We start from the raw sequence: 72,089 nt of genomic DNA on the forward strand, positions 1-72,089 counted from the left end.
CAAAGCTATTATAGTAATCATATAATTATGGAAATATTACGGTTTGTATATACCGTGTAGGCCTACATCATAATATTATTGAATTTCAAGTCGCTTAAAGCTCGTGCACTCGAAAGGGTAATTACCCTCGCCATTTTAGCTGTCTATGGCAATTTAACCTGACACTTTATTGCCTCTGGTTCGGCTTTCCTTTACGTCAACCATTTTTAATGCCAGGATATAGGACCTCGATTGACGTTATTTTCGAGCTGTTGGCATACATATTATGACGTCACTTACGTCGCTTTAAGGTCACCTGACACCGTTTTAAGGTCACCTGACACCAGGGACCACTTCTGGTCCTTTCACCTCTCCTCGATCTCCTCTTGTTTAAAGACATTATTTACCATTTGCAGATGATACAAATACCCAGCTTTAGGGCTTCAAAATAGTTCTAAAATGTGAGTTACTGACAAAAACAACCAATGTATACATTTGAATCAGTATCATCATTGTAAAGTATTGTTAGATAAACAAAATGTGAACAATAGTTATAATAAAAATCTTTCTAGACTAGACCGTCTACAGTTATGGCTTAATGGGACAAACAGTGATATCTCCATGTATTTTAGGCTTTATTATGATTTTCTATATGGTATGACGTTCTGTGATACAACAGTACTCATCTACACGTATTTATGTGATGCATCACATGTGATATCTTGAACACTTTTTAAATCACTGCTCCCAATGGTAAACAGTACCTTTAAAGACACCATATTGGCCTGATAGAATTAAAGAAACTACTACAGTTCATGACGTCATTTCGGACAACAAAATAAAGAATACATAAGGAGAATTCAACAAAATTGCGGGTTTTTTTTTTTCAAGAAAAATACGTATTCCATTGACTCTCCGAATGAAGTAAATCAACTGCTCTTTCATTATGCTAGAAAGTGAAAATATGTTTAATTTTCTTTATTGTTTTCTACATATTATTTTTGTCCATGATGACGTCATGATATATATATATATATATATATATATATATATATATGTATATATATATATATATATATATATATATATATATATATATAGTAATTTCCTTATCCAGCGATGACGGCAATGAAACTTTAATAATTCAAAACTTTTGAAACGATTGTCCATCTTTCCTCAAACTTTCACGGAATCTACATTCATATTTCGGTTTTGGTCCCCTTTAAAGGGATGGTACAGTACTTCTGTCCCTTCGAACCAAAACGTCCTTTACACGGCTGAGGAAGTTCCCTGTAGCCTATACCAGTCCGTTGCTAAAAATAGCCTGTCTATATCAGGGAGACATTGTTCCTGCTATATACGTCTTTCCGTTCTCGAGACCACACTTTACGTACGTAGCGTATATTATAATCACGTGAACGACAACACTAGACTATAGCTGTATAACCTAGAGAAGTAAAAACAAATAAAGTGAAGTGAAGTGCAGTCCCATAAGGTTGATGAACTCGATAGCATTCACTTTACCCTTTGTCATTTTCGATTAAGTGTCTAAATTGATAGCATGACTATGACGTGTTTATTGGCATTTGGTTTCTGGCATTTAGTACTGGAATTAAAATAGGCCGTATAGGCCTACGTGGTGAAAGGGTGTATTTGGGTAAAATGTTGGTACATCCATTATACATCTATTATGCTTTTTTTTTTCAAAAGGGGAGTCACTGAAGTCGAAATTTTTATTTATCAAAGTCTCAGATGTGCTGTAATTAGAGTTGTCGTTTCTTAGATAATCAAAGGTATGTTGAGTCTAAACACGGAATGGTGATAAATAGTCTTAAAAATTAAGAAATGTGACTTTAAAGTATGAAGCAAACCCTCAGACAAACTCCATCACCAAACGATTCCTGGAAAACACACCATGGACAGTGATCCCAGTCCCTTCTCCTGACCCTATAACCTTAAACCTATACGTGAGCCTGCTCCTGACCCAAACCCAAATTCTGAACCTAACCCTAACACTAATCTTTTCTCTAACCCTATTACTGACCAGTATTTAGCAGGGGTAAATTTATTGTCACCGGGGAGTAGTAGTCCTGAGAGGAACCACACATTTATACCTGCAAGTGGCTTCCATATTAGAGAAAGTGCAAAGGAACAAACTTTGCAGCCATTTTCTCTGTTTTGTTTGTTTTTTCTCCCAGTGCGCAGCTCGGATCATACACCATTTTGCCATTACGGCCGAATGCTGGCTATATATGCATTAAAAGTGAAGGAACTAATTTTTCTTTGTTTTTAGTGTCCTCTGTAGATTTTTCCTTGTATTTATTTGGAACCATTGTGTTGCTAATGCACTTTTAAAAAAAAATATAATGACTATGATGTATATGAAGATATCTCCAAAGGAGAAAACAACATTATAATAATAACAACAAAGCATGCGGTTGTATTTTGCAGTTCCATTTTTTAAGTCTTGAAAATTGGTTTTAGCAGTATACTTTATGCTCTGCAGTGTCATTTATATGCAGATAAGGTGGCTATTTACAACTACAATGTACTGGAAATTAATGGAAATGAATGAGAAACACTTGGTGTCCTGGAAAACTAGCACCCAGAGAGGTCTGAATTTCATGATCCTATGTAGACGTACACAACAGCTTTTTGAACAATGACCGATGATAATGACTGTGCAACAATTTGTCTCACTGTAATTGGTAAGTTCCTTTATGCAGTCAAAAGAATAATGGGCGTTCTTCAAGATTGAGTATTGCAAAGCTATATAGGTGTAATAAAAAATGCATGCAGTCTTGTGAACAATTGAATGGTTAACATGCTTGTGCAATCAAATGAAGATTTTGTTCGCAAAAACCGATAAGTCCATTTTTGAAGATTTTGAAGTACGGTCTCTGTCATAAAGTACAAAATAATACCTTTTAAATGATATATTGGTCACTACATAATTAAGGTACATTTTTGAAGTTATGGTCAAAAGAAGCAAAAATTTTCTTATTATTTTCTTTATATTTCTTGACCTTTAATCGCAAATATCTCCATTTGGCAAATATGGACTTATCGGTTTTTGCGACCAAACTCTTCAAATGTTTAATTCTTATATTTCCCTTTGACCACAAGGGTGTGCGTAGTGGTTTTATTACAGACTACTAGTATATACAACATGTCAAAGTTATCTTCAATAAGCAGATTAAATGAAGCAAGCAGAACAGTAGTTTTTCTTTGTAAATAAAGTGGTTGAAAAACAATGGCAATTAACTATCACAATCCTTGCTTTATTTTCTGATGTGAAACAAATAAAAAACAAAATAAAAAGAGGTCGTCTTGCAGCTGTGGCGATTAGTAATGATTTTTCCCCTAGAAGTAATGATGAATTTGTAAACTGGGGAATCAATGCAAATCATTTACATCTTTACAAAGTTATTGTTTTCTGAAGAATTGATAATCGTCTCATATTTGCTAACATGATTTTGATTGAAATAACTTCTTCATGACGGCGTACAAGATGTAACTCGAAAATTCTATGACATACACTATTCATTTTACTAATTTTGTTTGATCGACTTAAATTTAAAGTTACCTGCATTCTACATCTTTCTTTAAACTTTTTTTTCTGTGTTTATCTGCAGCCGGAAAAAAAAAGAAGTGTTTTCTTTTCTTTCTTTTTAACGCATTGTAGTTCGTACGGCGGGCGAGTTTAGGGAATTCCCAGACAGTCCGTTTACTGTTGTCCTCAAATAAACCAGTAAGGTACTAAAATAATCACTCCAAAAGAGTTTGGACACATAATTATTATGATGACACCAGTCTCCTTTTGTAGATAAGACTTTTCAGTTCATTATAGAGCAGCCTGATTACTGTACAAGCTTGAAGGAGTGAACGGTGATGGCGTCCCAGCAGAAATCAATCCGGGGAAGATAGACTCGGTACTATCATAAAACTCAGTCTCACATTCACTATGTAAGACGTTCGTTTCAGCAACAAAGCTATTTAAAAAAAGTTTATGGGGAAAAACATAAAGAACAAAGTCAAATCAATCTGCAAAAATTGCATCGCTGAATTTCATTCTTTATCAAAATCCATCCCACATGTCCCATCTTCCGACTAGACGTGCTTTCATTCAAATGCTACTCCACGTTGAAGTTTAATCAGATCATCCTCTCAAAAAGGTATAATAGCCACTTACAGGTGTCATTAAAGGGATGGTACAGTATTGGTGGAGATGAAAATTGGGCTTTAACTTTTTTGCGAGATAGCAAGAAAATACTTATGAAATAGTACAGAGCATACCATTTTAAAAGGAATTCAAAGTTTATTTGATAAAAATCGGGTTTGGAATATATAGCATGAAACATCCAAAAACAAAGTAAAACAAAACGACCGTAATAAAATGTGGGTCCCACACTTTATTAGGATTGTTCTGTTTTGGATATCTCGGCCATTTAAAAACCAGTTTTCATCAAATAAACATTGAATCCCTTTTGGAATTACATGCTCTTTCATATTTCATAAGAGGTTTCTCACTATCTCACCAAAAAATGATAAATACCTGAAATTAAGTCTCAACCAAAACTATACGATCCCTTTAAAATGGCATATGAAAAGAGAACTGTTGATTTTATATACATTTTCCATTTTCTAACGAAACCGTACTATCAGTAGCATCCAATGTCTATCTCGAGAAAGTGTCTTCAATTGCCTTTTGGCTTATACGCTTGTTATCAAAGACAATAATCCTGTTTTTGTTATTTACTATTCAGCAACTTTATATCCCGTCCACTTAAAAGGAATACTTTCTGAGTTGTTATAACATCTCTCAAAGTGATGAAATACAATGTTTAGTCTAGTTTGTTTCATGGCCAAGGATATTAAATTAAAAATTTTGTGTAGGTCATTCAGAAACCGGTTTCCCGGCAGCGTTTGTACATTTTCCGTCAAAGTTGAACGTTTGCACATTTCCCGGCCTTTGTACATTTCCCGGCATTTGTACAAATCCCGGCGTTTATTTTGTCCATCAAAGCCCGGCTCCACACGGTCTCCGCCATTTGAATTGTACCTCCAAATAAGTGTTTACACGTACATGTGTATATGCTATTTCATTTAGGATGTTTAGGTACCTGTGTGTCTGTAGGGCTTACATGTTATAAGTATAAAGTTTAGTTATCAATGACTTTGTCACATCGTAAAGTTAGATAGTCGTTGATCTATCGATTTTTCGTTCGTACAAGTGGACAAATAAAACATGCTGAAATTGAAACTGAAGCTGAAACAGAGCAGGAGGATCTCATCTGAATTGTTGTTCATGTGCAATATTATAATCATGCACACACAAATACACACACACACGCGCGCGCACACACACAGTCACACTCACTCACACAATGTCTATATTTAAAAAAGAGCACAACAAATGTTACATGTTGAGCTATACATCACTATGTTATTTCTTATTACACGCACACTTACACACATGAGAGTAAGAAGTGGAACGTGTTAAACTTTAACACCATTGATCTATTTATCTGTGTAATAGGAGTGTGTGTATGGATTTATCAATATTATTCTTGAAAGACTAATGATATGTACAGAAGTAATCATCGTCGAGTAGATGAATTCTTTTTTATGCAGGCAGAGTGACTTAAAATGAATTGTGACATACCTTCATTGTGGATATCTCTATCGGAGACAAATCAAAGTGTAAATAAAGATGTCAAAGATTTTTTTTTAAATGTGTTCATGTAACATGGCCTATGTATCATAATAAAGTCTCCTGTACAGATAAGTGACCAGGGCCCCGTTGCAAGAAAGTTGCAATCAATTGCAAATAATTGCTAATTTTGAAACAACCATTCTGATTGGCTCAGGGCCTGCCCTATTAAGAAGACATGCATGCAAAAATGATTTTGATTGGCCAGTGACAATCAGTTGCAAGTTGCGTTTAAACGCAAAGTTTCTAGCAACGGGGCCCAGGCCTAATACGATGTTATAACAATATTATGTGAGATTTGTATTTAAGGCTCCAAATGCACTTTTATTCATCAAATGCGAGAGGCGCAAAAAAAAAAACCCACCAAAAAACAAAAAACAAAAACCACTCCACATGCATCAAATATTGACAAGTGGACGTCGTACTTATCAACCTTTCCCAGTTTCACTTACATGTAATTCACTAAGATATTAGCTTAGTTTTTATCACCGAGCTTAACACCAAGTTAAATCAGTCTTCAAAAGCATCGATATGTTTATAATACGCTTGCATATTATTATCTACACTGGAAATGTGACTACTTCAACAGTATTGTAACTGGTTTTTGTTAATACTTTTCTTGTTATCAGTGCCATTGTCTTCTTGCTTCCTTTATCATCTTATTCATTAAGTTTGTTTATTTATTTATTCATTTATTTATTCATTCTTTCTTTCTATTCTTCTCGCGGGGGGGGGGGGGGGGGTAATGGTTACTTGGCTATCTTGGTAATCTAAACTGTTCTTTCTGTACAAAATAACAAAGCGTTCGCATATTTATTTAGACAATTAAAGTAACATATAATGCAATGTATATATATGTATATAATATCATGGAGGTTCTCTTTTCTACCTCCATGATAATATTTTATCTTCTTTTTTCACACGGTAGAAGTAGAAATGTTGATGATAAACACACACAGCACACACACACACACACACACACACACACACACACACACACACACACACACGCAAATATGTGCTGTCCAGTAATCGTACTGCCCTGTATTAGCCGGGAGGTGAGAGAAAATTATAGCGTTGTGCATTACGTCTGTTTGACCATTCGCTCGCTTGGCGTTCATTAGAGGCAAATGCTGTGAGTGAAATGCTTAATCGGACTCGTGCGCGCATTTGCGTCAGACCTTCACGTGAGGACTTCTTCACGTGTAATCTGTGAGCATGTTTCGACGAACTTCCCTCGCCACCAAAACAATGACTATACAGGTGCATTCTGAGCTGATTAGCGCTCGAGTGTTCAGGATTTCTCAGTCGACTTTAACGCTCTTAACTTCGCGCATGGCCGTTTCTGACATAAGAGTAAGATGAAGGACATTATACACGAGACAGAGGATAGTATCATTGCCTTATGACATTGTGTGTATGTCGTTTTCCTGATCGGGTTTATTTTCTTGGATTGAACAATACAGAGTGATACGCATTAACGCGCGAGTGTGAAATTCGCGACGCTTTTACCTGTTGCGACGCGAAATCTTGTTTTAGTTTTCAGTAAAGGGATGCTAGTCTGCAAATCAAGTCTGTTTATAGGATTGGCTAACATCTGATTTTCTAGATTGGATTGGGATCACTGAGAATTGCAAAGTGGCTCCGATCTTCTGAACTGTTCTTGACAAATAAAGAAAGGGGAAGAGAGACATGAAATAGGGGACAAATGAACGTTTTATCCGGGTAAACAACGCTTAATCTTGAGGTATTCTTTGCTGCCTGAAGCCAGTTATTACTACGATTTATCTGGTGAAAGGACAATAACCATCTTTGGTGGACTGCAACATGACAACGCAGGTTGTTACGGAGGCCAGTTCGCTGATTAGCGACCTGACAGCGACGCCAACTTCACCCGACATCTTTGGCGTCTTTACCTCGCCGCTCTCCGGAGACGCCACGAGCCTCGCCCCGACAGCTGCTGGAGCGGGTCCGGTGATAACACCAAACAGCGTGAGCACTGTACCCAACGGGGAAGTCAACGGGGGATGGTCGTCGGATGGCGATGCTTTCGAAGATCAGGTATCAAACATCTCTATACTCTATAAACCTGATTAGCCCGACTAATTCCAACTGCAAATTGTTACCGAAGCTCTAACCAATTCTCACAGTGAGTTTAGAAAACGATGAAAACAAAATAATAAACATAATTTATATATTATGAATGAATTATTTCATGGTTTTTAAATACTGTTGTGTAAATAGACGACATCCGGTTTTTGAATTGCACTATAGAGTATAAATCAGCGTATAAAACAGGCGGATGGTCAAAGAGCGATGAATACAAGGTTTCCGCCACCTGTACCAAATACTTTGATTTTCTTGTTCTGATAAACATTAACAGACGACATTGACGGATTGAGTCCTCATGACACTGCACGGCAAAAAGGAAAAGTAGTAGTGCTACAAAGAGGCTTGAATAAGTTACATAAAATAGAGGAAAGTGTTTCACATTTTCATATTCATCCATGAATTCAGATAAGACCATCTATCAAAATCATGTATTCGCATGCATCGCAAATTTTCTTTGCCTTTAGCCACACTGAATGATTTCATTTGTATTATTATGTATATTTTAGTATTTAACATATTTTGCATTAAGCTGTGCCTTGATCACGTTATTGCTGTTTAGTTTCGATGAAATTATTGTATATTATATATCATATATCATACATAATATTTATATATATATATATAACATATTATATATTATAAGATATTATATATTATATATAATATATTACATATTATATATTATATATAATATATTACATATTATATATTATATATTATATATTCAAAGTTCAAGGATAGCATTCCTCCGTGTACACTTTGAAACAACGACAACAAAAAATGATTTAAACTTTTTTTCAGTGTAAATTGATTGGATCAAATTTGACCTTCCAGGATTGATCTCTCATGCTGCCAACTTTTACCTTGAAACCCAGCACTGTTTCCAAGCTCTCGTATTGATAATTAATTCGAAATGATTTATTGTACAATGCAGACTAATGATTATCTTTAATTGTACTCTGGGCAGACTGGGTATGAACGTTAAAGTCACTATACCCTTGTGGTTTGAAGGGCATATGATGGCGGGCTAGTGGTTCATTTGAATTGCATACACACCTGTATATTTCAGACGAGCTGCCTATAATCATAATTATTATACATGTACTGTATTTATATCTATTTCCTGATACATTCAGCAAGTTCTTTATACAATGGTATTGCCAGTACAGTAAATTAGCGGAGAATGTAATCAAAAATAAATGTGGATTGGGTGAATGCGGCAATATGATTACATCACTTCAGTGAATTTTAAGGAAACCCGTTTATAGCTATGCATTCTTACGATTTCGACGACGCTGTCGCTGGATGAGAAGACTACAACTTTTCTATAGTCACGCATGGACAACGATATGAAGGAAATGATAAGAAAATTCAACATACTTCATTCTTTCAAGCATAACGGAAAAAAAACACTTGGCTTGCATCTTTCAGACAAGGGAGATTCATAGTAGGCCTACTGGTAATATACAATATGAATATCAAATTATTGATGAGGCACTTTTAACGAAACTGCATTTCAAAACTTCTCTTGAGCAGTTTGGTCGCTATATGATACGACCGGTGTAGTATCGCTGATAGTAATGAGGCGTTCATGGGTATGTCGCAGAGAAATTACATGAAATATCATACATCATATCGTAGTGCTATTTTTGTGCACCACATCCGATAATGATTGTAATTGTTCTCCTCTATAAAACAACGACTGCAGTCTGCTAATTAGACCTGCGATTTATAGTGTCATCACATGGTTTTCCGACATCCGGGTATTTCCCTGAGTACTTTCGCGTTTTGCTTTGTACAGACGGACCGCGTTCCATGCTCGACTACTGGGCCCTGTTTTATGAAGAGTTAAAATTGATTATATAGTTGATTTCTATAGTAAGTCTATAGCAGCCTGTGTAGTAAGGAAAATTATAATCGATTATATCATTTTGATAAGACGGGGCCAGGTATTTAAAAATCATTGACGTTTGTATTTCTATATGAAAGCCGCAGTCCAAAGTGACACTGTCCTTCTCACACAATTCTTGGCAATATGCCGTGAATGTTACCATGTCACCGCCAGGTCTGGTTTCTTATTTTAACACACATGACTTCCAACTTCTTCTGCATCCTACGTCATGTCCTAAACCGAGTAGTAGATTGTATGTGCTGTTAAGCCGACGGCGTCTGTTATATGTCGGTAATAGATTACTGTATAGCACTGTGAAGGTGCTTGTAAAATCAAGGAAGTTCAGAGAATGGAGTCACAATTCTGTAGTGTCTGATTTCATTTGAACCCATGTTGTATGCCGCCACTCGAAAATATTTGAAGCCAGTGGCAAAGTGGATCTGCCGCGCAGATATTAAGACAATTGACTTATGTCTCGTGGCATTAATCACCAGCCACTTTCTGTATAAGGAAGATATTATATGTCTTTGTGATGGTAATTACTTTTCGCCATCCCCTACTTATAAAAGATAGGTGAGGTATAATAGTAAAGACACGGGGATGCGCGAATAGAAATTGCGCAAAAAAAAAAAAATCATGAAATGAAAATGAAAATTATTCGACAGGCTATGCCCGGACACTAATCAGATATATCTATCAATAAAGAATTATACTTGAAGATTATTCCATATCAGTTTTATTTGTCGGAATTAAGTGGAAAAGTGATAAAACCAGATTTCCCGGAGGGTACAGTTTTAAACACTTTCACATGATACAGTTCTGATTTACACTTTTGCACATGATATTATTTCTGGAAGGGATTAACCTATTATATGTTTAATGTGCTTTATCATTAAGTGAGATTTCGTTCATTTAATATATAAACAAGCAAAATATAGCCAACATTAAAAATGAATCCTCAGATTGCTCAGCAAGACGACGGCATCAAACCCCGTCATCAAAGGCACAGATGCACCTGTGAAATTCTTTTGTACATCAATAGGAAAGTGACAACTGTTTGAATAATTACAGCCAGTTGGAACTCCATCTCTTAAACCTCTTTGGTAAATCAAGGAAATTCAAGAGAATTGAGTCTCAATTCTGTCTAATTTCATTTGAACCCATATTCGACACTGTTCGATGCCGCCACTTGAAAATATTTAAAGCCAGCGGCAAAGTGGATCTGCCGCGCAGTAGGAAGACAATTGACTCTTGTCTCATAGCATAACCACCAGCAACTTTCTAAGGAAGATATGCCTATGTCTTTGTGATGGTAATTACTCCCTATTTATAAAAGTTAAGCGATTTATAAGACACGTGGATGCGCGAATAGAGGTTGCGCGAATAGAGGTTGCGCAAAAAAATGATGAAATGAAGATGAAAATTACTCGACTGGGCATGCCCGGGCACTAATCTGATATATTCTTAATCAGCAAAGATTTACGTGAAGGTTATTCCATATCAGTTTTAATTGTCGGAATTAAGTAGAAAAGTGATAAAACCGTCTGTCCAGTAGGGTGCAGTTCTAAACGCTTTCACATGATACAACTCTGATTTACACTTTTGCACATTTTTTTTTTCTGGACAGGATTGACTTTTGTTTTACACGCTTTGCTATTAAGTGAGATTTCATTTCATTTAATAAACAAATAAGTCAAATGTGACCAACGTTATGTCAACGTTGAAAATGAATCGACAGATTGCTGAGCAACCCCGATCAACAAAGGCACAAATGCACCTGAGGAATTCTTTTGCACATCATTAGAAAACTGACAACTGTTTGAATAGATACAGCCATTTAGAACTTCATCTCTTAAACCTCCTTAGTAAAATCATGCCATCCCACGTGAGCTACTAACATGACAGATACGTTACCCACAAACTCACCCCTCTTAAACAATGATTCTGTTAACGGTGGAAGTCGTTGTTGAAGATATTATTTACTGCGTTGTTTGTACCTGCATGCAGGCAACGCTGTCAAGTCATTAACTTGACACAGACATGGCAGAAAATGACCTCATTTTGATGTCGATTACGTCGTAAAAACCGTGTGAAACCCATATTGACACTAGCGTATGTTTGCCAAACAATATCTCTGACAGTATCAATTTATGACTGGTATGGTCCTGGCACGTGAATCCGATCCCATCTAATTTGAATGAAATATATTCATTCTGAATTCCCTGCAATTTGACTTCGTACATTTAGAATCGGTGTGCAATATACTGTACTGACAGTATATGAGCCATGCAGATACAACTGAACAGTACTTTGACAAAGAAAATTTGAAGATCTCAAGACTTTGCACTGATGTCTGCTTTCACTATTCCATAGCACATTCTCCTCAGTACAAAAAGGGTATGCTATATACCCTACCGGAAAGAACACAATGTCCCACAGTGTGAGAAACACAGTGTGAACGCAGTGTGAACACAACGTGAACACAATGTGAACACATTGTGAACACACTGTGAAATCTCTTCACACTGTTTAATTCGAGCGTTTTAACAGTGTGAACACATTGTGAATCATCAGTTCACAGTGTGACACAGAACATTAGCACGTGAACACTCTGTGAAAACAAAGCCACAGTGTGAAATCATATCGAGCGTTTAATCTTAACATAGTCGACTACGTGACCACACTGTGAACACATTGTGGGACACTGTGTTCCTTCCAGCAGGGTATGTACATATTGTATGTGAAAAGTTACTGTCTTACGTTTTGACGGTACTAGTATATTATAACTATGGCACTAGCATTAGCTTAGTGAATCATTGACTGCTCCTCGAAAGCCCAGCGATGCTTGGTAATGCGAGCTGCAAAGCTACTTTACATAGGTAACCATGACAACCGAACTATGCTAACAGAATTAAAAGTGGCACAGGTCTGTGGACAATGAATGGAGGAGAAACTCTATTTTTAAAGAACTGTGATTTAACAAATTCCACAACTTCACACGCAGTGCTCGCTATTGTACGTTTGGCAGTGTTCAAATTGTATTCATATTAATTTGGAGCACTTGGCTTCATACCATGGACAGCGCAACATGACTCTCACTACGGTGTTCAGTCAAGTCAGTGGTACTGCGCAGTTCTCAGATACGTTGTTGTCGCATTTCTTTCATGTGGAACTATCCTGCTCAGAGTTATTTTCCTATTTTGATGTTTTAACTTATATTCAAACCCTCAACCTCTAGCTGTGCGTAGTACAAACCAGGACAAAAGACCCCACTATCGAATTTAATCATCATCATCATCCTAATGTAACTTAGTCTGCGCCATTTAATGTTAACCTAGCAACCATGCTGTGTTACCAATATTGTCATTCCTTGTTGGCCAATTAAGCTTCATAATTAGGTAATTGCTCCATGATTAATTATCAATTACGACATTTTCTGCCGTGGAGGACTGGATTTTTAACACAGCACACTGAGGGAATTCCCGGAAAGAAAAAAAAACGCCGAAAGATTGAAGTGAAAATAATACAGAAACTTACTGCATGTACCCTCTGATATTAATAATTTAGTGTGTCAATGCTGGCGAGTCATCATCAACGATGCATTCTACTTCGGTCTGTCATATGCGAAACCAGTTCACTCCACGTCGTGGTTTGTTAAAGGATGTGCACAATTCTGGTTGAGGTGAGGATTTAGCTTTTAACGTTTTGCAAGATATTCAGAAACCACTCTATGAGATGTCAAAGAGCATATGCAATTCTAAGGGGTATCAAAAGTTTATTTGATGAAAATCGGTTTTGAAATGGCTGAGATATCCAAAGACAAGTTGAAACAAATAGATCCTAATAAAAGGCTGGCCTGTCGCCTTTTATTATTATTACGTTTTTGGATATCTCAGTCATTTGAAATTCAATTTTCATCAAATAAACGTTGAATCCTTCTTAGAATTACATGCTTTTTCATATTTCATAAGAGGTTTCTCATTATCTCACTTAAGAATGTTCAAAACATGAATCCCCACCTCAACCAGTACTGTACATTTGTGTGCGATGAGCGCTGATTGGCACAAAACGCTCCTCATTGCATGAAGTCTGTGATGGGGACAGGAAGCCTCAACCCTGCCATTCGTTGAATAGCACACCATGGCACACCGTGACAGGTTTGTGCTGAACAATGCTTTGATTACGATACAATAGGCACATGTTTATCAGGTGGAGTTATGAAGAAAATTAATTTCAGCTGATGTTATACGCTTTTCCCGTCTGGCGAATATCCTTGAGCAGCGCGAGTTGGTGTTTGTGATTTATTTATTTGTTGATGGTTAACTGACTTTTATTTTGTCATCAACCCTTCCTGTTTCAATGAGTCAAATAAGCACAAATATTTCACGCTCATGCCTTTCGATAGGAGATCAATGTGCCACGCAGAAGGTTAAAGGAAGCCTTCAAAGAATGCGCCATGGATATGAAAGCCAAACACTATTATATAGCTGCCGCGGAACGCTATTTCATGGGTCACTAGGGTAAATGCTCATTACTCTCTCTCTCTCTGTCTCTCTGTCTCTCAGAACATCGAAAATCATTAGTTTTGTTTGTTTGTTTGTTTGCCGTTTATAAGTTGTTCTATTAGTTATGTTCGTTATGTTCAAAGTAACAGCAGCGACAACAACGGCAACCCACAGCGGTGTGAGTACTAGTTATTCTTGTTGTCGTATTGGTGAAAGTAATAAGAACGTATATTCTAAGATTAATCTTGAAGGTAGTGGTATTCGGAGGATTACTGTGTTGATGGTGTCCATCCTTATTCTCAAGGGCGTGTATATCTCCCTATACATAAAAGAAATGCATAGTAGTCAGCAGAAGTAATGCTTTCATCGCACATAAGTATTATATACCTTCCATCTATATTTTCACCACCTCTTGTTCTCCCCCCACTATTTCTATTTCCATCTCTTTCTTTCTGTTTTTTTTTCTCTCTCTCCCTCTCTCTCTCTCTCTATGCCACCAATTATATGCAGCTCTGGATTCGCCTATGTTACGGCATCATTGCTACCCTGGGTATATTCGGCAACTTCACGGTCATGTTCACCGTTTTCCGGGTGCGTTCGATGCGAACGCTCACCAACATGTTCATCGTGAGCCTGGCCGGGGCAGACTTCGTCACGTCAGTGTTTCTTATCCCCCTTCATCTCGGTGAGTCTTTCTCCTACCAAGACAACCTCACATCAATCTCCGTTGCTAGGATACCAGACTTGTGCTCTGTTTTGGTGATAGCGTCGTTGGTACTGACGGTAAAAATGAAAAATAAAAGAGAATGGTGAATATGTTGCTGAGAGTAAAAGTGATGATGCAGATGATGATGACGTTGGTAAAAGAAAGAATGGATACAGCAACGATGGTGATGTTGATGAGGATGAAGATGGTGGCGATATTAAAGATGATGGTGACGGTTATAAAAACGATGATGATAATAGTGAAAGTGGTGACGATAATTAAGATGAAAATGACAATATAATGGTTTATAAAATGGGTTCAAGAATTTAGCCAATTGGAAGCGCTGAAATGAGTCACGTGTGCGAGGATTAATTTCTCACTAACATGCACGGTCTGACGTCACAATCTTTACACTAGCAGTGCGCACTCAATCAGTTGTTACAAGTGCGTCGCGCGCTACTATACGCGCTGTCAATCCTGTAAACAACTTCTAGTTCGGGCTCTGCCGGCCGGCCTTTCTTGTGTGCATAACATGTGTGGCGTACGTATACTCTTATACGTACAGTAACACTAGTACTTATATGTGCGGGATTTCCGAGTGCGAGGTGCGTAAATGTTTGGGACGAACATCGACGAGTGCTACATGTAGCTGACTGGTATTGACCCACAAAGGTACGTGAAAAATGCTGTTACAGTGTTAGTTTTCGACCCATTTTATAAAACAAATGATGCACAGGATTATTTCGTGGCGTTAGTGGAGATGCAGCTCACTCTCGGGTATTTACAATGTAGTGCATGTTTCACAATTGTAAATACCCTCGAGTGTGCTACATCTCCACTAACGCACTCTATCTGTGCATCATTTGTATAATAATACATTCATGAGTCTAAGGTTTGTAGAATACAATTATGTTTCTGAGAGAACCGAGGTGAAATATCGTTCAGACATCATCTACCGGAAAAAAAAGATTCGCGTATAATCCAGTGAAATTGCTTGAATGAGAATAGTATTGTTACTCTTGAAATTTTAACAGTGTTAATAAGGCTGACAGGTCATATAAATTTTGTAATTCCCCGTTCATATATCTCCTGATTTTTATGTTTTTAGCAAAACGTTTCTGGAGTAACGACAGTACATGACCATAAACTTGTAACATAAAATCAGGGCGCAATATTTACTGCTCATACATATAATGACATGATGAGGATAAAGGTGAAGGTGATTGTGGAATGTAAATGTGGATGTGAGAAGGGTGTCATTGGCACGCAAAGAAAAAGACCACAGACCAAACGAGCAATGATTCTATAAGTATCAACGAGGACGAAGAGAAGACTGTTCCATAAGATACGCGCATCTGCTTGAAGACATTCGATCGTTTGACAAAAATCAATCTGCGCCAATGTGTATTAATCGATTTCAAGCTTCAGAGATGACTATATCGTATGCCAATGAAATGACATGCCTCACGAGTCATCCTTGACTTAAAAGTCCGGCCATGCTCTCCTGACCTAAGTTAGTGTACCATGCAGTAATCAAGAGACGGTATATTGCGTTCACGTGTTACGAAACGACATCATCACAGAAAAAAAAAAATGAATTCCTTTCACCGTTCTAAATCCGACCTAAATGCTCCACCATGCAGTGAAAAGCAAGACATGCACCCTTTAAGATTTCGGCCACGATGACGGAATTTCATTTTATTTCATTTCATTTCATTTTATTTCATTCTTCTCCTTTTTCCAACAGAACATAACACAGTATAAATTAGGAATCGTATCACAATCGTATACATACAATTTGCAAATGATATCAAATGATATGAAATGATACAATAATAAAGTTACCTATATATGCATGTATACTTGCAAAATAATACAAGTTTATGTTTCAGTTGGGGAAAAAAGAACTGAGAGGCCCACTAAAAAGCAAGCTTGTAGATTGTGAACCACTCAAGAAAAATCTAATGAAATACTTATTTGCATATGCGTAGCACAAGTATAATTTAAGACAAGACGGAACAAAATAGGAGACACACAGCAACATGACACGACTAGACAGAATAGATGGAAAAATAGAATGAAGGAAGGAAGGAAGGAAGAAAGAGAATGCCTACACGCTGATCAAGGAAACGAAAGAGGGAATTGAAGACGTGCTTCAAACAGCTGGTGGCTGCATACAGCCGTGCAGAGATTATGATGGCTATTTCATTATAATGAATTCAGAGATTAATTGATTGATGGTTGGATGATGAACCCTGTGATTATTGGGACTTGGTTAATAAAAACGAAACATCAGAGAGGGTTTAACAGAAAGGATTTCAACTTCCGCTTAAAAGAATACAAAGAAGGAGAATTTTTTATTTCGCAATTTAATGAATTCCAGAATCTAGGGCCTGTGTATATAAATGTATTCTGAGCCAATACTGTTCTCAGAAGGGGGAAATGAAACTCAGTACCACTTACCACAGTTGATGAGCAAATCTGGAGCAAATGTGCAACATACCTTTCTAAGCGGTTGCCAGTGGCAACACCGTTGCAGTCGTAATTGATAGTGAAGGATCCAAACTGTTAAAAGATCATCAGGGGATCACCATCACCATCACCATCACCTGTTTCCGTTAAAACATTAACGTTATTCATCGTTATAAACAGGCAGTTCAGAAACAGTTCTGTTCATGCCGCCTTAAAAGAGATATATAAGGTTGACCATATTCATATGCTCCATATAGCCTGTACATCATGTATTTTTGTATTCAACTGGAAAGTGATGAAGAATGGACAGGAAAGAGAAACTAATCCTCTTTTGGTCGTCATGTACTCGTTGCTGGACAACAGTACATAAATTTTTGAAGATATACCCGACGAATCAAAGTTTTTTCAGGACTCACCCCGGAGTAACTAAAAGGGACAATAGCGTGAGTAACTCGTTAGTAGGTCTTCAGGGAAAATTTCTACAAATCTGAATATCTAACAATGGACAAAGTAATGTCTGCCGGTCCTCATTAATAATAATGGGCTGCAGCAATGATAACTTGAAATTCATCAAGCGTTAAATAATCTCCATTTACAAGACACTGCAATGAGTCTACCCGGTATTCATCTTACATAATCGTGGTAAGAATGTATCTTGGAGTGGGTTTGTCTGTTGACTATCATAACAATTACGTTTTTAAATACGATGGAGCATGTACTTCGATTAAAATAATGACCTACTTAGTACGGGTTACGTTCGACCTATTATCTTAACAAAGAGCGGAAACCACTAATATACAAATATCGAACATATAATGTAAACATTAACCAGAACGTGTAAATTGCCAACCCAACTGGAAAGCGAAACTAGGAGAGTACATTAAAGGATTCGTCTTAGACTACTTATCTTATACTATAATCTTCATCTTCATAACAAATACCAGAAACCGCAACACGGTATAATAAATTATAGTCATCCTCACTGTCATCTGAATTAAAGGACAAGTTCACCCAAATATAAATGTATGGATTGAGTGAATGCAGCGATTGTGTGAAGGACGTGCGGTGCAGTGCGGTGTGCATTGTGTTCGGATGAATCTTGGTTTGTACGTTGAGTGTTATTTTGTGTATCAGTGTGATGAGGTGAACGTTACTTCAGTTATGGCCGTGAACTCATTGTTTAGGGTGTTTGTTGACCAGGTGGTATGAATATTTATGTGTCAGAAGTATACTGGATTATGAGGGTGTTTTTTAGTTCTCGTTTGAAAATGTTCAACGACGTACGTTGTTTTAAATTAGGGGGTAAAGAATTCCAAATATCTGGTCCATTGTGCTTTAATGATTTTTGAGCTAAAATGATTCTGGGGTTTTCGAGATGGTAATCGGACGACGTAATGAGGTCTGCAGAGTAATGAGGTCTGCAGAGAAATTAAACGAAATACTATATCATATCTGAGTGCTTTTATCGGTGATGTAGTCTCTTCATCAGAACGGGATTTTGATAGTCTCAAACCTCCGAAATACCAGTTCCCAAATTACTGACTTTTTGAGTTGAATCACGGAACTTGCAGGTTTATTGTTTATCAAGATATATGTGTATTTTGACGTAACAACTATACCCATTACCAAGTATTCCAAAATATAATGTAACATGTACATGCATGATTGGTCTATGTTAAAGACTAGGAAGGGTGCAGATATGTCACCCTCAAGAATTGTGCACCTGTTCAGGTACAGATGTTCATCGCACTTGCGATCTGTCACCCTTTGAGGAGCTTATTCGCTCCCCAAGCCCGCTACGGGTACAAATGCGGGGATGTGCACCCCTATTATACCCGTAGTTTTTAGTGTGTACGGTATGTCAGATAACATAATGTTTCTACTTCAGAAAACAACTGCAGCCTGCATGCTAATTCAACCTGTCATATAAAGTGCCATTGCATGACATTATGGACCGATACACCTATAGCCAATAAAGAGGCGACATCCGGGCATTTCCTTGAGTATTTTTCGCGTTTGTCTGGATTGTCCCATTTTGTCACAAGTGGTTAGCATCATCACTTTCTGTCAGAAAAGAAAGAATTCAAAAAACAAATAACTAGCACCAAGTGTTCAAAGAGAGACATCAGAAAGAAGAATCTACAAGGAATAAACAGGAGATGATGAAGAGGAGGAAAACTGACAGTGAGAATAAAGTCAAAAGATGCCACCTTAAAGGGAACGTAAACCCAAAGAGAAATTTGGATTGAGTGAAAGCAGCAACATTAGTAGAATATATCAGTAAAAGTTTTAAGGAAAATCGGACAATCGATGCAAAAGTTATGAATTTTTTAAGTTTTGATGTTGGAACCGCTGGATGAGGAGACTACCAGAGGTTATGACGTATGAGTGGACAAAAATACAAAGAAAATATAAAGAAAATTCCACAAAAATTCCTTTTTAATAAAAGTTACAAATTCCATCAACTTGATGCTGACATATGTTATGGGTAGCAATTATCCCCACTGCTTTCTGAAAGCGGTTAGTCAAGTGCTCTTTCATAATGGTAAAAAAGTGAATTTTTGTGGAATTTTCTGTATATTTTCTTTGTATTCTTGTCCACTCATACGTCATAACCTCTAGTAGTCTCCTCATCCAGATGTTCCAACACCAAAATGTTAAAAATTCATAACTTTTGAATCGATTGTCCGTTTTTCCTCAAACTTTCACTGGTGTGTTCTAGAGATGTTGCTGCTTTCACTCAATCCACATTGCTGCTTGGGTTTACGTTCCCTTTAAGTGAACTTTCTCACCTTGACATTGATACATAAGACACAGAGTTATAGGTCCGCTCATGTTTTGGTATAAATTGTGACGCCAGATGTTTTGTTGGAAATTATGAAGAAGCTCTTCATATTCGCTAAATATTTAAAAATTTCTTTGTCCTGCACCGACTATACCATCCGAGAACACACCAAGACTTGAACCTTGAACCATGTACATCAGCAACCGGTCACGCCATTTAGTCTGGTAGGAATGGGGGGTCCCCATGCACCCCCCGAACACATTTTTTTAACTTACTTTTTTGTAACCCTTAGGGTGTCTAGTTAATGAAATTTTTTGTTCCCAAGAAAAAATCGTGTCCCATGGGGGTCATTTGCGGCCATCTTGGCAGCCATCTTGGATTTTCAGGGAAAATCATGAATTTCCATAACTTTTGAACTACACAGCATACAATTACAAATAAAGCATTTCTTCAGGGTAAATGTGACATGAGGAATCGATTGAAACGATTATTTACATGATTAAAGAAAAATTGAAACAAGAAAAGTCAAAAAATATGACAATTTCAGTGTCATTTACACCGAAAAATACCCAAATAGTTTTACTTTTGAATTACATAACATCCAGAGACAAATAAAACATTTCTTCAGAGTAAATACGGCACGAGGAATCGTTTGAGATAGTTATTTACATGATTAAAGCAAGTTTCATACTAGAAAAGTCCAAAAATGCAAGAAAAATTAGTGTCGTTTACTCTAGAAATTGACCAAATAGTCTATATACATAGTACATGACAATCTCATACCTCATAAGAGTGACTGACCACTTTGTCCTAATAGTCTTGTAGTAAAGGGGGATCTTCATACACCCTCCTTTATGGTATCCCTTAGGGTGTCTATTAAATGATTTCTTTTCTTTTGTTTTCACGTAAAAATCGTTTCCCATGGGGGTCATTGGCGGCCATCTTGGATTTGCGAGGAAAATCATTAATTTCTATAACTTTTCACGTTTCCAACATACAGGGACAAATAAAACATTTCCTCAGAGTTAATATAGCATGAGGAATCGTTTGAGATCGTTATTTACATGATTAAAGCAAGTTTCATACTAGCAAAGTCCAAAAATGCGAGCAAAACCAGTGTCGTTTACTCTAGAAATTGACCAAATAGTCCATACTAGTATACATGCATGACAATCTCATACCTCATATGAGTGACTAACCACTTTGTCTTAACAGTCTGGTAGTAATTTGGGGGCGGGGGTCCCATGTACCCTCCTTTTTGTATCCGTTAGGGTGTCTTTATGATGATTTTTGTTTCGTTTCTAAGTGAAAATCGTGTCACATGGGGGTCATTGGCCGCCATCTTGGATTTGCGAAGAAAATCATTAATGTCTATAACTTTTGAACTTTCCAACATGCAAGGACAAATAAAACGTTTCTTCAGGGTAAATGTGGCGTGAGGAATCGGTTGAGATGGTTATTTAAATGATTAAGACAAGTCTGCAACAAGAAAAGTCCAAAAATGCAAAAAAAAGCAGTGTCGTTTGCTCTGGAAATTGCCCAAATAGTCCATATAATATACATGACAATCTCATACCTCATAAGAGTGACTAAACACTTTTGTCTTGAAGGAATGGGGGGATCCCCATGCACCCTCCTTTTTTGTATCCCTTAGGGTGTCTATTGAATGATTTTTTTTTTCAAGTAAAAATCGTTTCCCATGGGAGCCATTGGCGGCCATCGTGGATTTGCAAGGAAAGTCATTAATTTTCATGACTTTTGAACTTCACAACATACAGGGACAAATATATCATTTCTTCAGGGTAAATGTGTCACGAGGAATTGATTGAGATGGTTATTTACATGATTAAAGCAAGTTTGATACAAGAAAAGTCAAAAATATGAAAAGTTTAGTGTATATACACCAGTACTATATAATCCGTTTATATACATGACACAAACTACTTCACAAAAGTGACTTATCACTTTGCCTTTAGATCATAGCTCAGATCTAGTGTTTTGTATCAAAAAGAACATTCAACATTATCTTAAAGTAATCAACTCCAAGCATTCTGACTTCTCACTTGTTGAAATCAAATGAAGAATGTAAGCACTATGGCAATCCATATGCAAATACCCCTAAAATAGCACATCAAAAGAGGTGAACATACAGATTTTGATCACAACATGTGAAAGTGACCGTTGATAATCGACAAAAATAGAACCCAAAATGAAATTGAATACTTTTTGTGCGCATTCTATTTCACTTAATTTGCATATGAAGAGTTTGAGTTGGGGTATTTTCATGAAAACAATCACTCGGCCAAGATGCTCTGCCGATTTCAACAATTTAGGTGCCAAAATGTTATCATTAAAACTTATTGAAGATTAAGTTAAAAGTGATTCATTCAAACGTATTTGTTCAAAGCCTTTCTGTCTGAAAATAAACATATGAATTTCACTTGACAGCCAGAAATCCACTCTGTGAATAGAGACTGCTATATCAATGTGGATTGCGGCAACTGATTTTGGAATATTTGCATACGAATCGCTGATGTGCTTACATATGTATTCTATTTCAACAAAAGGAAATTTCAAATTGTTTGAAATTAACTTTTCTTTTAAATTCTTTTAAAAGTTTTCTGATGCAAGACAAAATATTTAACCTTTGATCAACAGACAAAGTGGTTAGTCACATTTTGTTACTTGTGTACTGCAGTATGTGTTTTCCATGAAGTATGGACTTAAAGTATATCGAGAAAAGTAACACAATATGACTTCACTTTGTCAAAAGTATTCTGAATTCTCATCCTGTGCAATTATACAAAACACAGAAGCGGTAAGCGATATGATAGCTTTTGGTTTCACACTTCTGTAATTTCTAGTCATCATCAAAACGATCATTGTTATTAATGTCTGGCTGCTCCTCTTCATCCTCCTCCATCTACGCAGTAATTTTCTGAAGTAATCAATGAGGGAAGTAGTAAGGATAGGGCCAGTTAACCACACCGGGTCCATGATACCGAAGGCTGTCTTCTGCCACCCTTGTCCAGGATCAAAGGGGGTTAGCGCGCCATAGGACTGGCTGATCAGCTCGCTTAAAGATGGCAAGGTGCTGGTTCACACATTGACAGTGTTGGATAAGGTTGCCCCTGCCAGGTGGGAGCATGGAGAAAACCACCTTGGATTTGGTCATCAGTTGCTCGCCCTCTCCCCTCATCTGCTTCAGCATGATGCTGCGGACGCCATTAATAGATTTCTCCCGGGCCTTGCTAAACATTGGCATGTGAATGCTTTAATGTCATCTGTCACCTCTGGCTCCACAGACTACCCATCACCAAGATTTCTGAGGAAAAAGCAAACAAACATTGGCACAAAATGAAGTCATATTTTAAGATTTCAGTAGTGTTTATTATGATAATACTGAGCAAGTTACTAGATTTCAGTAAAATACTTCTGGAATTATGATATCAGACTACTCTCACATGAATGCTATGTGGTACATGGGGTGGCTTTGTAGATTCTTTAGGGGTCCAACGTACCTTGCTCAACCCTTGAAGGTACTTAATTATTACATCTTCCCCGGTAAACACATACAGTCCAGGTATTGTGGTACAGTAGTCAGCTCATTTTGATTCTGCATTCAATTTCACTGACATTCACTATCTGGCAATACTTGACAGTCCGTTTATTAAGGAAGATACTACATTGTAGAAGTGAGGGCGATGGATTAAGCATGGAGCAAGGGGATTGAAAATGTCTGTGCATGGAGTCCTCACTGAAGTAACTTGTACCAAAGCTTAGGGGCGCACTTGAGGTAGAGCACGACCCTGGTGTCCGTCTGATCCTCCTGGTTAGACAGCCGCTCATGGATATCGCTTATCGTCTCCTGGAACATATCACTGTGTAAACAAAAGGAATGTAACAGAAATCACATTCTCTGAAGCTCAAGTGATTCCTGTTACATTATTTCTATTCACACAATGATGCGTCCCAGGAGACAGAGACAATCAGCTCTATCCATGAGCTGCTGTCCAACCAGGAGATGGACACCAGAGTATAAGTGCTCTACCTTGAGTATTCCACTGAGCATGGGTACAAAGCAGTTGTGGTGAGGACGCCAGACACAGACATTTTCTTGATCCTCTTGCACCATGCTCACTCCGTCACTCGCTCTATATTCCTTGATAAACGGATTTTCGAGCACTGCCAGATTGTAAATGTCAGTGAACTGGCATACAGAATCAAAGGGAGCTAACTACTGCACCACAATACTTGGACTACAAGAGTTTACCGGGGAAGATGTAACAAGTGCCTTCAAGGGTAGGGACAAAGTCGGACCCCTAAAGAATGTACAAAGCCACCCCATGTACCACACAGCATTCAGGTGAGAGTAGTCTGAGCAATATTTTACTGAAATGTATTAAATTGTTCAATATAACATTTGATAAACAATGCTAAGATCTTAGAACATGACTTTATAATGTGCCAATGTTTTGCCCGCCTCATAAATCTTGGTGATTGGTGATCTGTAGAGCCAGAGGTGACAGATGAGATTGGAGCATTCGCATGCCGAATGTATGGCCACGAGGCCTGGGAGAAGTATATTAACAGCAGCATCATCCTGAAACAGATGGTGGGAGAAGGCGAACAAATGACGATCAACTCCAAAGTGGATTTCTCCATGCTCCAACCTTGAAGAGACAACCTTATCTCACACATTGAATGTGTGATCCATCGCCTTACCATCTTAAAGAGAACTGACCAGCCAATCTTCCGGTGCTCTGTATTGCATGACCCCTTTGATTCTAGATAAGGATGGCAGAAGACAGCCTTCGGTATCACGGAGCTAGTGTGGTCAAGTGGCCCTATCTTTCCCACCTCCCTCATTGACTTGCTTCAGAAAATTACTTAGGAGATGAAGGAGGATGAAGAGGATGAGCTAGACATTGATTACGATGATGGTTTTGTTAATGACTAGAAATTACAGAAGTGTGAAATGAAAAGCTGACATATCGCTTATGTCTCAAATGTACACACTAGTAGCTATGTACATATTATGATGTACTGTATGCATGGTTGTTTTAATGTGTATAATGTACACAGGTTGACCAGAGGAACATTCTATGTGGTATAGATATAGTACATACAGGCTGACCAGATTAGTGGAGAATTTTCTAGGTGGTATATAATGTACCTACACCACATACATGTGACAGGAAATAATGTACATTAAAGCTCACTCAATCTAGAATAGTATCTCACCCAATCTAGAATGTTCCAGGAAGTGCTTACATATTTGGCTGAGTGATGCACTGTCCCTGTAGCCCAATGTGATTGGTAGTTATTTTTAGTAGGCTGTTATGCACATAGTTAGGCAGTGAGTCAGCTCAGATTTTTAGAACCGTCTTGGACTTGCTAGTATATACAAGTGTGTGGCCCCAGGTTGGAGAAAATTACAGAATCTTCAAGAAAGGGGTGAATGGATAGTATTGTAAGAAGGGGAAATTCTGAGGTAGGCAGAGTACCCAACACCTCTACTCAGAGTTACATCACTTCTGGCTCTGTTCAAAGCGACTTGTTATAGTCATTCCTGTGTTACCAGCTGACCTGCTATACAAACTGTGTTTGTGGAGATTAGGCTATGGAGACATTTTGCCTGTAGAGAATTATTTTGCCTTCATTGGAGATAGACTCCATATTTTAATGTCAACGGACATTGCTACGGCAAAGCTGTGACGGGCTGGATTCCTAGCTGGATATTATTAAAGTGAATCATCATTCAACGCATCGACTAGACGCGGTCGTCATAACGTTGGATTTTTGTACATATTTCGCTGTGGACATATACCCTGGATATACTTAATGTGGAGTATTAATTGTAACCAGCGCCTCTGGATTACGTCGGAGGAATCATTCATCGGTGAGTCACAGATCATTCATCGGTGAATCGCGGATCATTCATCTGTGCATTGAGCATCGTATTTGGACATTTCCAGGAGATTACATGGATTTTGTGATTTGAGATTTGGCTGTAATACATATAAGTGATTCCATTACTGATACATAATTGTTTATATTGATTATTATTGTACTGATGTTAAAAACGATTACGAGTCTGTACCCACAATATCACTGTTAATAAACCGCCTGAACATTAGTTTATTGTTTCTTTTTTCTTTCTCAGAGTGATTTTGGTCGTAACACTTACTGCTTCTTTTGTTTGTACAGTTACACAGGATGAGAATTCAGAATGCTTTGGCGAAGTGAAGTATACTGTGTTACTTTATTTTTTCAATATACGTTACTTCCATGCTTCATGGAAAGCATATACACACGTCACAGATGTAGTCACTTTGTCTTCTGATAACAGCTTAAATATTGTGTCTTGTATCAGACAACTTTTAACAGAATTTGAAAAGAAAAAAACTTAATTCCAATCAATTTGAACTGTATTTTGTTGACTTTGAATACAGAATGTAAGCGGAAAAGCGATTCATATGCAAATATTCCTAAATAAAAGTAGCAGCAATCCACATTCTGGTATAACAGTCCCTTTACACAGGGTAGATTTCCGGCTGTCAAGTGAAAATTTGCTCTTTGTTTTCGGACGATAAGCTTTAAACAAATACATTTGAATGAACTGCTTCTATAACCCAGCCTTAAATAAATTTAAATAAAAACATTTTGGCAGCTACATTTTTGAAATCGACTGAACATTTTGTGTTTTCATGAACATTTTTCATATTTTTGGACATTTCTTGTATCAAACTTGCTTTCATCATGTAAATGACCACCTCAATTAATTCCTCGTGCTACCTTTCCTCTGAACAAATGTTTTATGTGTCCGTGTATGTTGTGTATGGTTCAAAAGTTGAACTATTTTGGTACTTTTCGATAAAAACGACACTGAATTTTTCATATTTTTGGACTTTTCTTGTATCAAACTTGCTTTAATCATGTAAATAACCATCTCAATTGATTCCTTATGCCACATTTGCCCTGAAGAAATGTTTTATCAGTCCTTGTATGTTGGAAAGTTGAAAAGTTATAGAAATGAATGATTTTCCACGCAAATCCAAGATGGCCGCCAATGACCCCCATGGGAAACGATTTTTACTTGGAAACAAAAAAAAAAAAAAGTCATTAAATAGACACCCTAGGGGATGCCAAAAAGGAGGGTGTATGAAAATCCCCCTTTACTACAAGACTATTAAGACAAAGTGGTCAGTCACTCTTATGAGGTATGAGATTGTCATGTACTATGTATAAAAATTATGGACTATTTGGTGAATTTCTAGAGTGAAAGACACTAGTTTTTCTCGTTTATTTTTGGCTTTTCTAGTATGAAACTTGCTTTAATCAAGTAAATAACTATCTCAAACGATTCCTCATGCCGTATTTACTCTGCAGAAATGTTTTCTTTATTATTGTATGTTATGTAATTCAAAAGTAAAACTATTTGGGTATTTTTCGGTGTAAATGACACTGAAATTGTCATATTTTTTGGCTTTTCTTGTTTCAAACTTGCTTTAATCATGTAAATAACAACTTCAATCGATTCCTCATGTCACATTTATCCTGAATAAATGTTTTATTTGTAATTGTATGCTGTGTAGTTCAAAAGTTATGGAAATTCATGATTTTCCCTGAAAATCCAAGATGGCTGCCAAGATGGCCACCAATGACCCCCATGGGACACGATTTTTTCTTGGGAACAAAAAATTTCATTAACTAGACACCCTAAGGGTTACAAAAAAGTAAGTTAAAAAAATGTGTTCGGGGGGTGCATGGGGACCCCCCATTCCTACCAGACTAATTGTGGCAAATTTTTCTCTCGTGTCCCAAATGAACAAACCTTATTCGATCCCCTCCCTGGGTTCTTGTTGGTGTCTCCCATCACACTTATGACTTACATTTCCTCTTGCTCTAGCTTTCTGTAAACGAATATAAGTTTGTCAAGCGGCTTCCCTAAGAAATAAAGCGTACACGACAGGCTACCGATTAAGTTATCCAACACAACTAGTTAAACAAACGTTTAATGTAGTGAGTATTTAAGAGCGTCATATACCCGCCACCAATAAATGCCTTGATGTAGGCCTACACATTTTGCCGCACCTGTTTTATAATAGTCTCTGACTTGTCATAACATGCTTGGCCTGCACGCTATTCCGTGTCGATAGCAGCAAATTTCCACTTCCGATATCACGGTTTGAAGATTATGAAGGACCGCTCGCTCATTATTACCATCAATTGTTGGTTATATAGTGTGACGCTCCGGCGATCGATTACGTGATGAACGATCAAGTACTGTTGACTTTAGTAACCTCTGACAAAAATAAGCCGAAATTAACATCCCTCTTTGCAGTCTGTAAGCATGTCTTCTTAAGTCTATCATGGTAAGATCGAGTTTGTGTTTCTCAAATTCAGTGCCACACCAGAAAGTACTTGATTGCCTTGAACTTGAACGTGACATGTTGAGTGCGAGAGTACTAGAAATTAATTGTGATAATCATCACTGACCGGATATTGCAGCTGCATATAGCACAATCCTATCCAAATATTCTGCCCTAAAATGTCCCAAGTATGCAAACCAGCAGAATGATGTACATGAAAAGGAATGCTTTTGTGGGTTACTTATGCTTATCGTTTTTGGATCCAGCACCAGCACTTGCACCAGCACTCACCTCATCACCTCATTCTCTGTAGATTTATAGTGTCTATTCAATTTTTGTTGTCGCAATGTGATGCCAGAATGACTATATTTTTTTCTTTTGTTTTCGATAAGTACACATGATGTATGTTTTGCCCATTTTCTTCTTTTTTCCTCTCTTTAAGGCTGTCGTATCTTCAAGCTATATGTTTAATTTGACGACAGTCTTCTGCACTCACACTCCCAAAACATGCGCCATAATTCAGTCAGATCAGTTGATTTACTATATCCCGAGTGATTCCCAATTGACGTGTTTTCTTTCTCTTTTCTTCAATCTGTACACGTATATCTCAACTATTTTAGGATTTACACACTGTATGATTTATTGTCTTGAAAATAAAAAGAAATGACTGTATTTTATTTGTAATATATATTAAATGCAGAAAATTCCTAATAGATTCATTTGAATTGAATTTGACTTGAATTGAATCCATAAAACAACGAAAACAAACAAGCAAACAAACAATTAACAAAATCATGTGCATACAGATATTAACAGTGAATTCATTAGTATTCAATTAGATCATGGACCGCCATGATTAGATGTTATCCTGGATGTGTCTATATCCCCTCATTCTCTTATAGAATGCCCTCTATAGTGATGAAAGGTTCGTTACACAACTCTGTTTGATTTTTTTTCTATATACATGTATTATATATATATATATATATATATATATATATATATATATATATATATTCGAAAAAGGAGGAACAGTAAGAGGAATAATGATGTCAAAGCTACGCACCGAAAGGTTGGTCCGTCGGGTATTCGAGCTTAGGTCTGCCTGAATCGCTATGACGTCTCCGTGGCCGAGCGTTTAAGGCGTCGGCGTTCCATGCCAAAGACCCGGGTTCGATTCCCGGCGGAGACCAATTTTTCAACTCTTGCGCTTTTCCAAAAAGGAGGAACAGTAAGAGGAATAATGATGTCAAAGCTACGCTCCGATTTCTCCTTCCTTTCTCATATCTCATATATATATATATATATATATATATATATATATGAATATTTATGTAAAAGCAACTCTGTGGGTTGAGTTTCCCCTACACACAGGAATGGGAAAATGGGGGGGGGGGGGAGGGAGCGAATAGCCTGTGTACTTGCACTTTCCCCCAGAGTTGATCACATGCCTTAAGAACTTGTGTCTCATTTGAAATTGACCCTATCGACGTTTGGCATTTGCCAGCGGTAAGGTCACTTACTTGATACACTCTTTGACAAGGAGTGAAACTTTATTGCCTGAGATAGGACATGGGTTTATGGCTCAACGTGCAACTTTTGTTCCTTCTTTATATTTCTAGCATCCACTTGAGTAGCGCCGTGCTAAACAAGCGTAATTTGCCCTCGAGAAGAGTTTCTTGAACAGGACCCTTCATTTACGCATGCTGGAGCTACGCGTTTCCCCGTGAAATTAATGTGACTTGATCTGTACGGAGAGCGTACTTGAATAGTTGAAAAACCGAGAGAAAGGAATCTGAAGAAGCGAATAAGCGGATATATTTCGGAAGGAATGAATAAAAAGCCAATCTAAAGAAATGATCATGAGTGGTGATATTATGTAGAAGCCGAAGTATCAACAAACATGGCACGTACGGTTTTAGGGGTTTCGTAACTACAGAATGTTCGCAGATTATATGGCATGCAATTATGGAAGAAAGGCTATCCTAAATACACGAAGGTAAATAAATTATACCATACAAACAAAAAAGTGATTAACAACAAAGTTTGAAGAATTCAATGAATTATTTCAGTCCATTTCAGTAACGAAATAACAATCAATCAATTTCAGTAACGAAATAATATATCAATCAATGACTGCCTTTATTCTACATTGATGCAATCTAGAGAAAATGAGTTACTGTCTAAAGGCAGAAACACACATAATTTCACATTTTCCTTTTTTTTCCCCTCACATTGAAAACTACTCTGTATTACCGATTATGTACATGTATATATGTATATCATGCTTATGTGTTTATAAATGTTTCGGGGCGCATGTAAATTCATAAGGTTGTAGTCTCTAATCGCATTTAAAACTTTAATGGATGAGAAAAATAGATGATCCCAGTTTGATGCCAAATTGAAAAAAAAATACCATCCTCTATATTCATGATATTTTCTCACTAAAATAATAAATCCAGCAATTTTCTGTACTTTTCATCTAAATGCTAAATCTGTCTTGAAAAGAGAATACTGAGAGCCAATACCATAAAAGACTTCACTTCATTGGGTCCTTGTTCAACCATGAGTACCCAGTTAAAGTGACGTTCCTTGTATGCATAATGTGCATATAATATAATGTCTCAGGAATCCAAAGTTATGTTTTTCTTCACTCAAGACATTTGGGAGAGCTGAACTAGATTTGATCGGCTGAGTCATAGATGTGAAATCCAGGATTTTTGTGTTGACAAAACAGTCTTCATTGTGTTTGCAAATCAAATGTTCCAAGAGGCTTACCTAGAAACAGCAGTATTGTAGGAAAATGAAGATGGGCAGGGCTCCATCGATCCAGAAATGGAGTTCAGTGGCAGAAAATCGAACATTCAACAAACACGCTATATTTGCCTTACCTCATTTTCTTGTCGTTTGATGATTCTATCTCATTGTAAAGAGAGTAGAAGATGAGATCCAGACAGAATTAGTGCTTGTTTAAAGGAGATCTCCGGATGATTTTCAGATTTTTACATTTGAACAACTTTTAATCAGTTATACTGAGGACAGAGTTTCAGGATTTGTGATAATTGGGATAAAGAATGAGAATATTTTCAAAATTTAGAACAACTTGCAATGAGCAAGGATGATGACACGACAGAGTCACCATAAGAATGAGTGAGTTGGCACTCGAGGAAGCAAAACAAAAGAAGAAGGCATGCATAGATTATACACAGGTGAACTCGCAAGCAAGCGGTATTGTGATGGAATTACACTGCTACATTTCTGAAATATGTGAACCTCCTATGTCATCACCCTTGTTGAGTGTAATTTGTTTAAGTTTTTCAAAGTATTGTTTCTCTGCCCAAGAACCAAAATGAATTCCACAATGTATACATGGAGTTGTCGATTTATGTACTACATGATGTGAATTTATTAAAAAAAAAATGGAATGTCCCTTTAAGATGTTTGAGATAAAGGTTTGTATGGTATATTTATGCATGGATTTCATTCGGCTCTTCTTTTTCCCCCTTTTGGTTCTTGTTTCTGGCAGAGTGTTCTACTTATTAATGAGTATGTAAAGATGGAGCTGTACCACAGTCCATGAAACGCACAAGCATGACACATGCAATCACATACCTTTGAGATATATACATATTATATATATATATATATATATATATATATATGTATATATATATATTATACATATACTGTATATATATAGATCATAATGTATGTAAGTATAGATACACACATGCTATTCATACTCTGCTGGAAAGAAAACAGAATCCCACAGTGTGAGAAACACATTTTGAACACATTTTGAACACAGTGTGAAATCCCTTCACACTGTTAAATTCGAGCGTTTTAACAGTGTGAACACAACGTTAGTCATCAATTCACAGTGTGAAACAAAGCATTACTATGTGAACACTGTGTGAACACCACACCACAGTGTGAAATCATCTCCACACTGTTAAATTCGAGCGTTTTCACATACTTGTAGTTGATTATGTGAACACACTGTGAGCACACTATGAACACACTTTGGGACACTGTGTTCTTTCCAGTAGGGTATACACACAATATATATATATATATATATCTATATATATATATATATATATATATATATAAAACATTATGTATATATTTATAATTCCATTTATTTTTATCATGAAAGGATTTATATCATATGTATATGTATAGATACATGCATGCTATTCATAATATGAGCTTATAATATCCAATTTGTATAAATAGATGTCTTCCGCGTGTCTGTAGCTATATGCCACAACAGCGTTAGTATCTTGCCTTCTATCATTTTTCGCACTCTGATAACACCATGCATGGTGATTAACATTAAACTTTTTTTTTTTTTTTTTGCTGAGTCGAATGAGTAAAGCGACGAACAAAAAATATAATAAAAGTATTCATATCATCACATATATATAGCACCAGTTAGGATATTGTTAGGATACCTTGTTCATAGAATGACTGTCATTAGGGATCATCAAAATCCACAACCGCGCTGAACAGTGACTGCTCCTCGCTATCAAAACACGCAAGTAGTATCATTATTTTATGTTTCTCTTATACCACACCAGTCCTCTTCATGCGCTCTTGTACTCAGAATCAGTATGTGGTCTTTGAGAAGCTTGATTCAAGGTATATAGTCGTTAATATAAACCTGTGGCAAATACACATGCGTAGGCACACACACACACACACACACACACACATTTTTACCCTACTGGAAAGAATACAGTGTCTCACAATGTGCCCACAATGTGTTCACACATTCGACTCTGTGAAAATGAAGATGAGTTCACACTGTGGTGTGGTTTGGTTGTTTTTTTTCACAGAGGGTTCACATAGTAATGTACGTTTCACACTGTGAATTGATGGCTCTCAATGTGAATTGATGATTCACAATGTGTTCACAATATCAAAACGCTGAAATTTCACAGTGTGAAGAGATTTCACACTCTGTTCCGCCTGTGTCCACACTGTGTTTCACAATGTGCTTCACACTGTGGAATACTGTGTTCTTTCCAGTAGGGGTATATGATTATTCACATACGGATCGGACCTTGGCACAGATGAGCTCAATGGCTACGTTAAAGGAAATCTTAATGACCGAACTTTGGGACACGCCTCAGCTGTATATCAACCAATGCGTCCTAGTTTAGAATGCGACAAAATATAAGAAAAGATGTCCAGCACACCCTTGAACACAGTCACGAGTCAGCAGACTTGCGTGACTAATAAACTCTATATGACCTCACTTTCACACGTTACTTTTATTGGTGACATAAAATACCACTTCATATGCATAGAATACCATGAGACTAGAATACGCGGACTAATTATATAGGTCTTGCAGGAAGCTACACTGAGCAAGCGAAAGTGTGCGTTTTGGGGTCCACACAACCCGGGACATAATATTACCGTTACTCGCTGTACGTTGTGTGTAGTGTAACATTAAAAGTAATGTACATGTGAAGATTTGGATTTCATAGATATAGAATTATATACGCATGCCCTAGTGATATCGAAAGACGTCTGCAAGACAAAGAGAACTCCCCCCCCCCCCCCCTCAATACTTATCAAAGATGGCGTCATCCGTACAGCCAAGTTATCATGGTCCTGGGTGTTCCATAAAGCTGATCTTAGACTAAGAACAACATTAAGAACGACTGGTGATCAGTTCTTGTGCTGAATTATTGAAATTCTGATAAGTATAGCACATCAGAACGTGTTCCAGTCGTTCTTTAGTGGTTCGTAACTTTAAGAACAACTTTATGAAACACCCCTGCATGGACAGGATGAGAATTTTACTCTGCTACCCATTTTGTATAAGAGACATTTACAACATTAGCAGCTTGTTAACAATATTATGCAACTAACTTCGTTAGCTGGTAAAGTGATCAAAAAACAGAAAAAAAAAAACTTCGTTAGCTGGTTAAGTGATCATTGTCCCATGCTTCCTGTGTGGGCATGCATATACACTTTTGTGACTGTGCGGGTGTGTGTGTGTGTGTGTGGGTGTGTGTGTACGTGTGTGCGTGTGTCTGTGTGTTTTTTTTCCTTGTGTGTGTATGTGCACATGAAAACTAGCTTTAAGTCCTTATGTAATCCAAACATTAAGGCTTGTCGAAAGTCACATACGATTTAAAAGCATGGTACGTCATCAACAATTATAAATTATATTATAAATGATATTATAAATAATATACCGAGTCGTTCAAAAAAAAAACCCAAACTTTATTTCCAGATATCGCAGTGTATTTTAAAGAGAGAGAGAGAGAAAAAAAAAACACGTTTAAAATGCTCTCATTGCTGGTACCCGGTCGCGCCAGCTTACTATACAATTAATATAATACATGGATAACGTCATATTGCCATTACCTCCACCTCGCTGATCATAAGAACGCACATACATACATACATGTATGGTATGGTATGGTATGGTATTTCTTTCCGTATAAAAAAAATAAAAACGAATGGCTTGCCCATATTCAGCGTTGCCAACATGGCAACGCTGTTCTTCCATGGGGTCCACATATGAATACAATATACAGTTCAATGGACACGTACAAAATGAAACCAACGTTTATACAAACATGCAGGTGGAAACACATACAGTAAAATGAGAGAGAGAAAAAAACAACGGATAATGGAAAAATCTTAAAGGCAGTTAGATGTAACAATGAACAAATCAAAATATGTTTAAATATAAACTGGAGTGTTTGGAAATAAAGATCCTCAATCATACCTATGCAGTGAAAGAAAAAAAACCCCAGATTGTTATAAAATAGTTACTTTGATAAATTCAGATAGAAATACGTAGTAAACGAATGAAAAAGAAAATGGAGACTTGTGCAAAATGCTTGGATTGATCTATGACAACATAAGAAAACTAAAATTCGTGGCAACTGATATTTCAAGGAAAACTAAAGGTGAGGTATAAAATAATGGTATCGAAATCAAAGAATAATAATTCAATGGATAAAAAACAGGTACAATTTGTAAACGGTTTTTAAGATATATTTTGAAATATGGAATGGGTTGGAAAGCTGATTTAGAATTTCAGATGTCTTGAGTTGTGAGAAAACTAAAATATTATTAACTGATACGGATTGCATAAATACTCGTTTACATGGGGTCAAAATCATAAACAAATGACAAAAATTCATGAGCAAATCCAAAGAATAAATAAAACAATTGAAAATTAATACTGGGCATGCAATCGCAGCATTAGAATAAAAAGAGACAAGTTTAGAAAAATGCTACACCAAAACAAATTACATCACATTATATATAACTTCAAGAAAGACAATAGAGTGAGATTTAATAACAAGTATGAAATATATATAGGAACAGTAAGAACGCATCGATATCAAAGGATCACTTCAAGAAAACAATTGAATGAAGCTTGAATAACAAGTATGACATAAATCTGAAAACAATAAAAACGCAATTAGAAAATCAAATAGGAGGGTTGAATAACAATTGTTAGCGAGTGGGAAATATTATAAAGTGGTTATGGTCAAGATTTGCACAGTAGTTGAATAGCTTTAAAATTTTACCTCATGGGCTGAAAGAATAAAAAAAAAACACATAAATAAATTCAAATTCAACTCTTATGGATTTAGTGCTATTTTGGATTTGAAAACATCAATTGTAGTAGAAGATTTTGTATTAAAAGGTAAGGCGTTGTACGCCTTCGCACCTCGGTATTTAAATGACTTCTTTAGAGATTCTGTTCGTGGTTTCGGTAGAAGCAGTTTTTCGCCTAGTCGGGAAGAATAATGTTGGGGAGCAAGATCGAATTCATTACGTAAATACGAGGGAGTTTGTTCGTGCATAACCTTGTACATAAATATAACAGAATGATGATGTCTTCTCTTTTCGAGGAATTTCCAGCCCAGTGCATTATGCATTTCAGCGGTAGATACAGATGATGTATACATTATACATGCATACACACAATATTGCATATAACATACATACATACATACATACATACAGACAGACAGACATACAAACCTATGCATATATTGTATGAGAAAAGACTCCCTGCCCGTGTCCCTCCTATATTTTCAGCAACACACACACGCACAAAAACTCACGTTGAAGTAGGCCAAGTTATGAAGTGAAGACTTTGTATCAAGAAAGAGACAGACAGACAGACAGACAGACAGACAGACAGAGGGAGAGAGGAGAGAGAGAAAGAGGAATAGATTGATAGAAATGAGAGAAGGAGATAGAGAGAGAGAGGGGGGGGGGGGAGAGGGTGACATGCGTAGAGGTAAAATCTCTATGGTGGTTGACATGGCAGTTGCAAGCTGTCCTTCAAAAAGATCTTCAAGCATCAACCAATACTGTACAATGCGTCGCAGTTGTTATCTCGGGCGTTTAGTGCCGTAGTTTATTCCACGCATGAGAGGATAAAAGCTATAAACATAATGACATAAGAAAATGGCAATAAACATGAAAGTATGCCTCCCCCTTTTAATCGTGTGCCTCGCTAAAACAAATCACCTTCTTTTATTTGTCCCCATATGGTTTTTGAGAGCGTGTAGTAGGAACCAGTATATTTTGTCGAGTCCCCCGAGTTTTCTTCTAAATTTACTAATGCATCTAAAATTGCTATTTCAACAGAGAACGTTTAACCAAAACAGAATTTTGTGCATTGGAAGGGAACATTTAAAGCACAATAGGAGAAATGATCGACGTTTCGTATTTAGGAAATTTTAGTCGGTTGAATTGCTTATTGTAATAGACCCCCATAACATGTACACTGTATGTTTTGTATTTGCTTTTTATTGATTGATTTATTTATTATATAAACACAGTGCACTTGTCCACACTTCTGTATTTCATGTTACCCTAAGAGAGCTTTAGACACATTTAAATCATGTTCAAGCCCGGAAAAAGAAGGATAATTGTTTTAAGAGATTTCATCTATATATTCATAGTTACTGTCTTATCGAAAATACGTACCGTTGATTAACTTGAAATTGGGGATTATAATTTGTGATGTGTGCCGATCTGAAAGTAACAACTATCATCTTTCATTTGAGTATTGATGAATACCCTTCTCACGCCGCATATATATATTTTTTCTTTTGACATGAAATATTTTATAATTAATGGTCACTTACTTTTACATTCATTATATAGCCTGTGATCTACAGCTTGCGATGAACAACCTCGCCAAGTTAAAATGCTAGGGCCACAACTTTTCCGACATAATATATACACCAATGCATACTAGTATACTTCGCTTTTTGAGTCGCTCACATTTTGATCGAGAGTATAATTGATAAGGCAAAGCCGATGTCGAATCTGTAGAGCTTGTCCAATAAGACTCAAAACAAAGCCGCCGCATTTATGGAAGAAAAAACACCACCGATTAGTGCAGAAATGTCCATCAATCAAGGTATTCTACCACAATGAGATGAAAAAAAAAAAGATTCCGATAAACTACAAAGAGATGTTTTGATCAAGAAGAGGAATTTGAGATGTGCAGCGAGATTCTCTTAGAAAACTGGGCCCTGAAGTCCAATTAAAACAGTCAAATAAACCAGGCAGAATAGAGCACTCTAGCATTAATGCGTAAAACTCGTCTCTGTTTTGGTGAAAAGAATTCCATTTGAATTGTCTTATTTGATTAGAAAATTCTTGAGTGAAAGAGGGAAAACACGAGGAAGAATATGATGCCCGCCCGAGTAAAAAAATGGGGCGAGCGCAGAGTTGCAAATCGCTTCACGGTAAATATAAGGTATATAGGAATGAGACGGGCGATTAATGCTAGTGACCTATAAGTAAGATGTTGAGAGATTGACAACTGCGCACAGAGTGAAAGAATGGGCATGAGTAGACAATTTCAATCACACGGTGATTCGAGGAATACCAGCGTTCTGACACCAACAAAGGTCATATCTGAAGCTCTAGTGAATCATGAGATGGTCAATACATGTCAGGAATTATCTGTCTCTAAATCTATTAAAACGGACCATATATCATTGAACATTTTTAAAAGACCATTAAGAGATATCCTCATATCCAATATTCCCCCCATTTATAATTAAATTCATTCCACAGGTCTTTATTCATTCCAGATAATTAGTTTAAGGTGATGATATTATATGTTTCCCACATAACATGAACGTACATTGCATTATAGTGCAGTGTACTGAACACTCTTTTACAATTTAATCAGCATCTGTTATATCACATTTTTGCACAACGCACACCTCATAGCATTGTATACCCTCCGCACTGCTGTTCAGCTGGTGATTGGCGACATGTATGATGTATCCTTTAAGATGGTTTGTATGATTGCAATCCCTCCTGCATTTTAATGCGTTGGAACAAGTCATATAACATGACATAATGTCATTTCTTCTATATATTGTATTGAAAACAGAATGCAGAAATGAACTCAACTGAAGTGAATAATACTGATTATGACTTGATAGAGTCAACAGAAACCTGTTTATAAAATTCAATTTCATATTCCAGTTGACTTTTATAAATATTTTATGATACATAGAGCAAATTCTAACAAAGAGAATAATAGAAGTTTCTCTAAAATCGCACATAAACAAAGAAAGTTGCGGGATTTTCACCTAACAATTCATAGTTATAAGTTAGATGAGGCGAAAGGAGTCGATTTGGTTTGCACTCACATTTAGAAAAGAATTGTTTGTGATATTTCTTTCGTTGTCGATGATTTCGCAAATGCAATTCTTTTAACTTTAAGAGTCATCTTTGCTCTGCTATTTCTGATATACATTAACGACTTACCCTGTTCAACTCAAAATCTTCATTATTTGCAGACAATACAGATGTGTTCTATAAAAGAGGTTCTGACCCACAAATTTCATTTCACCATCAGGGATGTTAAAAAGCAATGATATGAAATGAGGAATTAGATGGTAGCAAATAAACTGATTATTAATACTGAGATTATATTGAGAGATTAAGCAGTGGGATGAATATACTTATATATATATATATATATATACATACATTGTAGATCTGCAAGAGCCCCTATTATTTAGGCCCTATTACTAATATCATGTCTGATATTCATCTAATCACTTCACTGTCCTTGATATGTCATGTTATTGCCCTCGAACGAAAGGACGAAAGTGAGTGCGTATGTGTGCGTATGAGTGTGTGTGTGTATGTGTGTGTGTGTGCGCGCGCGCGTGTGTGTGTATGCGTGTGTGTGCGTGTGTTTGAATGTGTGGGAATGTAAATCAAATCACCACAACGTAATTTCTGAACCATGTTATGGACGACGTTCATGAAATCCCGGTCACGTTGCAAAACTAATAACAATATTTCGAGGACGCTGAAATATCTTTCGCATAAAAATTTTAATGTTATCCTTTCTTCTGGTTTTCCTAAGATATATTTATCTTTCTTCGTTAATTCTTTCTTGACCATCTTTTAATTGTACTCTCAACACGGCCTGGCGTCTCTCAATGAAGTTTTGCTTTCGTTTCAATTCCTTTTTTTTTATCCTCTTTTCCTTCTGTATATGATTTTCTTTCTCATCTTCAGTAATAATTATTAGTCTTTTTATGCGGTTTTTCTTGTATACTGTCTTCCCCATATATCCGCCATACGCACACAATAATATATAAACACAGCAAGAAATCTTCAAATCTACCAAGCAAAGACTCAACCACACTCGCAAACACTCAAAGACTCGCAACCACACTCCTACCAGGTACCATATTCGAGAACTGAATCGCATCGCCATTCGTTCTTCCCAAGAACTGTAAGGAACTGGAATTCCCTGTCGTCAGAAATTGTTTCAGCGCCATCTGTGGGATCATTTCGAAACCGTCTAACGGTTGATCACAGTGGCTAGTATTTTCGTCAAATTTTCTATGTGCTTGTAAATATCTGTAAATAAATTGTATTATAATGTAAATAGCACCAGTCTGCAAGAATCTTCAGTCTATTGAAGGAGGCAGACTTAATCAGAAGAAGAAGAAGAAGAAGAAGACTAGTTACACCATTTCATATTTTTGTTTGCTTGCACTTTTGAAGATGTTCAATTTCTGCTGCATCTTACTCACTCGTTCCCATCAAAAACACATCCACACAGTAAATTCTATATTTCCTTTTTCTCGTTGGCAGCTTTCGACATACGCCCGTTTTTGCGACCTTGCATTAGTGAGAGTTGATTAAAAGTGAGTGAGATTTCAATACTCGGCACAAGTGGTCATATGTTAAGGCACGTGTATGCTTTAATTATACTCTTAAAGGTGGCGAATGGTCTTAAAAGAAGTTAGCCGTAATAATGGTCAAGGTCGTCGAGACTCTACGCAGCATCGACCATGCAGACCAGTGAATACGCAGTTCCGCTTTATGCTATAATGTTGTATAGACGTTTGATCCTTGACCAATCATTTCAATACCGGTAAAAGGTACTAACAGCCACTTCAGAACAGTATAACTTCTATACAGGCCTTGCTACTGCTTGATGGAATACACGTTTCTATACTCCATCCTGCTAATGGACGACGCATGTATAATGCAGTAGTTTTCTGTCAGAGATTTTTTTATTCATAATTGGCATAATACCCTACACGAGAACTGGGGCAGCGCTGAAATAGTGAGATTTTAACGCTGGCGGCATTTTTGGGTTATTGTCTCCCTTTTCCGACAGAGAAGCATCTTTTCTTTTTTTTTTTTATTCGGTAAAATTCTTTTAGATTTGACATCCATTTGCTGATGGTATGCGCCAGGAGGGATTTTTTTTTTTTCGAAGAAATTGCCTTCCCATTGGCTGACACTTGGCATATGACATCAACCAATTGGAATCGAATTTATTCGTAATATTCATCAAGGAAGATAATCATTAGGCCTACATTAATATCGTGACATAGGAACCCTCACTATCATCCCAATATCCAATATCAAATTATGTCAATGGCATTATAGCCATAACTATATATATATATATATATATATATATATATATATATATATATATATATATATATATATCAAGACTTTTCATTGTACTTGTATACACTACACTGATAAGGCCCGAGGCCGGTTGAAAATTTTGTGAATAGAAACCTTCTTGTTGGAACTACAGATGGCGTATTCAAGCTCCTTCTTGTTAAAAAAAAAAAGAATATATATATATATATATACATAATTCACTTTCCTAGTGTCGAGCTCATGGGCTATATAGGACTCGTAGGTGTTTGTCGGACTCGTGGAATGACACCGTGAATGATTTGGTTAAAGTTTATTGAGAAAGGATTAGCGCATCCATGTAGAAAGTAATGGAAGACAGGTGACGACATGCAGTGGCGGATCCAGAGGGGGCGCGCCCCCTCTTTATTTGTTGTTAAAACAAAAGAAATGAAAAGAAAACATAGGGGGCACATGCGTCCCTTTAATTTTGTAAAGGCGCCTCCCCTTTACGAAATTCTTGGATCCGCCCCTGACATGTTATTGGCGATGTCGACTTGTGCCTATTTACATCTTAATGAATGACGAGTAACTTCCTACTCTCACATATCACTATCATTTCACATGTGATGCATATACTATCATAAATGGATATTTGAGAGGATGTCAGGTCTTTTTTATTTTCCTAAATAAATATTCCTAAAGTTGATATTCACCATGTATAGGCTTAGGTCATAAAAGAAATGAAGACTGGTTAAATCATGTAATGTCGTTTGCTCTATTAGTTTCTTTTCAAGTCTGCTTAGTGTCTATTACACAGCCTCATGATTAATGGTTTTATTAATAATCTTGACTACGGCTTAAGCAGGTAAACGAACAAAAAATCGAGAATTATGTATAAATGATTTATATTCTTGTATTGTAGAACGTACCAGTTTCATCAGCGACATTTTATTTTCGTCTCATTTATAATACACGTCCTTACTTTTAGTAGCATATCATGATCCATAATTCAAATGCCTCCTAAGATGTCGGATCATGTTCTACAGTATCTTATGATGCAAACTAATGTGACTGATTGTACGACCTTCTTGCACTTCTTTTTCCAGTTTGAGTGATGTATGAAAATATTGAAATTATAGGGGTATAGTTAGCAAGTAACAAACGCAAACAACCGTGAAATAGCAAATGGCAAGAGTTTTATCAAATGAACGCAGTAAAATATGAGTCAAAACTCTCCCTCTTATAATGCTATGTTACAGAAATGCACGCACGCGGAATTAAACAAATCAAAATGAAGGTGTTCATCTCTATGAGGGAGATGCATATTTCCCTACCTTAATCTTGGGTGAAATTCGTAGAACTGATTAATGCATTGATCTGCAGGCCTGAAACAACACCTTGTTCCGCTTCTTGGTACATGTATATGAGATTCCGTATACCTCAATATATTTTCTTTGCTGATGAAAGAACGAGGTATTTCAAGAAGAAGGATAGGAAGGAGAGAGCAGAATGAGATTGAGAGACATGGGGGAGGAGAAAGAAAGGGAGAGGGATGTATATTGACATACAATGTAATAGAGAGGGAAGGAGAGACATTGATGGAGAGCGAGAAAGACCTGAAAGAGATGGAGAGAGAGAGTTGTAGATTGTACGCCTACTCTGACGCGGTGTCTGAAACTTATAGAATACGCATTTTAAGCAACTTCGTTTCACACTGTATATAAAAGTGATATGGTCTTTTGAAAACGATATGAATATCAGAATGAATAAATGAAATTGAACCTTTTTCAACAATAAAGAACAAGATTTAAAGCACAATGTCAGTGAAATCTCAATGCGAAAAAGCGAAAAAAAAAGATGATAAAGATTAATGTCCTATTTCAAGATAGCGAAACAACAAATTACTAAGTGCGACGTTGAAAAAAAAAAACAACAACATAAATCCCAACAGGAATCGCGTGTGATTCGACAAAATGGCAGTTTGCTGATTCGTGGACGACCTAATTAATTCTCACGGAAGAAGAAATATGAGATAAAGCTGCAGATACAGAATGAGAAAAAAGAATACTTATCACACTTGAAATCTGCACCTATCATCATTACCTGAGATCATGAAACCTTAATGAACTGTTGATACTATAATTATAATACAGGAAGTTTCCAACGGTCTGTAGGCCTATTCATTTCATGCCTCGTGATTGTGGTCATTGCGAAATATGAAAACGTATATATACAGTGTGCTAATTGCAGACATTAATATACATACCTACATTTGTATGCACACATACATCCAAACACACCAAGACGCACAAACGCCCGCGGACTATTAAATAAATAAAGAAAACGCCAATTCCATCACATGCACATTGCTCCTTCCTTCTGTTGAAGTCCTTAGCTGAGTGCATGGTATGGATAGGCCCTACATCTGTTATCATAGCATTTGGGTAAACACATCTAACTCTATATCCATCCAAGCACAAGCATTAGAAAAACCAGAAGTCAGGATCAGCCTCTACCGTCTTACAATCACCACCACCACCACCATCTTCTCGTGCGGACGTTATATCTAATCATCTGCAAGATATATAACATCAGAACATTTTTCCCAAACATATGTTTGTTCATTGAAGTCGGGGTTTTTTTAGGGGAGGAGGGTATTCAAGGATCTGCTGCCTAATGACTTCAAATCACAGAGAAGGGGCAGATGGGAATCTTAGATTTGGCGATTTTCTTTCACTTCACTGCTCGGTGATGAAATCGTCCTGAATGTCGAGAACAGCTGCGGTCGAAAAAGTATAGAATGTTTTTCAGAATTACAATTTGATGCTTTTGTCAACGTATATATGCTTCCCCCCCCCCCCCCCCCCCCCAACGAACTCTTTTCAAACTGGTGTTTGTCGAGACGGTTCAATTCAGTCGCGAAGGCATATTTTCTTCATTTTTCATTTGTGTCATTCACTTTCTTTTTACAATCGCGGCAGATATCATTATCATCTTTCTTTTTTTTGACAGTGAAGAGAGTTTATAAAAACATTGTCTCCTCGATGGAAGCGAGGTCCTTTTAAGCAGGGCCAAAATCTTTCACAGGCAGATATAATCAATTTCTTGTGACATCTGAGTTCGATAAAGGTCTGATAAAATTCAATTCCAGATCTTCAATATACCATTTTATATAACATTTTGACCAAAGATGTGTTTTTTTTTTTATCTTACTGTTTGGCAGAAAATTGCAAATAGTGAAATGGTGAAGGAGAGACATGCAAAGAAAAAAGTTCTAAAAATCCCGCGCAGACACTTATCCAGCATATCCAAAGCTGTCTTGAGTTCATATCAGAAGTGTTGAATTGCTTTGCGCTTTTATTGCGGTTGAAATCTAATATTATCAAAACGTTTTCGGTATATAGTTTACCATAGATGCCTTGGTTGACTGGAACCAATTTCCTGATCATGATGATAAATGATATTACCATAATAGGCGCGATAGGTGAACTGTGTTAATATTGCATTATGGTGAGAAATCGATGATTATAATCAGTATTCATTGACACATATCATATCAGTGAAAATAACGATGACATTCACTGATAATGTTTATGATAATAATACTACTACATGATAAAATAATATACTACTATACCTCCTCTATATTACTTCCGCTTCTGCTACTTGTAATAATGATGGCAATGACAATGATGATCACAATAGACACATTGATTTTTATGAGTTTTATGAATATCAATGTAGAGAAATCTTATTTATCATGAGGACACTTCTTTTAGGCTCTGACTGATTTGAAATACTTGCAAGTCATTTTACGAATGATTATTCCATCTCCCACAGGTCAACAGTCCATCATGACTTCGATCACGTGACTTATCAGCGTTCCAAGGAAAGTTACGTTTCTTGATGATGATCAGACCCATGCAATTTTACAACATGAAATTGATAGTCAGAGCGTAAAGCCAACTTCAGTGAATATCGACCATCACTGAAAACTAGTCACACACAAAGGCCGTGTTGAAAAGCAGATACAAGACTTGAAACTCTTTGAATCTATCGTTTCATCTGTCACATTGATTTCCACAAGATTATTTTGAAATGACAAATGATGTTGGTACAGCACCCAAACTCAATCTACCTGCTGCTTCCTACTGTAATTCTCATCGATGTCGCACAACCACACCTGTAACGTCATGTCAATGCGTCATCTTGACAGGCGTTAAGCAGAGAGTACGATACATTGTAATTGATCGATGACGATTATTGGTCTTATGATCGTTCACAAGTGCACCAAAACCATCGTTGAAACAATTTTATTGCTAATCTCCTGTTTTATGTGCTGGAGGAAGGAAGGGGGGGGGGGCTTAGTACGGCGGCAATGTCTTTGCCAAAAAGAAAAAAAGAAAAAAAAAAAGAAATTCAAATAGCCACCTTTGCTTGGTTGTAGATTTCTTGACAAAAATTTGGAACCAGAAAAAGACAATAAGACACAACACCAACGCAGAAAACAAAACCAAACTTTGCAAAGTGTTGTCACTATTTTCTATTTTCTCGAGCACCTCACACAAAGATTAATTTCCTCTTCTGAAAAGGAACTATGACACAATTAGACTGATATCGCATTTAAAAGGAGAGAACAGTGCTGACTTATTCCTTTTATTCCTTTCGGTAATCGATATTCCTTGGCAGATGTCTCGACGGAGCCGAAAGAGCCGTATAGATAATGAGATTATGACACATTGATCATCGAAGACAAAATCAAAAAGATAATTTTAGACTTTCTCCCACGACGAAATCGAAAGTTTCTAATCGCATCAATGTCAAACTTTGAGAGGGGCTATTATACAGCTATTTATGTTCAAGCTCTCGAAATATTACACATTCTGCCATGAACTATATAGGTCTTCCGTCCATCCCAGACTTTGGAAAGTTAGTGTCGCCTGACATGATTGAATCAGAATCTGTGAAATATCTTGCTCTCCTATTCTTCCAACTGTCCAAGGATGGCAGAACGGCGTTGAAAAGGACAGACACAAGGACTCACGTTGCTCGCAAGCTGTGAATAAATAGGATATGAGGTCACACAATCCCAGCTTCAAGATGAAGGATTATTTTGTTTAATATCTGCTAAGGCCGGTTGCTGCTCGTCTTTACTGAAACATCCCCAAGGCTTGCCATTTCATGCACGCAACAATTAAGCATCTAGGTCAAGTCGCCATCACTGTAGACCTAAATCGTATCTTAGGCCGGGGATGAGAGCCCTCACAGATTTTCATATACTTCCGCTCCAATTCTGCTCAAACTGTGGTTCCCTTCTAATGGAATTAATTTCCAGATACAGTTTAGGGCGAGGGGGACGCGTGGCTATGAAGCGGCAGCAATGACTGAGGGAATTGGGTCTTTTAGTTAGCTATACCATGATATAAACACAGATGAAATGGATTTTTTTTTTTCAGTTTTGTACCATTTACCCAATACGATAAAGCAATCACTGTGGTTAATCATATGATGTTACATTGCGTGGTTGAATTCTTATTGAATATCACAAAGTAAGAACACTCAGGGTTTGATCTGAGAAGGCAGCCTATAGGACCTAGTAACATGTGATGGGAGACAAATCCCTTTGTGAAGATTGTAACAATTTCTTTTAATTCTAGGAATACGCAGAATGCCTGTCATAGAATATGATGTGTCTTGTAAATTTTGCTAGTCCGAGTACTACTAGAGAAACATTTCCACGGTGGATTTAAAAAACGTCGTCTGAGGTAACGTGTTTCATCGAACAGTTCCTTTAAAAATACTGCAGTTGTATATAATGGTTGGATACCGTGATATACAACAATCAAATTATCGAATTTCATCCAACAGTTCCCTCAAAAGTAATTAAATATCACACCGGTTGGATACCATACACTCTTTAAATTTGTCATTCTATTTCTCTTATGTTTCAGGGCTACAATAGACACAATCCATTCATATCGGAGAACAAAACTGAATGACTTCAAGCATCAGTATACTGATGGTCTTTTTAGCGGTCTCTCTACCTGAAACTCCAAGACTTTTAATTCGATATCATTTTACTGCATTAAATGTCCATAATTATCAGTCATATCGCTTTGCAAATTAACAGATTGAGTTTATGTATAGCCAATGTATGCGCGTTAGAGAGAGAGAGATAGAGAGGGGGGGGGGGGGGGACTTGAAAGAGGGGACAGGCCTATATCAGAAACCCGTTGATTTGCTGTGCCCTTCAACGTTCATAGTTTAATGTATAAATCCCTCGTAACAGCTCGAACGCCATTGTTTGGTATTTATGATCTCAACAGTGAACGTCCCATGACAAAAAATAAGGACCTACTGGTGAAAGGGATGGAGAGTTGAGACGGGGTGGGAAGGGGGAGGGGTGGGAGGGCGTAAAGGGTAAGAAATGAACTTGTACGTCTCTCACTTTTGTGCTAAATACAAATTGAACCAAGAGAGACAGAGATGAAGAGAAGGAAGAAAAGAGTAAAGAGTTCCAAGCTCATCAATAAAACTGGCACACTGTCAGCGATCGATCTGTACGCATATCGATTATTCACACCTCGCTTCGTTGACCCATCACGGACAAATATTTGTGTGACGGTGGAAAAGGTGGGCAAACAATATTTATCTTGAATTATTCTGACCTTGACAGGATCGACTTACCCAGCTCTCTTGGAGTCACTTAACATGAGAATCTGACAGGTAGAAACATTACCTTGGTCTAAAACAACGCTTTTTTTGAAGTGGTCCCAAAAAATGGTTCTGTATATAAAAAGATGAAGAATAAGACAATATCTATGATATCACTACAGACATGCCATAAGCACTTGTCTGTATATTTAGTCAGTTTCTGCTTTATCATGCTTGTAGTAGACAGCAGAATGCTTCTTAAAAATATGAACGAAATATTTAGCTCACTATATTTTTGTTCCATAAAAATATGCATTTGACAGTGTTTGACAGAAAGTATTGACGGAAAGTATACAGAATTTATAGAATGTAGATAAAAAGTCGACCAAAATTCTCGAAACAACGTAGGCTGTATTAACGACGTTCTGTCGTTGTCACGTACAGTGACGTAGGTCCTACGACCGAGAAATTCCGCTCACGAGCATCATGTGATAACAAACTGTCTTCAATTGGGAGAGCTTTTATGTTTCTTTGTCTGACAAGAGATTGCATACAAACATACAAACAATCACGTGTTTCCTTTCCGAACGATGTCTACATCCGAATTTGTTTTTGTGTTTGATTGCCATCGAGTTTCCTTCGATAAAGCCAGACGCACAGGCCACGACACATTGGCTTTCTGAAGTATACACCAGAACACAGGAACAATAGGGACTTTTGAATTCTTAATCTCTTTGTCAAGTCAATCCATTTTTTTTTAGTCTGTGTTTGTATGTGTATCCATGTACAGACTCAATTGGCCTCAACTCTTCAATCTCTCTAATACGTAACTTGATTTTTTTTTCAGGTGCAAGTTTCTTCACTTTGTCTCCCTCTATAATCTAAATATGTTAAGATCGCAACTGCTGATTTGTAAATTAACAAACATATCGGAAAAAAGGAACCAGTGGGACTCAAACCTGTCATCTACTGCTTTCCTGGCAGCGACACTACCACCAGGCTGTCCCTGGTTGCCGGCAGTGACACAATGAACATGGAACAAATACCCAAGCTCCGAAATTCCGCATTGTTATGTTAAGTAGTCCCAGGCGGACAAGGCATATTAAATGAAAGAAAGATATTATTCAGAGGGGTGAAGGTTCAGGTGCAAGTTTCTTGTAATAGAGGGAGACAAAGTGAAGAAAGTTGCACCTGAACCATCACCCCTCTGAATAACATCTTTCTTTCATTGATTTTTTTTTTTTCAATTTTCATTTTCAACATTCTCTCTTTATTACTTTCTGGTTAAGATACATGTCCACCACAAACAAGGACATTAGCGATATAGCGCCCTTTCACTTTGTAAAAATAAAACGAATTCCTTTTGATATTCATTGGTTTTTCCCACTCTCTTGTGGATAATCTATAATCTTTGCACCCAAACTAAATGACAGAAACTTCATTGGGTTGTAACACGGAGGAAGAAGTGCTGCATATCACATCCAAAATTGTTATTTATTCATTTGTTATTTTTCATCCATACCTTGACATCATTCTGTATCTCTTCTTACTTCATCCATACTAAACCCTTATATGTAGACCACTGATTCTTTAAACAAAAAGGGATATATGCAGGCTATCTGCGGAATACCAATGTATTTCATTATTTTCCTCTTCCACATTTTTATAGGAAAAGAAAGACTCTAACACTGGCTCCCCTGCTTTGTTAATATACCTTCTATAAGGATATTTTCAGACTTAAACCAACTAAAGCCACGTAAATATTCCACATGTCATCCTAGGTCGCGAAGACACACGATAAGACAATCAACAGTCATTAACAAACAAACAAACAAACAAACAAACAGATAAACAGACTCATCCCTTAATCAATACCGTAGAGGCATCATCCAACCGCCAAGGGAGAAGGTTCGTCTTTTCCTTTTCTTTGCAGCGGTGCTATTGTTCATGCATGGGATCATAAGACCACCGTTTAATTGTGACTTCGGATCTTTACTACTCTCGATTTCATCATTGCTATACCCTCGGTTTATTGTTACCTTCTTTCTGAAAGTGCAACCACATTGACATTATGGCAGGAAATGTTACATCAAGTCAAAAAAGCTGTGACATGCCACGAAAGAGAAATTGGAACCTGTCAAAAGCAATTATTGTGGATCATTTTTGCTTTTCGTCAAACCCACATTGTTTGATTATTTTGACGCCACTTCTCATCAGTTATTTTCCGTTTTCAGTCGGTGTTCTTCTGCTACCTTCAGAAATCTCCTCTTACGTCTGAGAGTAGCCGCAGGAAATTTGATTTCGATTATGAGTTTGCAATAACACGACAGAATGCATTCTTTTATCGGTTGTTGTAGCTCTCTCATACTCGGCTTCGGACGCAGACTATGCGCTCGGTGCGAAGACAATTTCCTTGTCGTTGAAACAGTTTATACAGATGAGATGAGCCATGACCCTGACCTGCATATTTTGTCCAAACTCAAATATCAAGACTTAAAGAAGAAATGACTTAAATCCTCTGAACGCTTTGTATTTGCGATAATTTGGTGGCTTTAGTTGATCTTTTTCATTGCATTTATTCGTAACTTATTTTGCTGTTACACCTACGCCCAACCAGGTAACCCCAAAGACTGCTCTGATATCCATCATAATATGCCCATCTTTTTAGTAAAGCTTGTTCAGAAAACCAGAGAGCTCGCTTCGTGTCTTGCCTAACAGAGCAACAACTACTTTATGCAATCTGGATTCCACATTTTGAAATGCATTGGATATAATAGGTGAATCCAACTTCAGAGCACTGTAATATATGGCGGCCATAACGGGGGGGGGGGGGGGGGGGGCTTCCCAAAGAGGAACTGGATTAGGCAATGAGCCAGGTGCGTTGCTATGCCAGTGCATTGATAACTTTTTGTTAGGCAAACTTGTAGCCCCCAGTTAGAAATTGCCATAAAAACAGTGGCCATACCGAGTTGGTCTATAGATTGAAAAAAAAAAACCAACAACGACAACTCATTACGATGTCTCGTTTCTATGAATTCGAATCCGTCAGCGACAAGCCTATTAATCAACTTCCACTCGAGTCTTAACCAGATCACAAAAGACCGGCTTCGCAGCTTTTTCTCTAGAGGAATATGACAGAATGCCTGAGTGTTTTTTTTAAAGAAAAATTCCCATCTTCTTTCCCTTTGAACAACTCCTAATTTGCGTCAGAATCATCATTCTCGACAACCTCGAACAAAAGGTGCACCTGCTACTCGGTCTGGTATTTGTTCCTCTCTGTCCTTTTCCATTCCTTCCCTGCTCTTGGTCGTACATGCTGATTGCAGTCTCTTCCATTCCTCCGCTGTCCCGATGGAGCTAGAAGCCGGCATCATCTGGCAAACTACACCACTGCAGTCGTTTGGTTCAAGAAAACATATATATATATATATATATATATATATATATATATATATATATATCATGTAACGAAATTCGATTTAACCGTTCGATTATAATTTGTCATAATCGATTGTGCCGATAGTATAGAAATGGGCGCATTATCGGAATGATGGACAAACATTTTAATGTGGTAGTGCATTATTATGAGTTTTAACATTTATTATTAAATATGTGGTTACTTGTTTGTCATGGGCAAGTTTGGGTTATTTAATACCAACTCCGGTTTAGACCGATGATACATGCCGAATTATAGTAACCATGTACAAGAGATACTGTTAAAACGTATAATCATTGTACGATTTTTGTAACCACGCCAACATTGTAAATAACTTGAACAACTGCTGCGGGTATTTCCTGAGTTGTTTGCGTCCGTGCGGGATTGCCTCCTCATTCCGCGATAAGAGGAGAGGCATATAAAGTGGTCGTTGTGTGACACAGTCCGCAACAAGCAGCCCGTGTATGATACATTTCCAATGTGTCGTTAATGTTCACTTCTATGTGTAATAAACTGTACATGTGTTCCTGAATTGCTGACTGCACTGTGTCTTCTTGAGGGTTCTACCACATTACAGCAGGTTGGAGAGTGGTGGTACATGTTCCTGAGTTGGTGCGCCGTTCCTGAGAAGACCAAGTAGCAAGTCATCGGATATCGGGTATAATGGTAATGTGACTTGTCGCATAGTCCGTACCCAATCCGAGTTCCAGTCGTCGCCGTTGGATTTCGGGCATATTGGTAAAGTGACTTGTCGCATAGTCCGTGCCCAATCCGAGTTCCAGTCGTCGCCGTTGGATATCGGGAGAAGTGGTAATGTGACTTGTCGCATATGCCCTGTACCCAATCCAAGTTCCAGTCGTCGCCTGAGGAAGTTGGTAACGGTGCGATACAGCACTTTACCCCGTGCCATCAACGATACCTGTGCCACCATATGGTTGTGAAAGGTGTTCCACGTTAGCGTGACTGAGTTGGTAGCAAAATTTGGTAACAAAACTTGGTAGCAGAACTTGGTAGCAAGAGGTGGTAGTAAAAGTTGGTAACAAAATAAGTGTACCAATTTAACATCCTCTACAAGTGACGCTTGGGAGTAACATACTTTAAGTGATGCTGAACTTGGTATGTGTGCCGCTTGTGTTGGTAAGCTGCTTCTGACACAACATAATACATGGTAGCATACAGACTAGTAGTTTTAATAATTTAAAGGGATCGTTGTAAACTGCAACAAAACGAACCCCGCCTACTCGGCCATCCTGACACGGCTCGCGGAGACATTTGTACAAACAGTCAAATACACTCACTTAATTCACGACGAGAAGGCGAGTTCGTCACAATATATATATATACATACATACATATATATACATATATATAGTGTGAAAGGTGTGTTTTCAGTTGGTAAACCACTGGGCCGTCGCATCTTAGTAGTGTGTAGGTGAGAGGAAGGATAAGACGATAGACGTAGCTTGAATCCTCACAGTTTGATTTTCATTCTCCAGCTTTCGGGCCCTGCCCTTTATCAAGACTGAGGATCAAAGAAATCGGACAAAATAATGATGATGGATACAGGACATGATATAGATATTGTATAAAAAAAAAAGATAGTTTTCAAAACAATAATGAAAATAATGACGATAATGATAGAGGCAATATATATACATATATATATATATATATATATATATATATATACATATATATAATCATATATTATACATAATTATATACATATATATATATATATATATATATATATATATATATAATCATCCATTGCATCATATTGGCAATTTTCAAATCGGCTTTGCCGGCTCTATGATGCTGAAAGTTATTATGTCGATTGCTCATCTGTCAAAACCAAAATATAGGAAATAGAAAAGCGTTGGTCAGAGAGCTCATTATTTCTCATCTCCTTTTGATAACCCCGAGAGAGATGTATGTCATTCAAAAACCCGCTACAACCAATGTCCAGGGACTATAAATTTCGCTACACATCAACTAATACTATTTGCGACACAAGACCATTTCAGCGCAAGTGACCATCAGTCAGAATAAAAGAGAGACCGAGAGAGAAAAAGAGATAGGGAGGAAGAGGGAGAGAGAGGGAGAGAGGAGAGAACGTCAAAATGACACTCTCCATTGAAGTGATTTTCCCATAGTCCCGGTTGCACAAGACTGCGTTGGGTTAAATCGAATTACATACGCTCTGAAAGACCTTTATCTCGATCTATTGAAAGTACTCGTATATGGTCATTGAATCAGGCTCTGAGCATGGAAAGGGTCAATTGAAGCTATAGATGTCTGTGATGAATTAGAAAGAGAAAGGAACATTGGTCGAAGAGAAAGAGCACAATAAAGAAGCTGGCAGTGTCAGCGTTCAACCTCCCTGGTTCAACCCTATTCGAAAGAAAAAAAAAATTGTTTGGAAGATGTAGGACGACCGCAGCTTTTTATATCCACTTACTCCGATGTAATGGACTGAACTACTTATGGCGTTATGATTAGATGAGTGGTCATTGTTAACAGGATGTTATAGGATCCGGAACATTTCCGGAACATTTTCGCTTTGTGTGTGTGTGTGTGTGTGTGTGTGTGTTTGTTTTTGTTTTACACAAGACGATTCTTGACAATGTGTCAAAACTATTTCGAGTCTTAAATTCACAGAACGAGTTTCAGAGGTTAGCATCAAAGTTGTATACATCTGTGGAAATGTGTATGATTTCATGAAAAAATATTTCATCATTCTGTATGCCGCTATAAATTTGTTTGATGTTTACGTTCAGATGTTGGTATGTCCATGCCTTAGATGCCATCTCATTGTCTTGCAAAGACAATTCATTTCGACAATTTCGTTGTTTCTTAACGCTGATCCCGGAGTGAGGTGTTTAATTAACTGAACATTGATTATGAATAACATTATGATCAGCTCTAGATGATTTTGCCTAACACTGATTACATATGCTTATCATAATAACATTGGCAGAAAAAACAGAAGCCTTCTTTCCTCTAACATCTATCCATCTGTCGCTGTATTACACTCGCCTATTATTGCAGCTACGTGCGAATTCTCCCGCACAGGTGTGCATGGGGCGAGTAAACCATGGTGGCATAGTGTCCACAATACTGTGTACATAGATTCAAGTTCTCTTATTTACCATTACTCCTCTTTCCGTCTTTCCCAAGCAATGCATCAAGTATTGACCGCGAGCGGCAAGTTATGTTATCCCAAAGACAGTCACTTGATTTCTTTTTGTCAACATTCTTGGCCTCGTGAATGGTGATTTTTGTGCCTGCGTGGTTAACACGCTATAATACAGTCAGACCGCAACGTCCTGAAAAGCCTTCGCATTTATCGTACGCGTATGCATGGACCTCGCGGACATGAATACGTGATGAGCTGGGAGACCACATTTTTAGAGTGTCTGTAAATCTAAACGACATTATCAATCTTCATGATTTATACATCGATAAAAAGCTGAAAAGTTGTACTTTGATGAAATTTGACCACTTAAAAGGTTATGACATATTAAATATACTGAACAAGGAAATTAGAAAACACAAAATTTGCATATTTTTCATTTTTCTTAAGGGGTACACTAGACCAACGAAATTAAGGTGGACCAAAATAGAAGAGGTATAAAATGAAAGAGGAAATATCATTCTATGAAAACATAATGACTTTATGTGGACTGATCCTATGAACGGGTCAGGTTGGCGAATAAATCATTGCGTTGTACAGTTAATTTTTGACGAGATGTCAGTTTTTGCGCGAATACGCGTTTCTGATAGGTTAATTCCCTCTGAGTGGAGAGTTGAACGAACCTCGCGGAATAACAGTAAACGTGTACTCTTAATACACTGTGTGTAGATGACAGTGTAGGACCCTATGGTGTGTGTGTGTTCGCGCGCACAATACGCGCTCAGGTTCAGGCAACTGCAGCTAAGATCTCCACGTAAACAACAAGAACAACACTCCACTCTGATCGAAAACTCAACTTTGGCTTGAACTTTGTTTGCACAACTAGATAGAGTAGCGTGCATTAATAAATAGCATACAAATCAATAATAAAGGATCTAGCACTAAGTTTGCGCACATGAGTTCTTTGGGGCTCTCTATTTGGTATTAGAATGATTATTTCTTATTAATCCACTGTCCCCATCCCTGAGTAATTTATCTAATGATACCCTGGGAGCGCATGATCATTCATGTATATCAAATTGCCACACTATGATTTTTACTCGACGAGACTTTCAATTTCTATTATTTTCTAAGCGAGGGACCAATTCAGTTCTTACTGTGCTATCATAACAAGTATATCTAAAACGTTGGCTATCATTCATGTGGTGATTCAACCTATGAAAGGGTCGGGTTGGCAATAAATACAAAGCCTTGTTCTAATTTGTCTCAGGGTCTTTTGGAAAATATCGATATAATGCAGAGATATGAGTAATGGTATCATAAGCTCATTTTATATAATGTAAGCATTAAAAGGTGTGATTTATTTCAAATATTCACAAACCAAGTCAATTAGTCATGGATAGTAGATCTTCATGTCGTCAATAAGTGAATCTCGTAGACCATGCACTTTGTCTCTGAATTATCTCGCAAAATCTCGGGTGCTGAAAAGGACATGCGCAAAAACCTGCGCGTACGGTAAATTTTTGATTTGAGCTCATTAACAGCAGCGTTGCGGTCTGACTGAATAAGTATCACTTCCTTCTCTCCTTCTGTTGTTCTCGTTTTCTTAGGTCTGAAAATTCCTGTTCCTGCTGGAGTAGGGGGCGAGATGTTGTGTCGACTCTTGTTGTCCAAGTTCCCACTGTGGACGAGCTTCGTCGCGTCTGTTCTGAACCTCACTGCGGTAACCCTGGAACGCTACTTCAGCATCGTGCATCCCCTGCACTACGACGCCATCTTCACGGCGAAGAAAGCTGGGGTGATGATCTTCACCGTTTGGGTCGCCGGCATCGTCATGAACAGCTACATGCTCTACATCTTCTTCAACGACAACGGCGTCTGCACAATCAGTTGGCCCAACACAGAGTACCAGACCTTCGTGGGCGTGGCGAATTTTTGCGTCATCTACGTCATTCCCATCGCGGTGATGGGCATCTCCTATTGGCTGATCATGGCCAATCTTTCGGCGAGTGCGCGGAGATTGAAGCAAGCGACGCGCGAAGGGAAGTCAGGCCCTATGTCCATGGAGCTGTTGAGCGCGCGCAAGAAGGTGGTAAAGATGCTGGCCATAGTGGTGGTGACGTTTGCGATCTGCTGGGCTCCAAATCAGTTCGTCTTCTTCGCTTACAACTGCGGTTGGAATTTGGATTTCAACTCGTGGTACTACCACCTAACGGTGTTAGTGGCCTTTTGCAACAGCTGTATGAATCCCTTCATCTACGCCTTTAAGAGCAAGCAATACCGGAAGGCTCTCCGGGCTGCAGTGTTCGGCAAGAAATTGACTACAACGATCAGCAGTCATGAGAACACAAATCCAAGTTTGGCTGGATCGTCTGCCGGCAAATGAATTTTGAGAAAGAATTGAAGGAAGTGACACTCGTTATGAATGGCGTAATAAACTGCTGAACTACTGACAAGCGCCGGACATAAGCACTGAATCATCCAGTGTCAGATTGTTATGTAATTATGTTACATATTATGTAAATCATATAAAAGTATAACATGAAAAAAATTATATTCGATAACAAAAAAAAAATATTCGATAGCGTCTCTGATTATGAGGAGTTGCAATGATATTGATCCCTTTGCAGTACATATCAGGTTTACTAGTACTCAAAACCGAGATTGCCCACCGCGTTAGAATCTTTAATCGAGCAAAATTTTACAAAGATTTAGAACGCTTAGAAACCTTATTAAAATGTTCACATGTTTTTACCGCAAGTTGATGTCACCAACTCACAATTCTCCCATAATAATTTGTGCAGACGAAATACCGTAAAAATCATATATCTGGTCAATGAAAGCATATACAACCCTTTGCAACTGTAAGCCATTGTTGGTACCGTACTGCGACGCGCACTCATACCAGCACATACACACACAAACACACACACACACACATGAAAACAAACAAACAAACATAATACAGCTTCTTAATGATACAGCTAGCCTTTTTGCTTTAATCGATTTCGAGCTTAAAAAAGAAAAAAAATAGATATTTATGTGAAGGTCATGAAGACAATCGTAGATTTATGACGTCAACTCCTCATCTAATTTGCATACGTGGTATCACTTTGTCCTAAAAGCATGTGAAGTGCGAATATTTAAAATTCCCTTTATCTTCTAAGTGATGCAACTTCTACCAATTAAATTGATTGATGATATAGGCCCTGATTTTGTTTATTACAGTCGACTTGAACATGTGGCAGGACACTTTGTGATAAATAATAGATATATAATATTAAACCAAAAAGGTAACCTTCTTTCAACGTAAATCTGTATATTTCTTTCTTCGATTGCAGCGTAATGCTCACTTCATAATTCGAAATGTGTCACATCAGGGAATCGACGTCATGGCGTCAAGACAAGTGGTAACACACTTTTCGAGATGGAATCAATCAGGCCTATATAGTCCAAGCAAGGAGGTTCGAGAGATGGAGTTACAACTGACTATATATAATTATTCAATCAGCTGCCAGTTTTCTAGGAATGGACAAAAGAATTCCACAGGTGTATTTGTGCCTTTGATGTTCGATGCTTGAAGCCGCCATCTTTCTGAGCAATCTGAAGATTCATATTTAACGCTAACATAATATCGGGTATATGCTGCTCGTTTATATATCAAATGCAATGAAATTTCACCTAATGATAAAGCGTATGAAACAAAAGTCAATTCCGTTCGAAAACATGTGCAAAAGTGTAAATCTGAACTGTATTTTGTGAAAGTGTTTGAAATTTTACCCTCATGGAAAGCCGGTTTATCACTTTTCTCCTTATTTCCGCCAAATGAAACTAATATGGTATCATCTTCAAATATAGTTCTTTATAAATTAATATGTCAGATTAGCGTAAAGACACGTACACTCGAGTAATTTTGATATCTATTTCACCAATATTTGAGCAATTTCTATTCGCGCACCCCCGTGCCTTTACCATTGTCTACCGCCCATCGTTTGTAAGTAGGGGATAGCGAAAAGTAATTACCATCATAAAGACATATCTTATCTTCCTTAGACAGTGGCTGGTCATTATGCAATGAGACGTGAATTCATTTTCTTCCTATCGGGGGGGGGGGGGGCGGGCAGATCCAGTTTGACACATACTTCAAATATTTTTGAGTGGCGGCTTCGAGCAAGGGATCAAAGCGAATAAGACTGTTGTGAGTCCATTTCTCGAACCTTCTTGGTCCAAGACTGGCCCGGCCAGCTACACGGAATATTATTCTTGTGGCTGAGCCTTGCCCGCCCCTATAGACCGGGTCTATTAGACCGAGTTTCATCATTTTGGTAAACGATAGAAATCTTGCCATGGTTGCACAAAATCAAGAAGGAAATCAATTTATATGGGAACTATGTTGTTAGATACTCCTAAATTTTTCCAATTTGGCATCCATATACCTTGACAAGAGTCAGTGGTTTCATAGCTTATGGGACTGAGAATTTTACGTGTCACGTGAAAATGTGTCCTTATAGGTTCGTGCGCCTTTTCAGCTGTTCTTATTTCCACTTTAAAAGCATCTTGATGTAACTTGAAAAAGACAACAACAACCAATGTTGATAAAGAGATTAATTGGTAGGAGGGAAACGAAAACAAAGACACGGTGATCTTTGAAAGAGGAAAAAGGATCTCTGGTTAGCGAATCTCCAGTAATCACGTGCACACCAGATACAGTTTGCGAAAACACTTATTCACCTTAATTCATGTTGGACTCCTGAAAATTCAGGTCTATGCGCAGGTGTGACTTTATAAAATGAAATAAAGTCAAAGAAACAAAAAGAGGCACAAGTTTCATTGTTAAAAATCGCACATATAGAATAGGAATATTATGGATTTTCAAAGCGTCATCTGTTCTTATGAGAAAAAAAAATGAAATTGCCACCTATTAAGCAGTAGATAATACTTTATAAACGATATAATGATTTCCCCATCGGAAGGCACTCCTATGCCACTCTTTAAAAAAACAACAGATGAAGTTTTCGTTTATAGCGCAACTCTTAAGTTGTGGCTATTCCTGCTGACTTCATTAAAAAAAAAAAAACCTGCAGAGATCAAGTGAAAACTTGTTTGTATCATTACCAAGGGAGACGTGTGAAGCCCTAAGGCTTTCTTTGTTCTCTATGTTTATAATCAATTCTTCATAATATCTGCCTAAAAAGAGTTTCTCTATTTCTTTTCTTCCCCTTGTAACTCTCTGCTACTCAGAAAATCACGTAAGAATGATCACGTGTACTGGTGCTTTTGTGATCGTTATCATAAAAGAAACCGAACCGAGGGTGCAGAAGAGAATTTGGAAATCGATGCTTCTAAAAACTCATAAACCACTCGACAAAAAACCCCGATATGAACATGATGAAAGTGAACATGCGTGACTCCTAAGCTCACGTGCGTATATCGTCTTGAGATTTTACTAATACAAAGTATACAACACCTGCCTGCGCCCTTTGAATAAAATGGCAATCGATATGGAATTTGTGATCAGGGAGGAAGAGAAAGAGAAAAAATGGTTTCAAAAGGCATATAGTGAAAGGGGAAAAATGAAGCAGTTTCTTTACTTGACTAATCACGCTTAGGCCTACTTGGTTTGATTGAGATCGTTTAATATTCTATACGCCGGTAGATTTTAAGGAAGTAAGGCCTTGTGTTATGTTTCATTTTGTCACTATTTTATTGAACTTAAAACCATAATCATTATTGAAGCAGGTGCTTTCACTTGAAACACTCGTGGATGACTTTTGTCCAATTTGAGCGAGGCTTCGGAAGAAGAGATAATGATCGATTTATCCGGAACAATACATAAAGCATTGAGTATAATATATGCCTCTACACGGTGACTATTTTGTGCTTTAAAAATCATATATACTACAAAAATCAACGTAAAATGGCACTTAATGCCACACTCGAGGCAAACTTTGTGCAATAACCAAAAATGGAGTATAAAAGACGGTTGCTTCCGTATGTCTTGACAGGTGCCATGCGTTATGTAAATTCGTGAAAAGATTGAATTGACGTCTTTGTGGTTTAACAATAGAGAGTATTTCATATTGATAGCCCTATTTTGAGACTATAATGTTATGTGCGTGCATGCTTGCGTGTGTGTTTGTGTGTGTGTGTGGGGGGGGGGGGATGGGAGGAGTGTCTTTGTGTTAATAAAGGAAGAAAAGTTTACTGACCAGCGTGCAGTTACTTCACGAATAGTTAGCTTTGGGAGAAGTTGGGCAGATTGCAAGCGCTCACGATAGAGCGAAGCGCGGAGTACGTAGGACTGCCCAAAGAGATTGGACAATCCCGTGCGTACGGCCCATGCCTTCGATTGGTCTCTGTTGGATTTTAATTCCACCTAGATGCAGTGGTGGAAGAACATTTTAGTTTTGATAAGGGTAGTTGAACACTTTTAGTTGTTTTATTCGAGGTCTCACATGCAGGTGCAATCATCAATGATTAACCAACATGAAAGTTTGACATGTACTTGAGTTTAACCAACAATTACAAACCAGTTCTAGTTTCGTAATTGTTATCTATTATATTGTCTTGTGTTGCAGGAAATCTGTTTCGAGCAGGAAACTACAATGTACTTACGGAAAGGCTGATATTGGGTAGTGAACGATTATGTTGTGATGGCATGGTGATAATACGTTAATAACGTGAATGACAGAATGATGTACTGTCTGTATGTAAATGCCTCTAGAAATAAGAGAGTTGTAAGGCCTATATAAACGCCTCTAGAAAAAATGAGTCATTCATTTCCTGTTTTATTTACATGATGAAGAGCGACTGACGAATATTAATCACTTCTTTGGATCTCAATTAAATAGAAAATACAGCGAAACAGATGTGGCATAATTTTAGTGGCGATTATAATCATCCCCACATACTTTTTAAAGAGGATGAAAGACAAAAGAGGTGCAATTCTCACACAAACACACACACACACACACACACACAAACACACGAAGAATACAATGGTCGATGCAATATGTTTACAGATTGTTTACAATGAATAAACGGGTTTTATTTACCTTTAGGAGATTCAAAATTTTATCATTATTACAGTGTACTAGTATATAAAAGAAGGGTTAAAAAAGACACCCTTGTGAAGAAAGTGGACGAGCTAGAAAGAAAAAGGGAGAGAGAGAGAGAGAGAGAGAGAGAGGAAGAGAAAGGAAGAGGGGGGGGGGTGATAGGCTTGACATGTCTTTATATGTAAATGAGTCGCCAACCATTCATAGACGTAGCATGAACTTGATGAAGAAATGTGCTACGGTATCTGCTACCTAATTTTGCCACGATTGTTTTGGATGAATACTTCCTTGCGGATACCTAGTCAAATAGATGGTATAGTATTGGTTGAGATGAGGATTCAGTTTTTAGCTTTTTGCGAGATACCTAGAAACCACTTCATGAAATGTTAAAGGGCATACAATTCTAAGGAAAATTCAAAATTTATTAGATGAAAATCACTTTTTGAAATAGCTGAGATATCCAAAAATAAAGTAAAACAAAGCAATCCTAATAAAAGGTGGACCTCACCTTTTATTAGGATCGCTTTGTTTTTGGATATCTCAGCCATTTCAAGACCAATTTTCATCAGATAAACTTTGAATTCCTCTTGTAACCGTTATGCTCTTTCGTATTTCAAAACAGGTTTCTCATTTTCGCACAAAAATGTTGGAAACCTGCATGAAACCCCATCTCAACCAAAACTATACCATCCCTTTAACGTTTTTTTATGCATGGGTCTTTAACATGAATTAAAAATTTTCTCTTCACATTCATGTCACATAGTATGTGGGTAAAGCTGATAAAACGAGAATTACTTTGTAGCAATCCGCGAATCGATATTTTGATAGGTATATATCTTAAATTTTATGTTTGTTTATTTTTCTGGTGATAATTCAGTCGCATATAGTGGTGGTCGTTAAATGGCTCAAACATATATGCTACAATTCTATAAGTTAGTATTATTATGTAAAATACCGCTAATCTAGTAACATACCGATGTCCAGTCATTCATATCAATATGTTACCTGATGCCATTCTGTAACTCTTACCATGCTCAAAGTAAAATTCCATGCATTCCATGTTCAAAATCAAGTACAACAAGAAACAATAAATACAAAGAGAGTGAGAGAGATATCTAAGATTACGTCCATTTGTGATTTTCTTTTGATATGTTGCCATATAAAACCGAATCTGCATAGGCCTATATCGCACTATAATTTCGAGAGTGGATAAAGATGCTTCCATATGATCCTGCATGATGAAGCTTTTATTTTTTTGCCATCTTTTTTTTTTCAATTTCGGTCTTTGACGTGTGACTTGTAACTACAGGCAGGCTCTATGTCCTTATCAAAGCATGGAAATGGTTGTCTCAGCTGAGAAGCAGTTTTCTGTTTCCAAATGACGATATCCTACCAATTGGTCAAAATATGGCATCTCTGTCAACACTTTTTATTCGCCACGAATATTTTTCCTCCTCCTCTTCCTGCATCCATATATTGTTACATGCAGTTATGATAATGATAAAATCATAGCATTGACGATAATGATAATGTTAATAATGCTTTATTACAATTATTATCATTATCAATCATTAATGTCTTCATAGCACAACCTTACCTCTATTTTTTTTTTGTTCGAAAGAAGAACTTATAAAAATCCATGGTTTCAGGACTTTGAGGCTTCACACCCCATCCCTTGGGCTGGGGGGGGGGGGGGGTCATTTAAAAAAATTAAGATCCTATCACCCTAAAGATGCTATCTGCCAAGTTTGGTAAAAATCCGTCTGGGGTTTTTAAGAAGAAGCTGTCATATATAGAGTTTTCAAGAAGGTACGGAAAATGTGAAAAATTTGCCCTATCCCTCCCCTCCGGTCCCGTTCAGTGCACCCCTGGATCCGCCATAAGCAAATTTGAAAGTATGCCTGTCATTAATAATATTAATAAACCCAATAAGATAGAGCTAAGTTAGTGCTATTAAGATATTATCTTAAAAGCACTAACTTAGGTCTATCTTATTGGGTTTTAAACAGGAAGATAACAAAAATTAGTTTAGTTTTAAATAGTAAAGTAAGATCTCACCACCCAAAGGATGCTACGTACTTGCCAAGTTTGGTGAATATCTGTAGTGGGGTTCTCAAGGAAATGAAAACAATAAATAATAATGATATTAAAGTTTAAAGTGCAAAACCTATAGTCATACTCTTCTGCACTGATGTATAGATGCACTTGATGACAGTAGACAGCTAAGTGAAAAGATATGTTTTGAGTCGTGATTTAAAGACTGCTACAGTTGGGGATTTCCTGACTTCTAATGATTGATCATTCCACAGTTTGGGAGCTGCACAGGCAAATGCTCTGTTTCATGCGTATTTTTGTTTTAATTAAAGTGTTGGAATTAGAATAAAGATTCATGCACGACTTTCATAAATATCGAGTTCATCTACCTTCAGCAGGACATAGGTAATACCGTTCATGTACACTGTATGTGATTAGTACATTTCCGGATTTCCCGGCAGGACGTTCGTACATTTCCCTGGCGTTTGTACAAGGAGGCGGAACATTCCTTGTGCATTGTCCACGAGTCCCGGCGAATATAACAAATCATAGCAGTAAGTGAAGTATTTGTTATAGTTTGTGTAATGTAGCGAAGATTGCCGTAATAACTAAATGTCGTCAAGCCACTCCATGAAATAGAATGAAAATCGTGCTTCCTCTTCATTCAAACTTCTGAAACAATAGCCGATGAGCCTGATGTGCGTACATGGTCCCACCTGTAGCTCTGTATGTGGGACGTTACAGTTGCACAAGTATTTCTTGCAATAGACCTACTGCAGGCCTAATGCAAGAATGCAGCCATAGGTTTAGCGTTCAAATGAACTATCATTTTAACAAATCATGAATGGTCGACGGTAAATCTGCAATTCATAGAGGTTAACCATCATGTTCTCATAAATGGATATAATGTTTAAATACTGTTTTCCCGCCCACTCTCATCAGATTTGCATTCGAGTTAATGATGCGATCATTCAAGTTCGGTTGAATTTGATTTACCACCGAGATCAACATTAAAAAAGTACGGTAACTAGTTCATTCAATTTAATTTCATCAGCATCTACTTACCATATTAAAAGGGCGTTAAAATTCAAAATGCGCTCAAATTCCCAACAGAATCGCCAAGATCGATGTGAAGAAGGTTATGGAATTCAATTTTACGACATGCATGACATACAGACATATCGGCCGTGTTTTTCGCTGTTTCTTATATTCTTTGTAGAACTTTACTCATCTGTTAGAATAAGCAAAATTTAATGTATCTTGAAATGGGACTTTTGCCTTATAATAGATGATATAGGGCCTATAAAAGCACGTATAACTCCTCTTTGAAGGGCGTACAGGTACATTATATTCATATAATACACGACTTTAACGCTGGTAGAGAAGATAAAACATGAATATTACGAAAACGGACAGAATTTGTGGGCGACGGATTCGACAACTAGCAAGACTATATCACTGTCGGAAACCCCTGAGTGAAATAGGTCTACAGCTGAGCCGATTGTGGCAACTTATGATATGGACACAGAGAAGGTAGGAATGGAATAAAAATGTAAATTTGAAGGTCGACAAAATTTTGAGATATAGCCATCTGTGCATTCCCTTAATGTCACATCGATACTGTAAGGCGTATTTGAAGGTGGAAAACAAGATTATACTGGCGATACAATAAAAATGAAACTTTGAAATTAAATTGTAATTGTATACAGTAATACAATATATCACAGAGAAAGAAAGAAAGGACATGTAGAAACGCATGGGAATTAATGTGTTGATTGAATTTAAAACTTCAAAGTGCGAAGTTGTATTTCTCTAAATGAAATTGAAACTGCTACAGTATTTGGGACGAAACGTCTATCCAGCTGAACGAATTTCTCTCTATTAAATTAGAATGAAATAAAATCTAAAAAGAATGACATGAAACAAAATTGATTGCTCAAGAAATTAAAACGAACCGTGAGAGTCGAACAGTGGCCAAAATCACCTGAATTTGAACGCCTTCTTTTTACATTACTTCAAATGGAAATCTGATGAAATTTGGCGGGAAAACCTATTTCATACTTAAACAAGTTTACATTGAATGGGCTATAATACACTCAGCAAAAAAAAAAAAGAAAAAAGAAAAATTAAACACTGCTTCAAGTCTATATCTCTCATTAAAATGGCTAAATGTTAATGTATAATATACCACGAAGGTAGTTAAATTGGTCGTCAACTTGGTAATTCAATAAAAAGGGAAACTTTACGCATGAGTATGATGAGCGAACACCTTTGTTTTTCTCTTCCAAGGCACAAAAGTAAAAAATGCAAAACCCCTTAAGTTTCCCACTTTAATTCTGTTTGATGCTATAAAGAAATAGAGAACGAAAACATATTACAGTGTATTTCTTTCATTGTGCTATGTTGGTTGTTTGTTATTACTATCTGAAAGGGCATTTGCAGATGAGAGAAAATATATAAATTTTTTGCAATTCTTACTTTTGTTCCTTGGGGATAAAAACAAATATGTTCACTCATGCGTAAAGTTTGCCTTTAAATTGACCTACTTCGTTGATAGCCTATTAGATTTCCTTTAATATTGTATATAATACATTGATTTTCATCAAAATCTTCTATAAAAATTATGGACTTGAAAAAGTATTTCTTTTCTTTTCTTTTTCTTTGCTGAGAGTATATGCATTCGAGTTACTTATTTTCTTGCAGGTGGGAAAACAATCTGCTGATTCTACAGACACATGACCAACGCAATGATGTTTGGTTACATTGGGAAAGCTGCTGTAACATTTGGACTGATTAAGCATGGGTATTGGAAACCCAGCGAGTTCCTTTCAGCATTCCGTTGCCTTCACTCAGTCAGTGCCAAACAATCTCTGATCAGGAAGTCGCCCTACCTTAGTGAGCCTCGGGAGAAGAAACTTCTGACTGGTGTCAGCAGCAGGTACGTGACAAGACGAGTGAATCCAGTGGGCCATCTCCATGGAAACTAGGATTTTACCGATACTTCAACGAATTACAGCCCCGAATTTGTTGGTCTGACAAGTATGGCCTTGACAGCAATGGTCTCTATAACTCATATTTTTACTCCATCATCAACGATTTCTTATTCCTGCAATGCAATGTTGATACTCACGATCAAGATGCTCTGTCGCCCAACATCTATCCATTTATGGTCAGAGCAGAGTATGCATTAAATCAAGCTCCATGCTTTTCAGATGATCATTTAGCGGCTTTGGCAGTCAGCAAGATGGATATGTTCAGTGTGACGTGTATGGTAGGTGTGTTCACTATTGGGGGAAGGCCGATGGCAAATATTGTCGGTCGGTGCGTCCATATCTTCTATGACCGAAATGGAAGTGCTTTATATCCTGTGCAGATCCCAGATGCGGAAAGACGCCAGTTCATGAAGATTATGGTTCCTTTTGATTTTGACATAAAGGAATTGCACAAATTACTCGATTGCTGTCAGCAAGAGCAGTAGAAGAGAGGTGTGAGTCTTGTTATTCCAAAGGTTCTTTATTCCGCAACAGACAAATCCCCAATACCTAGATTTTCTTCAACCCGAAATTAATGAAAAGGGATTCATAAATCTGATTAGTTTGGCATTATTCCGAAGAGGGGCTACAGTGAGTATGGAAATATGTTACGAGCTACAGCCTAGCAAAAGTTGCATATTTCAAAGTTAAACGTTGCATAGTTATAAGTGCTATAGTAATGTGAAACCTCGGCACGGATGTAAACAAGACAATGAATAAAATGCACTGTTTCCAACTGGATTGTGAATAGACCCCCTTACCGATATATTCAAATTTTGTATATGTCATTTTAACAAAGATTGATCATGGCAATCTGAAAGCTCGCATGAGGCCTGCCCGACACAGCAACAACCAGTGTGTGCAAAGTGGATTCCAAGTATTGAAATGCCATTATAATGTAGAGGTTACTAAAATAGCACCTCACCAGGCCCCGAGAGAAGAAACATCCACAAACCTGACTACATCAGCAAAAAGGTCGATTATTTCAAAAAGAAAGACGATTTATAATGGCATTTAAATAGACTTAAAGAAGGTGCAGATTTTAAATCGGCATGGGAGATTATTCCAAACCTTGGGACCAGAAAAGCGCACTGTGTGTTGGAATGAGACTTTTTATGTTATGGAATGTGAATTAGTGAAGATGATTTATAGTTTCATACTTATGGTATTCTGAGTTTTCTTCAAATAAGTGACATAAGTGATCAGGGAGAAGATTATTTTTACACTTATGCATAAATAAACCCTATTGGAATGTACTGATATCTTTTAAACGCAGCAACTTTAACTCGTTAAACAATGCTTCTGTTCGAACACCACCAGGACCTATGTTTCATACATTACATAAATATCTAATAATATGATTTTGATAAACCTGTTATCTTTTCAAATTTGATTCAAATGTATATTTCCCCAAACAATGTTGCAATACGACAGGTAAGGTAAAATAAGTGTGCAATCAAGCATACGTTGTATGTTTACAGGCAAAAAAAAAAAATGCAAATTTACGAATGATACCAGTTTTTTTTTTAGACACTTTTCGCTCAACTTCTACAATATGAAATTTCCAGGATAACTTGGAATCAATGAATCCACCTGAAAACTTTGTTTTATCAACTTTAGGGATTGCATTAATGTTTAATTAGATATCGACATTTCAATTATCATCTTTTTTTCCTATTATTAAAGAGAATAATTACTGCACATTTTTTTGCTACTCAAAGATAACCTATTAGCTTGAAACCAAACACATACATTTTTAAATTTACTATTGACTTCATTACACAGGATATCCAAGTTTTTGCCACATGAAAAAAATATTTGTATCGTCAGCGTATAATATAAAAATTTTGATTGAGGTAAGATCAAAAGACAGTATAATTATGCAGGCTAAGACGCTGAGACTTAGTACAGAGAAAGAAAGCGCTGTGATGAGGTGAAAAGCAGCAATAGTATATGTCCCAAAATAATGATGCATGAGCACAGAGGAGGATGATGTTATAAGTCCTACCTGCTCTTCACTTGAGTATTTCTTTTCTATTTCTCATTGAAAATCAGCGTACAGTATAAGTCTGTCATTCAACATTCTCTTCCTATGTTAGCTGTGTTCGTGTTCATGTCGTCGTCTTTCTCCCGAAGGCTGCTAGAAGCATGTTTTGGGGCTGTCTGCTAGTCCGTACCACACAAATCATCGTCATTGCATTTTGATATGAACCACATAGAGGACTTCCTTTGTATTTGGCCTGAATATGTTTTTAATATGGCGAAGATGAGGGGATTTGATATTGGGCAAGGTCACAGATGTGAACCCCAGTTAAAACGATTTTTGTTAAACATATATCACATCACCATCTGAATTCTGTTTTCGTCAGGTGGATTGAAATTTGAATTATCAACGAAAAATTTTCACTCAATTCATTTTCCTGCTCTGTCCATTGCACGTATTTTCACGCAACGTGATCTTAGTTGTTGCAAATATGTTATTATGCTCCTCCATTTACAATTTCCAAATACCACCTTCTTTCACTTTTGTCAACTTCTGTTGTTCTTTTTTTATGGCAATATATGTTTCATTTTATTGCTGTGAATGTTATATTTTTATACTGTGCAATACTGTGTTGTCTTATGTGTTGTAAACTGATACAGTATATGGATTCACTGAAAACAGCCTGAGAGTAATCGTGTATTTTTACCTTATATTGCAAAAAAATAAATGAATAGATAAATAAGTAAACAAACAAAATGATAGTAGAAAAAGGTTCAAAGGTCGAGGTCAAATGAAATTGTAGGCCTGCATATGGCTAAAAATATAACCTTAGCCATTCCTCAGCAATAATATCCAGTGGTAATGTAATTATTTGTGAGTTATCAAATAGAATTAAACATGATACAATGTACATATAGTAGTGAAACCTAAACTTTGGTTAAATACACGTATCCCTGTATATTGGTTTTTTTTTATGGATACTAAGTAAACCTGAGTTGATTCATCTGTTTTATTTGAAATTTACGTAAGTCGTCAAATGTTTTTCATTCCTTTTCTAATCGATTAAAAGGAGAGGCTGATTCGATATGAAATAAATAAACAAAGGAAAGAAGAGATGAAGAGATAAGCGTAAAAAGCGTATATTACACATTGCAATTCATAACGAATGTGGTTGTTGATGATGTGCCTGTTTTGCTTGTTCGTAGGTGTTAGTAACGATTCTTCAGTACACTTATTTTATTTTAATTTTTCTTATTAGCTAATGATATTCTTTCCTTTGTAAAATGAATCTTTTTGTAGTTATGTGCATTTTTTTTTTGTTTTGTTTACGGGAATTATAAGTCTTCGGACTTTTCACCCGTCTGTGTGTTTTGGATGGCAATGAACCTGATCAATATCAATTTCATTTACCGTCGTGAAAAAAAAAAAACAAAAATAAAATCCATTTCAACCATGATCTCGGTCAGAGATGTTCAGTGATAGTCTCGCTTTAATGACAAAGACTTATATTCACATACCACAGTAAGTTGCCAGATAAAAATACATGGTGGAGCCTAGTGTTCAATATCTACATTTCCAGCGATGTAGCCTAAAACGCCATCCTCTATAGCAAAAACATTTTGTGTTTTGGACAATGATAATGACAGAGAGTCCATAATAATAAAGAGATATTCCTATCAGAATATTGCTTTAGTTTCCCCCTTTTCCAATTTGAGGATAAGTATTCCACGTAACTGTTTGGGGAAAACACGTTATCGTTTCGCTCGTGTCATCTTCTCTTTCAAAGAACAAGACAATAAATCAATTCCAATCTACCTGGGGTACGTAACTGTCAGTAGTTTCCCCTACTTGGAGTGCATTGCTTTGGAGAGGACTATTCTTAGTAAACATCTTCAAATCTAGGCTCCTACATCATGTACTAAAAAGTAAAGTGATAAAGCGAGTGATCAAAAAAAAAATTATGAAGATAAAGCTACAAATGTAAAGCAGTCAGTTACAAAGTGATATTTCATGACATAAAACATTCCACTGGCAGTATATATTTTTTTACTCTGAAAAGACCATAACTGGTAAAAGTGGTCTATTTGAGATTGATTTACAATTGTTATTCATTTGCGTCTGTCATTGTGTAGACTCACATCGGAGATGCTTGTAGACATCCATACTGAAGAAACTCCTGTGTTTATGTTAATGCTCTGTCTCTATTTAGCCCGTTTGATATAGCATCATAATCTGTTTCAAATGGAAAAGGGGTCTTTTTCCGCTTTTCTCGATATATGTTCCTGTGCTGATAATTTCCACAGTGTCAATTAAAGGGTCTAACAAAATCGTATTTGGTATTGATCTGTTAAAGTCTATTATTGTTATTACCGTTATTGTTGTCTAATGTCTATTTGTCTTGCACTACTTTGGAGATGTTTTTGTTTGTCATAACGATGATAATGAAATGCATTATTTATATACATATACCGATCCATATATGTATGGATGAGATCGACGATGACAAAGAATGTCGCAGGAGGCCCGATTTCTAGAAGCTTACGACACTTTTCTGTTGTCTTCCTCAGCTACAGTTATTTACCTACCGATGGAATATTTAGAGGATGTAAACGGAAGTGTAAGGTATAGAAATACGGGATATAAAGTGAAAGTTCAAATTCAAATGCAAACTTTATTTTTCCTTTTTTTTTAACGGAATGTATAAGTAACAATATGCTAAATTTGCCATGCGAGTCGTTGAGAATTTACATGAGCAGCCAGGGATAACAACATGTTTATGTCTATAAATATAATCGGTACAAGAAAGAAACGTACACTCTAAATACACTCTGCGAAAAAAAAAAAAAGTGGAGGTACCCACTCAACTAATAGGCTATGCTTGTATCATGTGGGTACCTCTGAGGGAAAGTGGGGAATAAGGGGGAGGGTGAGAAGCTTACAGCTACAAAGACTACAGGAAAGTCGGGAACAGAAAAAAAAAAACAAGGAAAGCAACAGTGTGGAAAAAGGGAACAGAAAATAGGGAGAAGAGAGAGAGAGAGAAAGAAAGAAAGGAAGAAAAATCTAAATCATTTTGATGCATACACCAAGGGCCAAAGCCCACAGAGACAGGTGTCTTTGAAAGTGATACATTGTCAGGCTATATAAGCTGTGGTACATTTAACATAATTATGAACTGAAATGGACCGGATTTCTAAAATACACTTTTGAAACAAAGTTTTCGCATGCAAAACATAAAAGGACACGTAGGACGGCCAGCTAGAAATGTTTAAATGGTTAGA

At 37.1% G+C, this 72,089-nt stretch overlaps 1 protein-coding gene across 1 annotated transcript; it reads left to right on the forward strand.

Moving 5' to 3' along the window:
• The first annotated feature begins 7,519 nt into the window (after positions 1-7,519).
• On the forward strand, positions 7,520-57,086 carry LOC139724189 (galanin receptor 2a-like). The gene is made up of 3 exons (XM_071635337.1): positions 7,520-7,753; positions 14,711-14,885; positions 56,311-57,086. The coding sequence occupies exons 1-3, from the start codon at positions 7,520-7,522 to the stop codon at positions 57,084-57,086; spliced, it is 1,185 nt and encodes a 394-aa protein (XP_071491438.1).
• Positions 57,087-72,089: the final 15,003 nt, after the last annotated feature.

Source organism: Diadema antillarum, unplaced genomic scaffold (assembly GCF_040938485.1).
Source record: "Diadema antillarum isolate AM-2024a unplaced genomic scaffold, OU_Dant_1.0 scf00000015, whole genome shotgun sequence".
NCBI lineage: Eukaryota > Metazoa > Echinodermata > Echinoidea > Diadematoida > Diadematidae > Diadema > Diadema antillarum.

Excerpts from the sequence above, each read along its gene's own strand:
- LOC139724189 (XM_071635337.1), top strand. The coding sequence starts at position 7,520 with ATGACAACGCAGGTTGTTACGGAGGCCAGTTCGCTGATTAGCGACCTG. Across the intron at positions 7,754-14,710 it reads GCGATGCTTTCGAAGATCAG|CTCTGGATTCGCCTATGTTA; the intron begins GTATCAAACATC and ends AATTATATGCAG. Across the intron at positions 14,886-56,310 it reads TCTTATCCCCCTTCATCTCG|GTCTGAAAATTCCTGTTCCT; the intron begins GTGAGTCTTTCT and ends TCGTTTTCTTAG.